Genomic DNA, 72,089 nt, shown 5'->3' with positions numbered 1-72,089 from the left:
TTCCTGACACAAAACCCCTTTTATCCATCAGTGCCACTGATGGATCTTAGGGCTGCCACTCCTAGGCTCAACTGCCCCTCAATGGGCACGGCACACAAGCATACCACTCAGACAAAAAGTAACTAACCGTCCATCGGAAACCCCAACAAATGCCAGAGGCATTACTCACCAACCCAAAACCGCACAGAACCACAGGACACCACGAATATGATCAGCCTTGACACGCCCACAATATTTTAATATAAAATGTGTGGCATGAACCACACCAATCGATAACCCAATGTGTTCCTGGGATAGCAGAAACCATACTACTGCCAGATCCTAGTTTGTTGGCCAGACAAACCAGACCCAAACAAGACCCAAATGACTTCCAAAGTACCATTAGCGGGAAAGTTAAGTGTTGGACACCAACAACCGAACACCTAGATGTTCTCAGAGAGCATCTTTCTTCTCAAGCTCTCTGCTCATTCATCTTCAACCCTCTAAGGGTCAGACGCTTCTCCAAGCAGAGAGTTGGGGGCAGATCTATCTCCTCTGCTGGGGCCTCCTGCTGGAACAGCCTCCCTGTCTCTCTCAAACTTGAGCAGAACCACCTCTGGTTCCGGAATCAACTCAAGACCTTCCTTTTTGCTTCCGCTTTCTTTCTTTTTCTCCCCTGCTGGTGCACCTGACTGCTCCACGCACTGGTCACCTGGACACCCTCTGAACTAGGGCCCTGGTTCCTGCATGTCCAGTTTCCTTTGCACTGCCTACAGGCTCCACAGCACTTAAGGGTCTGTATCTGCAACCCTAGAGTCCCTTCTCTCTGCACTTATGAGCCAACCATTGGCTGCACTTGTGAGTTAACCGCTCTTCCTCCTTCCCCTTCCCCTGGCAGTTCTCCCCTTCCCTCTTCCCCGCACTTGCCCGATCTAAATCACACAATGCCTAGTACCATTGTTATTTTCTCCTCCCTTTGTTTCCCCCTCTTTGTCGCTTCTAGAAACACTTGTGTACAGGCGCCTTATGAATGCCACATCATATCATAGCACCGTAGGTAGATTAAAGTACCAACCAGTGCTGCTGACAACAAAATTTAAGATGGAAAGGTTTGCCATTACATTGGCAACCAAGAAACCTATACAACTGGACAATTGGGCTACGACCCTCCAAGGTTAATCCATATGCATGGGTCTAACAACCGCCCAATAAATGAGCCCAACAAAGCCCCTACACCCCAGCAAGCAAACAACCCAATGTGCCTTTGCCACTGGAACAACTCAAGCCCAGAAAGCTGACAAGCCTTTTACCACTGGTACCAAAGAAACACACAGGTGCATGGATGAGAAAGGGGTCTCAACCACACCAGCCAAACCCACATGAAAACACAGTGTCACATCGTCTGACTCATGCGCTAACACGCAAGGCCTCAGCCCAAAACGTACTGCTCAGCACCAAATACACACCAAGCACTTGCCCACCGCAAGAGGTACATGTCAGCATCACATCAGCTGTCAATTAAACACTAGAGAAAATGTTAATTTAACAATTTCGCATAGTAGGTCTCACAGCACCTAAGTAATACTTGTTCACAAATCGTAACAGTCCATGTTACATATAAACAGGATGCAATCTGAAATTGTTAATTTCTAACAGGGTAAAAGATAAACATGAGCGCACATCACTCTAGCACACCACCAACAAACATCGAAGAAAAGTGAATTTCTTCGCTTTTAAAGCATCCAGAGTATTCAAGTCACGTAATAAGCTGAAAATACCTCAAACACGTTAAACGAATGTGACATAAGACTCGTCCACACAACAACACACCTAGTTAAAAGGGTTAATTTCTCTACAAGTCCCATCTCTATAAGTCCAGGCAGAATCAGTCAACCTGAAAATCCTCGAAACTGTTTAACTACTAAGCTAATAATTGCAGTGCAACTCTGACACTCAAATCAACACACACGTAAAACATTCACAAGCCACATGCTGGCAAAGCTCATTGCCATAATGTATTATCTAGGAGCCAGACCAACCACACAAAAGATGACCACCAACTCCATCCAAACAGGCTGCTATTTTTTCGAGCAAGTAATATGGCATTTCAAGCAGACAAAATACAATTGTCCATCAGAGTTGAAGTAGTATTGTCCAGTAAGCTACCTGCCACCTTGATTGATATTTTATTTCTATCGCTCGTACACAAGTGTTTCAGAGCGCGACAAGGCAAGGGAGGGGAACAGGGGAGAACAAAACAGCGATCTTACTAGGCCCAGTGATATTGAGAACGCGCAAGTGCATGGGAGAGGGGGGAAGGGGGGGAGGGGAAAAGTGCATGGAAGGGGGAGAGGTGGAAAGTGCGAAGCAGAGGAGAAACAGATAAATAACAATAAATAAATAATAAAGGCAACAAACAGTGGTAATGCAGCCAGCAATTTGCAAGTGCTAGGTTTAAGGCAGCAGACAGGGTAGGTCCGATAAGTGCAGGAAGAAAAAGGGGGGGCTGTATGGGTACAGATACAGACCCCAGTGCAAGGGGTGGCCCGGAGGCAGTGCGGGAGGGTGACAGGATGAGCAGGTACCTGGGCCCAAAAGACAGAGGGTGGCCAGGTGCACGGTGCCAAGAGAGAACAGATCAGCAGGGGAGAGGGGGAGTGAAGGCAGAAGAAAAGAGGAAGGTCTTGAGGTGCTTCCGGAACCAGAGATGGTTCTCCTCAAGTTTTAGAGTGGCAGGGAGGCTGTTCCAGAGGGAGGCCCCAGCTGAAGACAGAGATCTACCCCCAGCTCGTTTCTTAGAAAAACGACTGACCCTGAGTGAGTTGGACGTAGAGGAGCAAAGAGCTTGAGACGGGAGGTATTTGCGGAGGGATAGCTGAAGGTATTTTGGACCCAGGCCCCAGAAAGCCGTGTGGACAATGCAGAGGGTTTTGAATTTAATCCTTGCATCCACTGGGAGCAAGTGAAGAGATTTCAGAGCTGGAGAGATACGATCCCAGGCTTGAGGCCAAGGACAAGTCTTGCAGTCCTGTTCTGGATTAGTTGCAGAGAGCGCAGAGTAGAGGCAGGTAGATTTAGAAAGAGGCTGTTACAATAGTCCAAGCTAGAGAGAACCAGAGCTTGAGATACCATGAGCTTCTGGGTGAAGGAGAGGAAAGGCAGAGTACCTCTGAGGAGGTGCAGTCGGAAATTTGACTTTTTAGAGACCTCAGAGATGTGGGCAGAGAAGGAAAGAGTGGAGTCAAAGATGACCCCGAGGTTCTTAGCCTTGCAGGTGGGGGTAGGGGGAGGGCCAAGGGAGGTCGGCCAGAGAGTGAGGGGAAAGGATGGTGAAGGTGTGCCGATGAGGAGGATCTCCGTCTTGCTGGCATTCAGACAAAGATCATTGGCGGCACACCAATCTTGAATGGCAGTTAGGCAATCAGAGATGAGAGAGGGAGAGGAGGTGGCAGAGGGCAGCCTGAAAATGAGTTGAGTGTTGTCAGCGTAGCACTGGAAATGTGAGCAGAAAATGGCAATGCAGTGTGCGAGAGTTGCCAGGTATTGGTTGAAAAGCTAGGGTGAGAGGTTAGACCCCTGGGGAACACCACAGGTAGAGAGGAAGATAGATGAAAGGAAGGACCCAAGTTGCACCTGGGAGGGTCGATCTGAGAGGAAAGAGATCAGCCAGGCCAGAGCCTGATCAGTGATATCCAGGTTTTCACAGAGACGGATGAGCAGGATGGTATGGTTGACCGTGTCGAAGGCAGAAGAGAGATCGAGGAGGATGAGGACAGAGGGAATGTTAGAGTCAAGGTTGGTGAGCAGATCTTCACGGATGTTTAGGGGAGCAGTTTCCGTGCTCCTGGCAGCTCTGAAGCCAGACTGGTGGTCATGGAGACAGCCAACAGAATTGGAATGAAGGTTAAGCTGAGAGATGGCCAACTTTTCCAGGAGTTTGCCAAGAAAGGGAGTAATGGAAATTGGTGATAGTTAGCTGGACAAGAAGGATCAGCTGTGGGTTTCTTGAGAAGTGGATGCACAAAGGAGTGCTTCAGAGGGGAGGGGAAGGATCCAGAGGCAAAGGAGTGGTTGCAAAAATCAGCAAGGGCCGAAGCGAAGGTGTCAATGTGGTCCTTGATGGTTTTAGAGGAACAGGGATGAACCTGTTTTGAAGAGGCTTTTGTAGATCGGACTTGTCTAGCAACCTCGTCAGGGTTGAAAAGAGGAAAGGAAGAGAAGGATGGTGGGAGGGTGGCTAAAGGAGGGTCAGCAAGCACAGATGGAGAGGGAAGAGGAGGAGTGTGGGTGGAGAGGGTGGACAGGATGTCCTGGGTTTTTGAAATAAAGTGAGAGGCAAGGACATTGCAAAGAGCCTGGGAGACAACAGGAGGGGTAGAGACTGCAGCATGGTTGGCCAGCTCCTTGCAGATTTTAAAGAGTTTGGCCGAGTTGTTAGATGCCGCAGAGACACGAGCTTGAATGTGGACTCTCATCTTGGTGAGGACAGAGAGTCGGTATTGCCTTTGTAGCAGGCGACAGGCCAGTTTGTCTGAGGATGAACAGGAAGTCCTCCATTTCCTCTCAGCTGCCCTACACTTACGTTTAAGTGTAGCTAGGTCAGAGTCATACTAGGAATTGCACTTGGCTTTGGACTTCAAACGGATCCTCATGACGGGGGCAAGAACATCAAGCGTATCAGAAATTAAACAGTAGAGCAGAGACAGGGCTGTATCAGGATGAGAGACAGCCAGAGGTGGAGGGGGGGGGAGAAAGTGGCGGCAAAAGCCTCAACTGACACACGCTTCATGGGCCGGATGTCCGAGAAGGTAGGTGGCAGTGATGGGGTAGGCTTGGCTTGGGGGGAAGAGAGGGAGTGATGAGATGAGAGGAGGGAGTGATCGCTCCAGGAGATAGGAGTGGTCAGAGGGATGGAGAGGGGGAGGTCAGAGGAGATCAAGACATTGAGTGTGTGCCCTGCAGAGTGAGTCGGCCAGAGGGGAGGATGGACAGGGAGAGGGAGTTGCAGAGGTCACGGAAGAGTACAGAGGAGAGTCTTTGTGTACCTTTGATACCTTGTGTATCAACATAAAGGAATATTGCAAAACCTCCTGTGTCCCCCACTGTCAGCAAACCAGACTCCCGCCTGGCAGGACTCGCCAATACCCACAGATCCATTCCTTGTGGAACGCACGGACTCACATCACAAATCTCGATAAACAGTCTTCTTCGTAAATGCTAATAGTACCAGCACGTCTGCGAGCCAGATCTTCTGGCAGGATAGTCCAAAATGTCGATCAATGCACCATCTTGGAGTAACAGGTTGCACTTTCTACTTTACAGTCTTCCTATACACTGCACCAGAACTTTGAGACTCTGACTAGTGCCGACCCACGTGAGACCCACCGGCGTACGATGACCCAGGTGAGATTTGAGAACATTGCTACAGCTTTTCCTGTACTGACAAGCCTGCTCACTGACAGCCACTCGAATGTGAGGTCCATCGGAGTATAGAACTCCATCTTCACCAGCACTCACAGTGTGTTGGTGATGTCGCCACTTTGGCCACCGCCTGGGAAGGCTGCCGGGCCAACTGCTGCAACAGCTGAAGGTGCCACCAATCACCTGGCACCGTCGTACGTTGCCAGTCTCTGCATTAAATGGTCTCGTACTCCACAGAAAACGCACAAGGGATCACAGCATCATCTTGACATCACAGACTGGTGAGTGTGCAGACCACAAAAACTGGTCAGTGTGCAGACCACACAAACTGGTCAGTGTGCAGACACTCCATTCAAGAATAACATGAGAAAAATTGTCTCCTTGCCGCCAATCCCAAACTCCTGTGGGCACCAGGGACCCAGCGACCTCTCAATCTAAGGCAAGAGATCATCCCCCCATTTCCTCTTCACTCCAGGGGGAGGGAGATTCACTCCTTTTTTGCCCCAGGTGGCACCCTCTCCTGGAACAATGTAGACAGACACTCACTCACTACTTTCCCTGAGTGGTGGAATGGCTCAATGGGACAAAATGGGACCTCTCCTTCTTTCTCCATCATCATGCTCCCTCTAGCTGGACCCCCGCAGCAGCTAAAATGTCCTTTCTTGTCCTTCTTTACACCTGCAGATGCCTTTTTTGATCTTCTTCATCTTCTTACCCACCTCCTGCGCCCGGATCAAGGACCAGCTCGTCGCCAGTTGTTAGGTATGAAGGTTCTCAAGGCAGCAAGGTAAGACATAACATGTTCCTTTATTCATGTACTTCCTGTAACAGCTTCAGAGGTGAGGAACAAGGACAGGAGCAGGGAGAGAAGCCCACTGGCTTCCACAACCCAGGCTACATGGTTTCAACTGCCATGGGTGGAACACACATTCACAGACCAACATTCCAACTCTGACATAACATTACCATTTGTTTTCATTCAGTCTCTGACACCATTCAGTCCCTGCATAAACTCAAGACAGGACATAACAATAACCTTCTACTGAACCTTACGTTCTTGCCTCCCATAAGCCTTAGCAGGTTATGGCAAGGTCTGGGTTTCCACACTGCTCATCTCCTTCATCTGCTTACTCGCAAGATGCTTGTTTTGTTCCTTATAACGTACAATGTGTCTATTTCAGAGATGGGAGAGAGGCAGAGAGAGAGACAGAGAGAGACAGAGAGAGAGAGAGAGAGAGAGAGAGAAAGAGAAAGAGAAAGAGAAAGAGAAAGAGAAAGAGAAAGGGAAAGAGAAAGAGGAAGAGAAAGAGAAAGAAAGAGAAAGAGAAAGGTGACATCAGTGGTCGAAGTGTAAGAAAAGAAGTAGTGGAACTATGTTCCCTGCTGGCCTGCCCCGCTTCTCACAAACCCCATTGCCCTGCCCCCTCCCACACAAAATAAAAACCCCCAAACACATTTGCCTGCTGTTTAAGGGAATGTTCAGTGCAGTGCACTGAAAGTGCAAGTTTCCACTTCTTCCTACATTGTTATTTTAAAACGAAACCGTTCCGGCACATTTTCTTTTTAAAATAAAAGTATAGGAGCTGTAAAACTTAACTTAAAAAAGGTAGTAGCACCGCTCCCATCCGCTCCCACTCACTTCGACCACTGGGTGGCATTGGAAGCTAGAGAAATGGGACGTGTCTGCAAATGCCCTGGGGTAGGATCAGGGTTGCAGGTTGCCTTGACTTGTAAGGCCTACTCCGGCCTTCCCCCGACTATTGCACTCTACTCTAAAATCTCCTATCACCTTAGTCTACTGAAGGGTGGCCCTGGTGACCCCACTGGGTTTGCAGTTCAAAGGTAGAGAAACGAGACATGCAGGTCACTCCTGTGCCCTTCATCACCATCGTCGAGATATTGCTGATGTGAGAAGCATTACTCGCTCAGACAGCCATTCAAACCATACCCGATTGACAAAATGGTATAGAGTTGTCACGATCGAACAAGTCGACTGACTAGAACTTTGAAAGTTGATGTCATTACTATTGACATCAGAATGTAGATACACTTAGACATGAAGCATTTAGGCATCCATGCACAAAAATACACAAACACATTTAGTTTATTGCAGATAAACACAAAGCAAATGTGTGTGGTAGTTAGAGGACTGATACGTTTACACCAGTAAATGTTAAGCTACGCGGAAACAGCAAAACGCCAAGAATACGTGCAATCAGCTTGCACATTCTTAACTGCGACCAACATGGACGGCCATAAGAACAAAGATGGAACCCATAGGTGCACTGAAGTGAATGGGGAAGGCAAGACCGACTTTGAATACATGGGGCAGTTGACAGCTTGGTTCCGTAGAAGACAGAGAGACAGAGCTCCCAGCACAGACAAGGTACACATCCTAGCCAAGGACGAGCAGAGATGAAAGTTTCCAGTTTACCAAGGTGATAAGACACCTGCAAGGAGTACAGCTTAAAATCCTCATAATTACAAGCAGGAGAGCTCCATTTAGTGGTCTATACACATGTGACCTGGAAGACTAGGACAGTGGCTACACATTACAGGCAGATGTTGGAAAGCTGTTCTCATCGAACCCGAAGTGGAAAGATTCAGTTGCTACACAAGTTCAAAGCTGGATGTACGATCTAGGGGCTTAGGCGATCAAAGATGGCAACATGATGGGAACATATAGCACCTTTGTGATCGTTCCCATTACCCCAAGTGATTCCACTCAGCATGGTAGCTGTCCAAGTTCCTAAGGCTGGGAAGCCACGTTCTGTCCACATTAAGGCACTCTATGTCGCAGTGGCAAATAGTTTCGCTTTTAACCTGCAACTTTGTATTTTTTACAATTAGAGGTGGTGCAAGGAGGAGCTACCAGATAGGGTGATCCAACAACCAAACTAACTCCTATGTATTATATATGTAGTTTTTCTAAACTGACCAATCCCCATCCCTGATGGGTTTCCAAAGGTGTAACTTGCTTTTGTGATGTCATTTATGGTTAAAACTGTGCGACACACGTTGGGAGAACAACAACCTGTGCACTGATATGCTGCTCTGGTGTGATCCCTTTCACTTTGTTTGATAATAAAGACAGTCAACCTTGCCCTATGGTTGAGTCTTCCATTCTTGCTGCAAGGATTTTGTTGGGGTCCAAGTACCCTCTTGCTGGTAATTTGGGTAGCTGCTAAGAGTGCCCCTGCTGCTCCTTTATAAGTGGTAGCAGAGGAATGGTTGCTAAGACCTTTCGGCACTAAGCCTGCCTCGTCTGGCCGCATGCCTGAAGGGCTGTGCAGCGACCCGTGAGGATCGGACCACAATACCATGTGTGGGAATAATTGAAGAGGTCGTCAGGAGCCGCCTTCCAGGAATTCCTGCCCATTCCCCATGGGATACCAAGCAAACGAGATGACAGAGTGGCAGATTCTGGGAGAGTCGGTGTCCGAGGGGCTTAAGCAGATCACAGAGTTTAAGTATAGACTCAACTACAGGGAAAATACAGGGGCAGGGGTAGTTCCATTTAGTGTTGTGTTTCTGTGTTTTTGTGTTCTATGTGTTCTATGTAAAGGTTTCCCGCTCTTTAGGCGGTCAGTTTAGGCAGTCAGCTTAGACGGTCAGCTTGGTATACAGTTGAAAAATACAAAAAATAATATAAAAAGATTACCCGTATTAAAGGATACCCATGAGTTAGGCAGTTTAGCTTGTTGAATGGATGATCATGTATGGTTACCTTTGCATAGGTATTAGCAAAAGACGCTGGCTTATATCACGGAAGGTGGTTTCTTAACTTATCTCATTGAGATGTATTCCTATATGCGGCAGTATAGAAGAAGGACCACATCATTTTTTTGGACTACCCTGCGAGGCAGGAAGACAGCTGTCTGGTATGTTATGTTTGTTATCCTGTTTATGTTGTCAAAAGCGGCGACATATATCAAAGTATTAGAGGTTTTTCTCTGGAAAGTTTGTGACATCACAATACAAGGATGTGCTGCTGGTTAAATGTGAGGGTGTTGAATAGGACTTGACGTGCTTGGAAGGTGGTGGATTTAATTCTGATGAACTGTTGTTTAAATTGATGAAAAGTGTTGTGTCATTTGGGCTCAGTTCCAGGAGCACCTGGATGAAGTCACGGTTTGGGCCTTAAGAGTGGAAAGCGCAGTGTGGTGGTGCACAAAGCACACTCTTGTTGATGTTGGGGAGGGAGAGATGGTGTTGAAAAGGTTCTTTGGATTATTATGATTTTGAGAATGTGATGGAAAGTGATGTTAATTGTGAATTGGCAAAAGGTCAATTGAACGTGTCGAAATCCCGATTTGAGGTCAAGTAAGTATTGACAATCAAAAAGTAACGTATCAAAATGAGGGATACACCCCTTCAACATTTATGCAAGTCTCTCCTGTGATATCACGATAAAATACACAAGTATAGCGCTGAATGAACTCACGACACAGAGAGCTAATTGGAGAAGCCATGGCGCAAAGACGGAAGCTTTTCCAAATTTGTGCATCAACATATGACCACGTACTTACATGTGGCTTATAAGGGGAAGAAATTAAGTAACCAATTGGCTATATTAGAGCTATGGAAAATGTTTCAGGACGAAGAAGAGGACCCGACCCAGAAGCAATGGATGTTGAGTCAACGCGATGCGGGATGCAAATCACCTTCAGTCCCCCCTCCTCCTCCTCAAACTGCAGACATAGACCCAATTGCAGAAAGTAAGAGATTTTACCTCTTAAGGCAGTTGTTTTCAAACTTTTTTGGCCTGGCCCCCCCCTGAGCAAAGTTTGGGCAGGCCGCCCCCCCCCAAAAGTGCCAGATGGACAGTATGTAGAAATCGCTATGAACTTTTGTGTGCTGTCACTGCACCCTACTCCCAGTACAGACCCTGGGCTGTCCCCACCCTACTCCCACCACTATCCCAGTGCTGCCACCCATCTTGCTCCCACCACAGTCCCATAACACAAGCATACACACATCCATACACATTTAAATAAAAAATAAATTGCCATAAACATATCTTCTGCAGGGGCCTGCGCGTGGTTGCTAAAATGCCCCGTTCCAGGTTGCTCTGCCCGTATGTGCGAGGAAGGTTAAGGCGCTATATAAATAACACATCATTATCATCATTATCATCATTATCATGTGCGGCTGGGGAAATGAACTGTCAAAGGGAAACAGTGTTTCCCTTTGACAGTTCAGCCAGCCCAGGAGCACTCCCTCAGCTGGAAAAAGCAGCTGAGGGAGTGCTCAGAGATTCACTGGGCAGGCTCCTGGGCTGGCTCCTCGGCTCCTCCATGATGGGTGAGATGGCCAGTGGGTGGACTTCCCCTCACCCATTATGGATGACCCGGCAGGCTTGGACTAGCCTTTAGGGCAATAGGGCAATGACCGTACCAAAAATGCAAAATGCTAGTGTAGGCCAGTCAAAATGGGCCACATTTTTGGCCAATGCGGGCCAGTTTGATGAGTTACTTCACTATGCAGCTAGTAGTTTTGACCATTGTTGCTGAATAAATATTCTTTAAATATCACAATTTGTTTACTGACCATGTGAGCTGCCCCTTCCCATTTCCTCCAATCTTACATTTCATGCTGGGCTCTAGCGCCCCCCCAGGGTTGCGGCCGCGCACCCCTGGGGGGGCACGCCCCACAGTTTGAAGACCTCTGTCTTAAGGGAATTGAAAGCAGCGGCAAGAGACATCAATCCAATTTCTGCACCTCTTTCTGGACACACTTAGCAGCATGAAGCAGGTGAATAAAATGGCAGAAATTCAGTGGCGAGAATATGGAGCACAGCGAATCGCAAGCGAAATTGGGAAAGGACGATGACAGGATATAGTGGGGATATTGAGGCCTCAGTCCTGACAAATTAGTGGGTAGGCAGACATACATTGCTTAAATTGGATGGGAAGACCACAAGCGAGCTAGGACAAAGGTAAAGGAAGCACCACGGTGTAAGGATGCAGAGGATGAAGCTAAAGCATGTGCACAGATAATGGAGGAAGTACAGAGAAGAGAAAGAGAATAGAAGGAGGAATACGACAGGTTGAGAAGAGAACGAGAGCGAGCAGAAGAAAGGGAAAGAGGTGAGGAAGGACAAAGAGGAGAAGTTGCAGAGAAAGAACGGGAAGGTTGGAAGTTGAGCAACTCGTTAAGAGCACTGACACAGAGAGGAAGAGGATGATAGTAGACATGAGTGGGAAAGAGACAAAAGTAAAGAGAGACATTCTAAGAAAGCAGCAGACACCAAGACAGACTTGACATGTTTAAATGACGATGAGGGAGAGGGGATGAGAAGAAGAGCAGGGGAACTCCATAGGAGCAGAAGGGACAGTTTGGTTGTGCCAAATGCAAGTAAGGGTTCAACAGGGTCCTCATTGAGGGGGAAAGAGGTTCTTTAGATAAAATGGAGGGGAAACAATTGGAGAAACCGATGTTAAGGAGGCTCAGCTTTGAGGACGAAAGAGGAGGAGACAGTGATGATTGTATTGGGACCATGGAGTCAGATGAAGATCGACAAGAATGTGATGAGGATGAGAGGAGGGGCCTTGGCGCCGCTCCAGGGAAATATGCCCAGATAGAGACACATTATGGAGTCAGGGGGAAAACACATGAAGAGATGAGGGAGAACTCGAGGGACAACTAGAGCGTCCCAGGGCCAATTGATATGATATGATATGATAAGGCATTTGTAACGCGCCTATACACAAGTGTATTCACATAGTGCAGTCAAAATTACTCCATATGTGCAGAGGCTCAGAGCCCTGCCAGGATGGAAACAGGCAGAGATGACAAGGGCGTTCATAGCCACAAAACACATGGGGAGATGTGACAAGGGAATGAGGCTGACACATTTCCCATTATTAGAGAAGGTGTGTGGACGACCACAGTATATACCGTGGCAACAGATGGATAAGGACATTTTGAGGTGTAAGTTTGCCTTGTTGAGTGCAGAGGCTGGGAAATGGATTTAGGAGATAGAAAAACTGAAATCAGGAATGACATTGGCAGTGGGTGACATGAAAAGCCTACTCTCAGCCATGCTTGGGGAGGTAGCAGATGACGTTTGGAAAAGAGCAGGATACCCCGGAGTGACAGCACAGTGCATGATGGTGCACCATTCAATAATTTCAGAGACGACATATGGCAAGCTCTACGGGTACAGTACCTGGACACATCTGGCATAAGCGTGATTATGGCATGCAAAATGCATGAAGACGAAGATTCACTCCAATACACTCAGGACATTCAAGAGCATTGGTGTCTTGAGACGAGAGAACCGTGGGATAAAACAGTGGGGCTATTCTACCATATATTATATCAAAAGGTTGCCAGAACAGGTACCGAAACAACTGAAGATATTTGTGGGGATGGAGACTACACCAAAGATCCAACTAACTATAGTGCGCTATTGTTGGTTAATGCAGGAAAATGCGAGGAAGAAGCATGAGGAGAGAAAGCAGGAAGAAGCAAAGTTAGTGCAGAAAAAACTATTGAAGAACACAATGGAAGGAGCGATGTTGACGAGCAGGGAGGGAGTAGTTACCCAGAATATACAAGCTTGACCACAGACAGTAGGAGGAGGCTTCGTAGGCAGGGGCAACGCAAACCACTGGCGAAGGGGATGGGGAGGAGTGCCTCGGGGAATAGGGGTTGGATACCCGATGCAATAGGGTGGAGATGGATTTAATGTAGGATAGCTGAGACCATTGGGGGGTCCAATACAATGCTGGCTATGTGGAAGGATAGGTCACATATCTCGGATGTGCAGGGCAGGGGCGGAATGCAACTGAATGTGGGAATGCCACATCACCAAATATATCACACAGAACAAACTGACTATTATGCCCAAGATCACACAGACGCGCAGACTTACACGTCACAACCGGCGCAGACACAGAGCATGCTCATGCAACCATACCAACCTATGACACATGCACCACCAGCACAGGAACATACACATAGCAATGACACACAGACTCAACGGTTCAGACTCCCATATGAAAATTGAGAGAGGTGACTGTAGTGAGGGCAATACTTTTACCGGGACAGGAATGTAATTATATCTACAATAGAACAGCCCACAAACAAACCTGATGTGTTTGATCCTATCAATTACACCCAACCCAAATGAGGAACCACATATAGGGATGACAATAGGTGACAAGACTTTCTCTTTTCTCGTAGATGCGGGGACGGCTCGATCTTGTACTATGGTGGGGAGATAACCAAAATCAGGCATTGCCATGAATGTGCAGGGATTCTCTGGGGCTACAGATTTGGGTTCTTTCACTGACAAACTTCCAATTTCCGCAGGAGAACATAACCTGACTATGCCATTGTTATATTTCCGAGAGACACCAGTAGACATAATGGGTAGGGACATGATGAGCCAATTTAACATGATCATTTCATTCACTGACCAGGGGATAGTGTGCTTGACTCCAGGAATTAACTACATGAACCTGAGGGACGTCATTTGGGCATATTGTGGAAGACTGTACAGAGGGGGTGCCAGAGAACCTCAAGCTTTTCCAATATGGAGTGGAAGTGCTGATAAAATGGCTCCACGGATACAAGGCAAACTGCTACATATACCCAACAAGGTCTCGTTTAGACGGCAGGTTTCCCTAGATGAGAAGGAAGGACAGTTGATACCAATAGAACTGGAGGTGGTTATGGTAAAGGACAAGAGAATAGTATTGCATGGGACTGACGACACAGGACGAGCATGGAGGACAGTAATCTTGGTGGGAAATGGGCATAGACTGATTTGATAGATGCGGAACTGTTTTGAGACAATCGTTCAGATCACAAAACAGTGTTTTCCATTAGCATTACCCATTGGGTGAGGATACATTTCAGGGAAGTACCACAGAGAATGGTTTTGCTGAAAAAGGCGCCACCACAATTTCTCAAGAAAGACTTGGTGCGAGTACCCAGTGTTCTATGGACTAGCCATCCATATGAAGGTGGCCTTTTAGAAGGGATAGGAGCTGTTAAAAAAAGCTCAAGCCAGGGGCTATTTTACCAAGGGTAAAACAATATCCACTATCTATAGAGGCCGACGAAGCCATTTAGGAAACTATCCCTGCTTTAGTAAAGCAAGGCATTCTAGTCCCTTCGGAGTCACAGTGCAATACCGCTGTGTACCCGGTGAAGAAGGTGACGGGGCGAATGTGGGGTTTTATCCAAGATTTACGTCCTTTGAACCAAATTGCTGAGGTAAAATGTTCCCAATCCAGCAACAATTTTATGTCACGTTCCATCGGAAGCTACCCATTTCACTGTAATTTGAAGAACACCTTCTTTTCTATACCCCTCGACGAGGAGTCACAGGACTTGACTTATCTGCTGTATAGACACTGGAAGTGGAAGCACACGAGATTACCACAGGGATACTGTGAATCATCTTCTATCTTTAATAGGGCCCTACACATGGGCCTCGGAAACATACAGATGGAGAGTACAGTCATTCAATACTTAGACCATATAGCGATTTACAGCAGGTACGAAGAGCAGTGCTGAAACGACTCAGTGCAGTTATTGACAGTACTAGCAGATAAGTGTTACCAGTAGACAAGGCAAAACTACAATATTGCTAGAAGAAGGTGTTGACATTGGACAGTTGATATTGCATAAAGGCCGAAAGTTAACTCGAGAAAATGTGGATGTGATCTTCAGAACACTGCTGCCACAGACAGTGAGAGAAATACAAACATTTGTAGGCCTCTTTAATCATTGCAGAGCCTGGGTATTTGATTACAGCACATACACAAGACCTCTATTAAGCGGGCTCCATGAGGCACAGGGGGGGACAGTACCTTATCATGGACAGACGTAATGAGTGAAGCATTTGAGGTGCTGAAGAATTCAATATGCACAGCTCCAGTGTTAGGGATCCCCAATTACAATGACAAATTCTATTTATTCTCACACTCCAATGAAGTAGTGATGACTGCAGTGCTCACACAGAAGACAACTTTAGGACACAAAGGAATGGCCTAGTATACTAGATATTTAGACCCAGTGATGAGAGGACATTACCCTTGCAAACAAATGTTGGCTACTGCCACATCCGTAGTAGAAAAGTCAGCGAGTATCATGATGGGGTGCAGAAACACACTTTACACAGAGCATGGCTCTTTTTGCAATCCTCAAAAAGCCCAAAAGTACATTGACTACCCAGAGAGCATCTGAATACGAGATGATTATCTCAAAACCAGCGATAAAAATAGTGAGATGCAGATTTGTAAACCCAGTGACCTTTACAGCTGAACCAGGGTAAGTGGGAAACTATGGGCACGGCCGTACTATGTAAATGGAACAATATGATGACATTCCTAAAGTTGGGGAGAAGGCCCCTTAGGGGGGGGGGGGACTGTTTACTTATGGGTCATCAACAGACAACGGGAGAAAGAAATACAGGGACAACAGTGGTGAAAATGAAATCAGATGAGACACCCGAAATAGTAGCAAGCGCAAGATTGCCTTCACATTTTTCAGTGCAGGCAGCAGAATTTGTGGCTTTCATAATGGCATTTGAAGCACACCAAGACAAGGAGGTTAAGTGTATTCTGATTCGGCCTACGTGGCGTCTACAGTACACGCTGGACTGTCACAATGGTAAAGATGGGGCTTCCGATGTGCTGATGGCACACCGTGCAGCACGCGCCCCTATTGGGCAGACTCATAGGCGCGTTACAACTCCCATCAGCCATGGCGGTCATAAAATGTCAAGCACACATGAAGGGGGGGGCTTAGTCTCCTGTGGCAATGTTACATTATGGTGATAAGAGAGTGCTGGCAAGCTAGTGATTCCAGTAGCATTGTTGAAAATTGTTGAAAATTGCACTCATGCAGTTACATCACCCCACTCACTTACGTAGGGACGTACTTGCCACACACATTGGGGAAGAGTTGGTTTGCCCAAATATGGCAGAGCATATAGCCACATTCATGGAAAACTGTACTGACTGCAAAAATGATAACACCGGCCATACTTTGCACATAGGGCAAGGAGTAATACCCCACCCAATTTCCAACATCTCCACGTTGGTTATGCATTGATCTGGGATGACCTAAAGATCAATGCAGACTCCAACAAAAACTCTGCATTGATACTACTTGACCTCTCTGCAGCATTCGATACAGTCAACCAAAACATCCTAATCAGAAGACGGGAAGAAACAGGGATCACTGACGCAGCACTGACTTGGATTAAGTCATTTCTATCTGAAAGAACACAAACAGTTTGGATAAAACCATTCAAATCAGCGCCGTGAGACAGCACCTGTGGAGTACCGCAAGATCCTCCCTGTCTGTACTCCTCTTCAAGATCTACTTGACCTCACTAATCAACCTCATCAAAAGGCATAGCCTCACCTACAACAACTATGCAGATGACACCAAAATCATCTACAAAATCGAAGATGTACAAGAGGAGAACACCACACTAGTAGACTGTTTGAACACACTCTACAATTGGATGAACACAAACAGCCTCAAACTCAACCTAAGCAAGACAGAAATCATGATCATACCCAAAAACAAGGAAAGGAACCAATACATCCATTAGCCAGCAGGACTAGGAACAGCACCCACGCTATCAAAAATAGTCAAAAACCTTGGAATCCTAATGGACAACGAGCTAACACTTGATCCGCAAGTAAACGCAATAATCAAAAAATGCTTCTTTCATCTACACACCATCAAAAAGATCCTACCATTTCTCTCCTTTACACACAAAACACTAGCCATCATTCCCCTCATCATGTCCAGGATAGATTACGCAGACAGCGTATACCTCGGAATGCCAGACTATCTGCTGAAGAAACTGCAATGTATACAGAATGCAGCTGCCAGACTCCTCCTTAAAATATCACGAAGAGACCACATCACCCCCCGCTAAAGATGCTACACTGACTGCCAGTAAAAAAACGAATCACATTCAAAACAATGTACATAACCCACAGAGCAATCCATGGGCAAGGTGCAGAATTCCCACAAAACAAAATCACCATTTACCTGCCGGCCAGAAAACTCAGATCCAGCAACAACATCTGTCTGGAAACAAAACAGTATACAAGGAAAGAACGTGGTGGATCAGCCTTCTTTTACATAGTGGCAAAAACGTGGAACTCCCTCCCAAGAGAAATCTAAAATTTTGAAAATTCCTAAAGACCTGCCTGTTCAACTCAGAATCGTATGAAAACCAATGAACACACACCTCACAAGACGGAGGATTTAAGCATGTCACAACAAGTGCAAGGACCTGCAGAGACCTTCTGAGTGGGAGGGAGATCTTGGTCCCCATGGAGGGCCCAAACAGAGTATAAAGAGGGCGATTGGAGTGCCCAAGGTTGAACCACAGACAGGGGGGATAAGAGTCGAAGGAGAAAGAGTAGCAAGTAAACGAACACAAAAAAGCACAGGGACCAGGTAGATCGAGAGCACATTGAAAACGTCCCACCAGCGCCCTCAACCCGACGCATCCCCGAAAGGGCCGAGGAAAGATATGGCCGGTGCACACCAGCATAGGCCAAAGAGCAAAGCAGGTGATGAAATAAACCATGCAGGACATTGGGTGGAGGGAGGGCGCTGCCTCTAATTATCCATGCCGACAACCCTCAATGGTACACAGAATAAAGGAGGAGGACCCCGCCATTCCCCCTAGAACACCACAATACGTGACACTAGCAGGGAAGCGTAACACAGGCGGCCATAGCGTAGGAGGTTCAATGGAGGGCCACCACTAACCAAACCCCACTAACAATCTCATCCCTCTCCTCACACCTCTCAAATTCTTAAACATAACACAACCACACTTATACTGCACAACAAACTTCAGACACTTCACCCCACTGCCACAACGAAGGAAACCACACAGTCTCACATAACAGCACATGACAGCTACCAACTGAAAATATCACACCCACGCTCAGTGAATGCTGTAAACCAAACTGAAGCTGCCAACAGCATATCACCGCTCTCCTGAGCCTTTTCCAGCTAAGTCTTACTAACTTACTCTACCCTCTTGCTTTTCAGATGCACCAGAGCACCATGGGACCATTCCGGTGGTGATAGTGTGTGGTATAAAAATCCTTTAACCTAACATAACATTATGTAGACATGATCCAAGTCTGGCATGGCTATCGTTACATGATAGTAGTTGAATGCCCTTTTTACTGGTGGATCAAAGCTGGTCCCTGTTCACACCCTGATGCCCTCAGAGCCACAAAATTCCTCATTAGAGAGGTGTTCCCATGATGGGGGGTGTGCGAGGTCCTGCCGTCAAACAATGGACCTCATTTTGTAAATGAGACCTTTTAGCATGTAATAGCTCTATTGGGGATCAAGCACATGTTCTCCTGTGCATATCACTCACAAGCGAATGGAATATGCGAGCGCCTCAATGGCCTGTTCAAAGAGAAGATAGACAAAATGAAAGCCACACTGAAACAAGGATGGCTTCATTACCTTCCCTTAGCTTTGTTCACATTGAGCAATGAGCCTGGATCTGACCACCACTTAACCCCTCATGAGGTGGTGACAGGGTGACGCATGCGACTTCCACTTGCTCCTCCCACTAGAACACTGGCAGATGCCCACAGTTCTGCTGTTGTCTTAGGTGACCGAATGCATGATTGCATTGCTTCGATGATGGCTAGTGCTTATTTTGTCTATCAGCAGCTTCGATCCTGGCAGGAGAGGTCAAAGAAGATTGAGGAAGACAACACCCCAGCAACAAACGCCAAGCTGCTAAAGTAATCACTATGTTATCCAGGAGATTTTGTGTTTTTACGTACTTTTGTGAGACCTTGGTTCAAACCAAGGTTTGAGAGGCCCATTTTGTAGAGCAGGCCACTGACCGCGCTGTTAAGCTGAGTGGCAAAAAAGCCTGGAATTATATCGGAGAAGTCAAGCCCTGCTGATGTAAGACCTTCTCCCACCTGAACGAAAATGATTTGATGGAAGAAGAAGAACAAGACAAAGGAGAAGCACCACAAAAAAGATTGACTCGATTTATATTATTTAGGAAAGGACAAAACAAAGAACTAGTTTAGGCACAATATCTTTTCTCAATATCGTGAAAGTAAAAGGACTGCTTAAAATTCATGATTTTATATCTGCACACAACCTTTGAAGAGCACTTTATTAGATTCGTAATTGAAACCGAGACTGAATGGTTGATACCACGTAGATTGTTTTTCATGCTTTTCTGCTCTACGTGGCACAAACTCACCCATGTTTTGTCCACGAAGATCTGTCCGTTATCGCACTGTTGAGCAGTGCTAGGATTCGTATAGTGTGGGAACGATTGCTTTATGCAGCACTCACTCAATACTTTAGACAGAGAGCTTAACTAACACACTAAAACAATAATCACACATTTTTTAGGCTTTTCAGGTGATTCTTACAGACTTTCAGAACAACACAGAGGACATCCGGCACAACAAAAAATGGGAACTGTAATTGAACTGCTGTATTGATGTTTTGCACCTTCTGTTGTCTCTGCTTCTTTACCCTCTTTGCACTATGAAGTATTTTATTTTTGCATGCGTATGCTTTGACTCCTACTAACGCAACCTGCATCCATGCTTTTATGGAAGCCATTTCTGAGCAGATGACAAATGTAGCCAAAGAAGTAAAAAGACTTAAATGAAGTTCAGACATAGACTTTGACCAGGAAAATTCATATCTGACTGATTGGCCTATATATCCAACAACATGTGGTACGACCACAGGTCCAAGGTGGGTAAAGAAACTACGAACGAGAGCTGTTATGTATGCTCTCTCATCCCCTGTGCCATGAGTACATCCAGAACATTTGTAGCAACTGAAATTCCAGCCGCCAGAGCACAATGCCTCATGCACTTTTTGCTCTACACCATCAGCGGTCAATTTAAAGGAAGATGGGCTACACCAAGACTGATGTCGCAGAAGACATTGCCATATGAAGAAAGTTACATCAAGACTCAAGACATGATAAATGACTACTGGAGCACTGACAAGACAATAGAGTACATTCCTGATGGCCAACAAAAATGAGGAGCAATGGTATTAACACAAAAGGAATTACAGTGCCCCAAGACAGGTTAAAAGGAAATAGGAGGAATGCCAGGATGCTGGAAATGACCACAATTATTAGTATATGGACAAATCTACACATCTGAGGGGTGGAAAGAGAGAATGGTTGGGAGCAAAGCACATGCGCTCCTAACAGTTCTAGTCGAAGTGGTATAAAATGAAAACGACTACTGCCTCAAATAATGTGAAGCAACTGCAAAACTGATCACATGGGTAGAGAATGAAGCAAGTCCTATGCCAATTCTACCACTCAAGAGTGCTTCATTGTATTTCCAGAATGATGGTCCAGTAAAGGTTAGAGCGAATAAGGAATGCAAGCAGATATCAAATATACCTGGCATGAAGGTCATCACAGCAGTGCTAATGGACCACTACTGGGCCTGTGGATCAAAGGCATACATGAAGTTGCTGCCTAATTGGGGAGGAATATGCTCTCTAGTACAGTTAAACACACCAGCATTAGTAGTGCCCCGGAAAGACAAACAAGTAGATGGGTTCCCTAAGATGAACACTCATCAATGGTGTAAGAGATCTGTAGAGCTGACAAGAGTGAAGAGAGGGAACTATGTATCATCAAAAATGGCAGATGAACTTTATGCAATACCACCAGAACATGTGCTCTTCAGCAGGACCGAGATGTTCTTTGCATCCATCGTTCGAGCAGTTCAAGCTAATGTGAATTCAAAGTGGCTCCACCTTACACAATGGGAGCTGATGCAGACAATAAACTTTACCGTTAAGGGGTTCAACATCATCATAGAAGAATTGAGAGCTGTCAGATTAATGGCCCTGCAGAATCGATATGTTCTAGACCTTCTCACGGTGATGAAAGGAGGCGCTGCGCCAAGATCGGGCTTTCTTGCTGTGCTTTCAAACCGCCCACAGTGAATAGAATGGGGCCCTGACTGAGGCTATCACTCTACTATCAGACCTGTGTGCTAAAATGGAGGCATAAAAAAATGCTTTAGGAAAGGATGACAACTGGTTATCATATATCTTTTCCTGGATACCATCATGGATGGCCAACGCATTGAAAGCACTGATAGCAGCATTGATACTAGTGCTATTCGCTTTCTGTGTCATCAGGGTAGCAATATCACAATGCTGGATGACTACTGAAAAGATGGTAGGGATGAAAGTATTACTGGATGTAGAGTCAGAAGAGGACGAGGACAAAAAAATACGTAATGCACTGAAGGCACAACTGAAGCAGTGTCAACGGTTCCCGTAGGGCACAAAGTTTGCTTTTCCTGCCAACTCTTGTGACTATTGGGGAAAGTGGGTATGGTGCATTCCTGACGGTGATTGCAACTATATGAACTGGAGTTTGGATGACAATGCAACGTATCAAGGATATCTAGGAGGAGTAACAAAAGTTTGGGTCCTGGAAATATACGTGAATAGGGAGGGTCGTTTGGGGAGTCTGGGCGATGTATTGACCATGGGGGAGATTGAAGACAGAGGTCCAAGTGTGGCCCTCGTGATCCCCACTCAGCTTGCAGCCCAAATGCAGAGAAACAGGAGATGCACATCACTCCTGGGCCCTTCATCACCATCATCGATGTATCGCAAATGTGAGAAACGTTACTCACTCAGGCAGTCATTCAAAGCATACTCGACTGACAATATGGATAAGATAGAGTTGTCATTGATCAAACAAGTCAACTGACTAGAACTTTGAAAGCTGTTGACGTCACTATTGACATCATGACGTATATGCACTTAGACATGAAGCATATAGGCATTCATGAACAAAGCTATACAAACACTTTTTGTTTATTGCAGATAGACACGAAGCAAATGCTTGAGACTCATGGTAGTTAGAGGACTGATACAGGTGCACCAGTAACTGTTATGATACGCCAAAACAGAAAGACGCCAAGAATAAGTACAATCAGCCTGCACATGCATAACTGCGACTAACGTGGATGGCCATAAAAACAAAGATGGGAGGCATAGGTGCACTGAAGTGAATGGGGAAGGCAAGACGGACTTCGAATACATGGGGAAGCTGACAGATTGGTTCTGTAGAAGGCAGCTGACAGAGCTTCCAGCACATAGAGGGTGCACATCCTAGCCAAGGATGGGCATCGACGGAAAGTTTACAGTTTACCAAGGCGATAAGACACCTGCAAGGAGTACAGTTTTAAATCCTCATAATTACAAGCAGGAGATCTCCATTTCGTGGTCCACACACATGTGACCTGGATGACTAGAACAGTGCCTATTCATTTGAGGCAGGTAGAGGAAAGCTGTTCCCATCGAACCAGAGGTGGAAAGATACAACTGCCACACATGTTTAAATCAGGATAGACGCTCTCAGGGCTTAGACAATCGGAGATGGCAACATGATGGGAACATACAGCACCTTCGTGACCAGAGGCCTAGCTGTTATCACAGCATCACTAAACAAGCCATGACTAAGCTCTCCACTTTAGCCCTGTTCCACGCCCTCACATCAGCAGCCAACCAGAGAAAAAGTGCTGTAGTGTATCAGATATTTGGCTCTACCTTATGGGTAACTTATTCCCAAGTTTACTTAACCAAACTCATAGAAAGCAGATTGGCCCTTAGGAACCGGGCACTTCCGGCCTGCACCCATCAACGCCACCGGTTTTGCATCTGCCTTTTCCACTGTCTCACCTAAGAACCCCACACCCCTTTTCTCTCATAGAGTCAAGCATAGTGAGACCACATCAGTGGCAGACATGTGCTATACAAGACCACTTACATTATATTAGATTAAATATATGCCAGTATTGTCACTGAAAGAAAAACACTCAGATTGGCTGTGCACAAAAAAAGCCACATATGTCACTGTAAAAATACAATCACATTGTCTATGTCTAATAATGACAATATTGCCACTGTGAGAAGACATTCTCATGCTGACAGTTTCAATATATGCCAGTATGACCAAAGTAAGAACCAACACATATTGGCTGTGCCCAACAAAGCCAGTACTGCCACTGTAAGATCATAATAATGTTGGGGATGCCTAATAATGACAGCATTGCCAGTGAAGTAGACACTGTCATGCAGAGTGTGCCAATTTATGTCAGTGTTGCTACTCTACATCTGACCCGGGCTCCCTCTTCCTCTCGGAGTGGTCTGACCTCACCACTTCTCTTCTTGCCTCCACCTCCAAACTTCTCCTCCTCAGAGAATTCAATATCCCTCTTGACTCTCCTGATTTGGCCATTGGATTCTTCTGCAACCTCTGTGACTTTCTCTCCCTCGCTAGTCATCGCTCAGGTCCGAAGCACTCAGCCGACATACCTTGGATGCTCTTATCTCAGCAGACATGCCAATATCCAACTCTCTCACTACACCTCTCTCCTGGTCTGACCATGCTCTCCTGTCTTCTCACCTGGAACTCTTGGGTCCCCTGGCTAAGCCTCTGTCTTTATTGCCAGTCGCCTTCTCCATAATTCAACCGTTGAAGTGAGTGTCAGTTGCTGCTTTTGTCGCCACTTTCATCCTGCCATGGACTCCCACACTGACACGGCTCTTGCTAACCTTCACCTCTCTATCACCAACACCCTGGACATCCTTTCCCCTGTCATCCTTTCCCCTTGCCTGGCTCCAAGCCCAACATCTGGTATTACTGCGATCTAGCCTCTCTGAAATGCAAGTGCAGAGTTGCTAAGTGGAAGTGGCAGACATCGGGCACATCCTCTGACAGGCCGGCCTGCTGCCTGTTCCAAACATTCTCCATTCGCTCTAAGAAGAGGGCTCCTCTCATCTCCCCTCCCTCCTCCTTCCCCAGCTCTCAGGCCTCCCTCAGAACTCCCGCCTACTCTCCTCTTTCTCTCCCATACCACTGGATGAGGTTGCTAGACAAATACTCTCTATAAAAGTCTCCTCCAAACAGGTGCTCCCCTGCTCCTCCAAAACCACAAAGGACAACATTGCCTCCCTGACACCAGCCTTGGCAGGTTTCTGTAATCACTTCTTCTCCACTGGCTTCCCGCTACCCCTCAATCATCCCCTTGTGCATCCTCTCCTCAAAAAGCTCTTTGCCAACCCCTCCTGCCTGGCTAACTACAGGCCTATCTCCATTACCCCCTTTCTGGGCAAACTCAGGAGAAGCTGGTTATCTCCCAACTGATCTAACACACTGAATCTGTTACAACCACCACTCTGGCTTCAGAGTCGAGGCATGGAAACTGCTCTACTGAACACCTGTGAAGACTTGCTCTTAAATCTCAATTCCAACTCTTCATCCGTTCACATCCTTCTGGATCATTCCTCTGCCTTTGACACAGTCAATCATGCCACCCTGACAAATCGGCTTTGTGACACCCTTGGCATCACAGGCCACGCACTGGACTGGTTGACCTCATTCCTCTCTGACCGACCTTCTCATGTTCAACTAGGCCCTTTTATCTCCCCTATCACACTCTCAACCTGTGGCGTCCTCTCGCCGTGGCTCTTCAATATCTACCTTGCCCCTCTGGCCCACCTCATCTCCTCCTTCTCTCCTCACTTCCAGTGTTATGCAGATGAAACGCAGCTCTCCTTAAAGCTTCCTCCTCTCTCATTCCTGACTGTATGGCTGCTATTCAGGCATGGTGTGCTGCTAATGATCTCTGCCTTAATACCAATAAGACTGAGATCCTTCTCATTGGGACACCAGCTTCCTCCTTCCCTCCTACCCTCCTTCCGCCCTCTATCGGTCCCCTCCTTTTACCGTGTGAGGCAAAAAAACTTGGTGTCATCTTTGATTCATCTCTCTCCTTCCCTCCTCACCACGGGGGCATTGCAAAGAAGGCCCAATATCAGCTGCACCTCCTCGGAGGCATTCTCCCTTTCCTCACATTCCCCAGAAACTCAGTGTCTCCAGAGCTCTGGTCCTCTCTAGGCTGGAGTACTGAAACAGCCTCTTCCTCAATCTTCTGTTATCCTCCCATTGCCCCTTCAACTAATCCGGACTAGGACTGCAAGGCTTATCCTTGATTTATCATTGATCATATCTCTCCAGCCCTAAAACCTCTCCACTGGCTCCCGGTTGCTTCTAGGTTCAAGTTCAAGACCCTCTGCATCATTCACAAGGCTTTCTGGGACCTGGGACCCCGCTACATCCACCTCTCTCTTCCTAAATACCTCCCTGCTAGAGCCCTTCGGTCTTCTAACTCCAACTCTCTGCAGTTCAGCCGCATCTCTAAGCAGAGAGTGGGGGTAAATCTCCCTCCTCCGCAGGAGTCTCCCTCTGGAATGGTCTCCCTGTACCTCTCAGGCCGTAGCTCCTTAAGTTCCGAAAAGGAAAAGCTCCTGAAGACCGTCCTTTTCTCTTCTTCCTTCCCTCTCTCCCTCCCCTGCTATCACCCCCATCTGCCTCAGTGACTGGCTGCCTGGTTCCCTCTGAGTTCTGCAGGGTGCCAGGCCACCCCCACCCAGTCCACTCACCTCCTCTCACTTAGCATGTGGACCCTAACCCCATGCAATTCCTTGGCACTTTCCCCCCTGGCCTCCCCTTAGCACTCACCTAGCCCTTGTGGCCTTCTTCCCCCACCCTCCTCTACCCCCCATTAATCTTGTACTCTCTCCCCTTTACCCTGCACTTCCTTCCCACGTTAGTACTTCACTTTCATCCTACCGGAACTCCCCCGTCCCACTTCTTGTTACTGCACTTGCACGTTCTGAAAGTCACACAGCCTGGTAGGATCTCTTTTGTTATCTTTCTTTATTGTCTCCCCCCTACCCTTTGCGATGCCTTGAAAACCCATTTGTTGTATAGGTGCCTTACAGATATCCCATACATAAATGAATACAATAAATAACACACTCATTTTGACTGTGTCCAATAAAATTGGTATCGACACTGTAAGCATTTACTCATGCTGGTTATGCCTAATAATGGCAATATTGCCACTGTACAAATATATTGTCATGGTTCTGTACCATGTATTGCCTCTTTAATTACACACACACAAATATGGACTGTGCCTAATGATGCAAAATTGCCACTGTAAGAAAACATTGTCATGCTGGCTGTGCTAATGTATGCCAGTATTGTCACTTTAAGAACACGCTTGACTATGTCCAAAAATGCAATATTACTGTAAGAAAACATTGCCATGCTAACTGTGCCAAAATAAGCCTGTACTGCCACTTTAAGAAAACACTCCCGTTCGCTGTGCCTGATAATGCCATATTGTCACTCTATGAGGATATTGTCAATTGGTGTTGCATGCGCCCCTTCACCCCTCCATCACAAACACTGGTGCTGTTCCATTAGTACTCTCCCCGTTGCACCACAAACACAAGCATTGCTCCATTGGCCACCTTTTCCCTGGCCCACAGACACAGAACATTCATTCACAAGCATGAATGCAAGCAAACATACTACATACAGATAAGGGGGATAAAAAATTAGGGATATTATCCGCCATCCCCCTACAGGTGAGATACAGTTTAAAACCTAAAGGATAATGCTTTAGAATCCCATTAAATTGCACGCTGGACTTGTAGGATTCTATTCAGGGTTTTGAAAATGAAGATACAATCATACATGTTTTGCTCAGCATGTCACTACAACTTAAATATTTTCTGGTTGATTTACTATGTGATTTGTGCATGTTTGAATTCATCTATGTAAAAAGGAGCATTATTTAGCCATTCCTTTTTTACACTTTTTGCTAGCCTATCACTTGCTTGCCATGACTTCACCCCTAGCTAAGCCTCCATGACACTGGTCATTCCCCCTCTATCGGGTCCCTAAAGTTGGAAGGATCCTAGAGTAAATGTTTTCCATTTCCAGAACTGAAATAGGTAGCTTTACAATTAGGTCATACAGGGGACATTGACTATATTGAGATCACAGAAGAGGGCATAAATAGGATGACATCCAAACCGACCTCGAAATCGTCTGATAATTCTACAAAAATTCTGGGGTCACAGGGGAAGTTATTAGATCCCTCTATGGTGTGGTCGTGTCTAGTTGCTGATTTGAATCCATCTGCCATACCTAAGAGCCCTTTAAATGGTCCTTGACACAGATAAGTTAATGATTTTGTCCTGGAACACATGTGCTATAAATAACATCATAAAAGCCGCTAACCAACATTTCACTTTTATTGGTACGAATATTTTGATGCTCAATGAAACTAAGTCTTTCAGCCCATTGATTTTGGATGTTTTTTTGACATACCCAAAAAAAAGCTCAGTGGGGCCCATCGGCACGCCCGAAGGGGGGGGTTTAGCAGTGGCCATTGACTTGTCCCTAAACATGTTTTCTTTTGAGATTGAGACCAATAACGTGGGTCTCCAGGCGGTGGGCATTAAGTTGAAGGAATCTGAGCTTTATTGTATGATCATTAGTTTGTCCTATAATGCTGCATCCTAGTCATCGCTGGCCATTCAGTCAGCTTGATATGTTGTTGTTGCTGACTGGCTGGTTAAGGGTTATTCAAAAAACATTATTTTTGGAGGAGACTTCAAGCCGCTTGTTCTGCTCTTAGGATAAAAAATAAAACAATAACAAGGTGTCGCAGAATAAAACTGGAGATAGGGCCGAATAGTGGGAGTCCTATATGTGTTCATGGGATTTTAACTTTTTACTCCCAACACTCAAGGGCCCAAGTGAAGTAATTACAACATGGCAATGGGGATTATCGAGCTCTTGGATTCACCATTTCTTTGTATCAGCTCCTTTGCTGCCTCTTTGCTTTCTTGAATCTATACTCAAGCAAAAACCTAGTGACCATTCGCCGATTAATTTTGCTTTTAAAATGATGTCTAAGACACAAGAGTTGGGCCCCTTGTTAGCATTGCTTCGTAAAGCAAGGAGTCATTGGACTGTAAAGTGGAATACTGGTAGTATTCAAAGATTTAACTGGGAATTGGGATATTTGCAAGAATCTGTGTCTTCAGAAGAAGTGGAGGCTTTAGTCTCTATAAGGGCTTTTAATTAGGCAAACAGATCTTGCCTGGATGCTCTCATAGGCAAGGGTCGATTGGTTGCTCCCTTGAAACATGTGCACTGTGATAGTGATTGGGTGGCACAGGCTAAGAGGGATAAGCTGAAGGAACTGCGAGCTCTACCAATTAAGTTTAGTCAAGATGATTTGAAGTATTTTCAATTAAAAAGAAGAAGGATAGCTCAAAGATATAAGAATTATATCTTTTTAGATATCATTTGAATTTAAACAATAGTCAAAGAATATTGCAGACGATAAATGGTTCCAAGAGTAATACATTTTGGGAACTAATTAATAGGTCCCTACCACGAAATGATGACAGATGTATGCCATGTTACCCAATCCCCCTGGATAGACTTTTATGGGAAACTTTCTATGAAAAGAGATCACACTTGTATTATCACTTTCCCAGATGAAAGGTATTTGGAAATTCCAGATTTTGCTTGGTCCAAGGAGGATGTTATAGAAGCAATAAGAAGCTTAAACCCTTTAGGGCCGCAGACGCCGATGGTCTTGCACCTATAGTTTTAAAATTCATTCCAGATGTATGGGCTAATATCTTATTTCCTATGTTTCTGAATATTGTGGATACAAATAAGTTCCGCTCCTCATGGAAGATATCCAGTTTAATACCCATTTTTAAGAAAGGTGACTGGGCTTTTCCTTGTAATTACTGTCCCATGGCAATTCTAGTTGCTTCAAGGAAAGTCTTTCCATCTTTCGTCCTACGTGATTTAAACAAATCATCGGAGAAGCTTTCTCTTCTTTCTTGCTTCCAAATCAGCTTTCGGAAATCAATGGGAACTTCTCTGAATGGTCTAGTTATTACACATTTACTGGCTGAGGTTAAGACATGGAAAATTGGTACTGTCTATATCGCGTCACTAGACATGAGCAGCAATTTTGAAAGAGTTGGCCGCAAGCGCTTATGTCAAAAACTATTGAACTGGAATATTCCAGTCCCAATTGTGAAGATTTTGTCATGTCTACATCTATGTCATGATGCCTACCCCCGGGCATCAGGACCAAGCCCATCAGCTCCGGGAGCAGGCATCCAGGCATCCAGATATTTATTAAAACCCCAACAGCCCCGGCTGGGGGCTGTTTGGGTTCAGTCCTGGCACCTTAGGCGCCAGGCTCATCATGGAAATCAGTCCTGGCGCCATAGGCGCCAGGCTCACAGACTTTACTTACCTGATGCAGACCATGCTGCTAGTGAGTCCAAGCCAACGTGAGGCCTGGATGGGACTATTTTTCTACAGGGACTATTTTTTTACTCGGGCGTGGTTCTAGGGAACTTGTTACCTGGAACTACTTTGGAGGCTATTTAAACCACGCCCGAACAACAGCACACGCTTCGCGTTATTCTGCATCCAGCAGCGTAACGGTCACCGTGCCTGCAGTCTGCCTCCAGTCTTCTGCCACGCCCGCCTCGAATCTGGAGCTCCTAAAACCAAGAGGAAAGAAAAGGACAAGATTAGAAAACAAACTATTTCGAATTCCTCACCTGATTTCGGATCCATCTCGCCTCCGGACCTGGAAAGAACATCATTTCTGTACGCCTTGCATCTCCAGCTGCAGCGCTGCGCCATACTCACCAGTCCTCACAGCATCTTTCGATTCAGCGCTGCCTCCATCATTTCTTTGCCGAACTCCGGCACCTGAGGGACAAAAGAAAACAACAAGGTTAGCCGAGAAAACCAACAAATAAAACTCTTATCATCATAGACTTACCTGATTACCACCAGAGGCATTATTCTTTTATTTATTAATAATGTGTTACAGTTTATATTTAAACTTTACACATGATGATTAAATCATATAAAATCGTCCTATAGCTTATTGCATATTACATATTAGTTCTAATCGGCTAAAACAACTAAACAATTGTTACCATAAGACATAACATAATTTAAACTTATTACCTTTACAATTCTTCAAATCATTCAAGCTTAATACTGATTGCACACACTGAGAATACTAAAACACATGTGTCAGAGATCATGAACCACTACCATAGTCAATGTCCTGCTGTTTAAGTAATTCATAGTGAGATCTTCAACGTTCTTTCAATTACCAACCATATTCTGAAGGTGGCGATCTGCAGATGCATACTCTGGGTATTCATGAGACGTTGCCAGAAGGCAGATTCTCTAATGAACTCTATATCATGGACAAAGTTGCCAAAATTTACAGAATAAGTATCCGTCATATTTACACATCTGGATAAAACATGACAAGCTGTTTCTTTACAGCCTTTATTCTTACAGAGTCTACAAAATCTCTCTAAAGGGGTTAAACCATTATATTTGCTTTTGTTAGTCAGTAGCGGTAAATTATCGATCCTCAAAAGTAGTAGAAATCGTCTAAGTTTGCTAGAGGGGCTGAGGGACAGATATGGCTGCATTTGTTTGAATGTATAGAGCATGTAATGAATAAATTTATATTTTGAAAGCTTGTCGAGATGAGCATAATTTTCTAGCCAGTCCCATAGATCGATTTTTTTTGATAGTGCTTTTTTTTGAGGATCAGTAAGTTTCTCTTCACTCATGGTCCAACATATTGTCCTCAAGAGGGTTTCAATCTCCTTTTTCAGATGGCATCTAGTGGTTACCTTTGTGCTTTCCATGCTAAATTCTTTTAATAGCTGAGATTCTGGTTGATTAGACATCCTTAGGTACAGCTCAGCTCTCCTTTTTAGGACAATAGACCCCAGAGAGGAAACCCCAACTTCTAATCTTAACAATGCCACTGGGATACATTGTGGGAGACCTAGGATTTTTCTCCAGAATTTTCCCTCTATCACTTGCAGCCAACTTAAATTCATCTGTAGTAGCGCCTCTAGACCATAGACCACCATTGGGGTTAGTACCTGAGTGTAGATTTGACGAATTCCATATAGAGACATTCCACAGTTCTGCCTTGCGAATTGGCTGATCAACGATGTTACTTGTGCTGCCCGGTGTTTTCTTATTTGTATGCAGGTGTTGTAGCCCAGTTTGGCCTCTATTTCGACCCCTAGATATTTATATTGTTGGGTGTATTTAATTTCTATTCCATGCAGAATTAGTCTGGGTCGTGCTATTATTCTATAACTCTCCACATCTTCATGTGCCGCACCTGCAAAGGGAGAGAAAACAACACGTTAAACACCGGCAACATTTACCGGACGGCGTCAGGGTAATACAGACTCTTACCTGAGCGCCACCAACTGCCACGAGGGGTATCTTCTCACGATCTTAGTTGCAAGACAAGGAAGGAAGGGGGGAACAAGAGTGAATCATCGGACATATTGAACTCTATGAACTTGATACTTACCGAACCTTGCCAGGAACCTCAGAGTCAATACTCTCCGGAACTCTCCCACCCCTTCAAACCAGTGAAGTAACTGGCATCAACGCGCCCCTGCAATCCACGCAGGATGGAGAGCTCATCATTTAAAAACATAAGGTGAGGTTCCAAAAAGGGGATATCGGAGGAGGTGACAAGAAGAGAGAACGAGAACCGTGGGAGGGGGCTATCACTCATATCCACGCGTGGCTAAATCCCTTTCTCCACTTGCAGGAGAATACTTCTACGGATCAAGCAGACGAGATTAGGCGGGCCAGTCCAGACAGTCATCTCGGCACTACGCATCATGTTGGTGGAGACCGCAGCAGTCCGGGTTCGATCGACGCCCCTGTGGGAACCAGGTGAGCGTAACAATCTATATACAGCTGTACATATCCGGTTAAATCACCAAGGTGCCCTGTCTAAACCTATTAACACATCTGCTGGATTAAGACTAGTTGTGTGTGCCGGCACCATTGCTTATTCATTCGTATTTGGCCGATTTGTAAGCACTTTGGGATGCAAATGTCACCGTTCTGGTCAAATTGGTTGACATGCGAATCAATTGGTTGACATTTGCAGACAACCTTTTGTTCTTTGGTCCGACTCCATTAGGCTTGTAGAGGAAACTCCAGCTGTTCTCTGAATACGCCTTGTTGAATAACATAATTAGAATGGGTCCAAGCTGAAGGTCATTCTTTATACCAGAAAACGGGTACCAAATCTGTAATTTGGATGGGGGTGGGGGGTGTAAGGTGAAGTATGGTCCTTTCACTATGTTATCTTGGCTTTATTCTATCCAATGTCAATGCACAAAGAGGGCATAGAGAGGGACGTTCGCTTAAGCACAACCTCTACTTGCACAAATGAAAAGAGTGTATTGTAAACTTTGCAAATGTTCCTGTTTTCCTTGAAGTCGTTTTTTTGTCACAAAGGTTGAACCTTCTCTGATTTACAGTTTAGAGCTCTTAACTTTAGACTTGGGAGTGTATTATACATTTGTACAAGGCACGCTGTGGAAAAGGGCATTAGGTATGCCACCTGCAGTTCCCAATGCAATAATTAGACATGAGCGTGGCCTCATTTCATTTGAAACAAAACATATTTGGAAACAGTTGTTATTTGTATAGCGCTTATACACAAGTGTAGTGCTTCAAAGCGCTTCAAGGCATATCTACTAGTGAAGTGCTTGACAGGGGGTTAGGGGAAGAAGTAGAAAAAGGGGGGAGAGAGGGAGGGAACAAACAGAACATGAACAACAAGATTACATGAACTCCAGTGCTGGTCTGGCGAGCAATTCAGATTGCTTGGAGGTTGGTCATCCAGTGCACCAGGGAGACAAGAGGGAGCAATAGGACAGAGAGACTTGCTGGGCCAAGACCATTCAAGGTTGAGTAGTGCGCAGAAACAGGAGTGCGAGGGAGGGTAGGGGGTTTTGAGGTAGCCTAGGGATAAGTGCAGGGGACCAGAGACAAGCGCAGGACTGGTGGGGGAGACTTAGACTGAGACCCGTAGGGTTCTGGGGGTGCATCGGGCGACCAGTCAGCTAACTGTGCATGGGGGATGAGAAGGAGGGAGGGAAACAAGCAGAAAAATGGCAAGTTAGCAGGGGAGAGGGAGAGAGCAGAGGAAAGGCGTGAGGAGTTTCCGGAACTTGAGGAGGTCCGACTACAGACAAAGAGAAGTAGGGAGGCTGTTCCAGAGGAGGCACCTGCAAAGAATAGGGATCTACCCCCAAATCTCTGTTTGGTGAAGCGGCTCACCCAGAGAGCGTTGGAGAAGGCCGAGCAAATGGCTGTAGAAAAAGACTATTTGGGAAGAGACCATTGTAGATAGTAGGGGCCAATTCCCCTTAGAGCCTTGTGCACTATGAAGAGGGACGTTAACTTGATCCTTGCAGCCACGGGGAGCCAGTGGAGAGATTTCAGCGCTGGAGAGATGTGGTCCCTGGGCTTGAGGCCAAGTATACGTCTCGCGGTTCTGTTCTAGATAAGTTGAAGCTGTATAAGGGTAGTAGTAGGAAGAGTGAGAAAAAGACTGTTGCAGTAGTCAAGTCTGGAGAGAACCAGGGCTCTGGAGACAGTGAGCTTCTGGGGGAAGGTGAGAAAAGGCAGAATACATCTGAGGAGGTGCAGCTGGTAGTGGGACATTTTGGACATGTCCGAGATGTGAGAGCAGAAGGAGAGAGTAGAGTAAAAGATGACACCCAGGTGTTTTGCCTCACTGGTAGGTGGGTGCACAGGACAATGGGAGGCCGGCCAGAATGAGAGTGGGAAAGTGGGAGCAGGTATCCCAATGAAGACAATCTACTAAAGACAAAATCCGCCTCAAAACAGCCTCCCTCACACATAAACGCCTTAACCAGGCAGCCCCACAATACCTCACAGACAGATTCACCAGACAGACAGCCTCTCGCCCATTACGGAAAGCCAACTCCAACCTACTGCTAGTACCCATATTTAAACGTACCAAATCTGGTGGGAGCAGCTTCGCTGTCAAAGCGGCACAACTGTGGAACTCCCTCCCAACCGATCTAAGAGAAGACCTGCCTTACAAGCAATTCAGATCCAAACTTGTCCATTGGCTAAAAGACCACGATGTGTAACCCAAGCTCACGACATTTGGGATCTTATGTATATTTTGTATATTCGTTTGGTTCTATTTATCTGTCATTGCTGCATTTTTGTAAATTTACTGTACATACTTTCATGGTTCTTTGACACTGCATGTCTACAGCATTGTAACAATAAGCTGTATTCCATGATTATATGCACCATGTAACCCAAGTTGAACAACCCTCTTTCTGCCTTCACGCCCGTATACCCTTGGGTCTGGTTGCGCAATATAAATAAATAAACAAACAAACAAACAAACAATCTCTGTCTTGCTGGCATTAAGGCACAGGTTGTTAGCAGCACACCAGGACTGAATTGCGAACTAACAGTCAGGAATGAACAAGGTGGAGGAAGAGGCCGAGGGTATCCGGAAAGACAGCTGTGTGTCATCCACATAGCACTGAAAGTTGGAGGTGAAAGTATAGATTTTGTGGCCCAAGGGGGCCATGTAGACATTGAAAAAACAGGGGGATAGAATAGAACCCTGGGGGACACCACTACTGCCCGCCCTATAACTAGTTCTATGCTTACGATATGTACCTCCCACTGTTCTACACGGTCCTACTAAGATCAATCCTCTATATAATCACCTTACAAGATTACACTATGTCACTTCTCCCTAAGCAGGGTGACATGATCACCAGACCTTGTCCCTAGCACAGAGGAACTTCAAATTACGAGCAAGACTTTCAAGACTGTACGACCCCTTAACTAAAAAAATGTCAAGTATCGCTACCTCTGGTCCTTGCAAAACTAGCAATCATCAGCACCCCCTCCAACTGAATAGCAGACTCTTCCGAGAGCCTACCTCCACCTAGAAATGTAACGCTAAGGCAGAGCTATCACTGCCTCAACCAGCACAGTCTGGGATAAAGGGTGGCCTTATAAATGCCCGATCCATGGTTGCCCACGCAACAGATATTGCCGACCTTCTGAAAAACGAAAACTTAGATTTCTTAGCGATTACTGAATCCTGGCTCCACCCTGCAGCTGGACCAGCAATTATGCTAGCTATCCCAGATGATTACACCCCCCTAAGACTAGATCGTACCTCCTCTCGAGGCGGAGGTCTTGCCATAATTGCAAAAACCTACCTTACACTGAGACTCTCCTCACCTCATAACTCTAAGTCATGTGAATCTTTAACTGCCAAGTTAACCATATCTAACATGCAGTCTATATCTATCCACCTGATATACCGACCACCAGGCCCTCTAGGCTCCTTTGAAGAAGACTTAACAAACATTTTGTCCAACAACCTTAAAAAACTCCTCTCAGAGTATCATACTAGGAGACTTCAACCTTCTGTGACCCTCTATTCACCAACGCCACTCAAATCAACAGTTCCTTGGAGGAACTAGGCTTTACCCAAAAGATCTCAAGTCCTACCCATACTAAAGGTAGAACTCTCGACTGGATTGCTGAGCATAACTGCCCAATTACGGTCATGTCCATAATACCTCAGTCCTGGTCGGACCACCATCTGATTATGTTCCCATTGGAGGCCCCACCCCCTATGCATACCCAGCTGCCCCTACTAGGAACAAAAGAAACATTACTCCCGAAAACCTCATTCCCTTGATATTACCTACCCTTAACGCTATCCCAGCCCACACAGATGCCTTTAATATGGTAGAAACGTATAACAAAGTGATGCTTTCATCCCTTGACTTCTTGGTTCCATTGAAAATGCGAAAGAGCAAACCCCGCATGTGAATACTTGGTTCTCGCCTCACTTAAAAGCAATTAGACAAGAGAAACGCTGATATTAAAAAATAATGTGATAAGGCCCTTCAGAGATTAACAAGAGTAACCTGAATAAACAAGCAGCCCTCTACAAAAAAGAAATCATCCTTGCTAAACAAACCTCCTACAACCTCTGAATCTCCCAAGCTAAATCTAATACCAAAGAGCTCTTCGCTATACTAAAAGAGGTAGAATCCCCTATCCAAACTCCAGACGCCTGCCTCAAGGACAAAAACTGGTGCTCCGGCATACAAAATGCTCTGGCGAACAAAATCACAAACTTGCAAACTAAAATTAGTAACAAAAGAAATACTCTTCTTACCTCCTCTAAACCTAGCAATCCTAACGTGATAGCACCACGATCCAGCCCAACTCTACCTTATGCAGCCATTCCCCACTTTAACTTTCGCAAAGTATCCACTAAAGAGGTTGAAAAAGTCATCCTTACTCTCAAACCCTTGAATTGCCATGGTGATTTATGCCCGGCACAACTCATAAAAGATGCAACTCGTGAACTCTCCCCTTTTATCACTAAACTCATAAATGCATCCCTCACTTCTCGCACCATTCCCAATAACTTAAAACAATCTTGGGTCCTCCCTCTCCTGAAAAAAAAAAATTTAGACCCATCAATTCCCACTAATTACCACCCCATTACCACAGTCCCTTTCCTAATTAAAATCCTCGATAAAATAGCATACCTGCAAATCCAATCTCGAACACAACCACCTCTTAGGAGTCCGACAGTCAGGTTTCATACCCCAACATGGTACTGAGACTGCTCTTGTAGACCTTAAGGCTCAAATAGATGAGTTGAGAGATGAGGGTAAGACAGCATTACTGCTGCTCCTTGATCTTTCAGCTGCATTTGATTTGGTTGACCATGAGATCCTCTGCAATCACTTGAAATCGGCAGCACACTTCTATCAAAGAGGCTATCGACTGGATTCAGTCCTTTCTTAATAACAGAACAATGCAAGTCTTCTCCCCATTAGCAGCTGCTGACCCAATGCCTATTTCCTGTGGTGTGCCACAGGGCTCGTGTGTCTCTCCCACTCTGTACAACATATTCACAAAGCCCCTTTTCGATGATCTTGATGGTCTGGGTATCACCTACACGAATTATGCCGATGATACTCAGATCCTCAACCCGCTGATGGGAGATTATGACAGGGATTTGGTCTTTGTAAACAGAGTTTCCCTCATCATCCAGGCATGGATGGCCTCACATGGTCTATTCCTGAATGATGACAAAACGGAACTCCTGATCCTGGGCACTACAGCTAATCTCGACAAACATGGCCATAACTACTCTTCGTTTGAAATTGACAACAACATTATTGCTGTGGCCAAGGAGGTCAAAACCCTGGGTTATTATCTAGATTCCACACTAACTTTCAAAAAACAGGTAAATGCCATGGACTCCGCTACTTCCTATACCCGCAATCTCATCAGAGCAGCCAAACCCTTCCTTTCCTCTAACAACTGCATCTCCTTGGCAAGAGCCTTGATCTTGTCCAAATTGGACTATTGCAATGCTCTATACGTAGGTAGCAATAAATACATCACGGACAAGATTCAAATCTTGCAAAATAATGCATTAAGAGCAGCCTTAAGTCTCCCGAAGAAAGCCCATATTTCTGAGACTAGAAGATGCGTCAATTGGCTTTCTATGAAAGACAAGATCCTCCTCAAATCCGCCTCCCTGACCCACAAATGTCTCCACCATTCTGCCCCCAATAGCTCATTGCAAGAGTTACCAGACAAGTATCCTGCCGCCCCTCTAGAAAGGCGAATTTAACCTCCTACTGGTGCCTAAATTCAAACGCACTACCACTGGGGGAAGTAGCTTCTCTTTCAAAGCAGCACAACAGTAGAACTCTCTACCGCCATCTCTGATCTGCCTTACTTACAATTCAGATCGAATCTTATTCATTGGATTAAGGAACATGATATCTAATGTATTGGTACCCACTGACCTTTTTAGCTATACATTTGTAAATTATGTATATTATATTCCTCATGTAATTATGACCTATTGTACTTGTTCTCAATTCTGCTGCTGTGTTTAGCACTGTAACCATAGCTGGACTCCACGGTATCATATGTAACCTAAGCTATACAAACCTCTTGCTGCTCCTGCGCCCTGCTCCCTCCGGGTTAGGTGCACATTACAAATAATAAAACAACAAACAAACAACAAACAACGTAAAGAGGGTGACAGAGGAGAGAAAGGAAACAAATTCTACCTGGGAGGGACGGTTAGAGAGGAAAGACACACGATTGTTATATGTTAATCTAGCAGGAATGTATAAATCACATTCTGTTTTCTCTATTAATATTTTTTGGACAGGATAGAACATGTTTTATAGTCCATTGCATTTTCCCACGATGAGCCTAAGAGTGTTCCACTTTCAGGTTAAGAGGAAACTATATGAGATGGATTGGGCTGTTGGTATTAGCCATATGGGAACTTGTAGTATTTTTAGAGAATATGCTATTGTTCCCAGGAAAAGAAACCAACTATCTCCATATCTGTCCTTGTTCCCCGATGCCAAGGCTCGAATATTTTCTATGCATTTTAAATTTAACCAACTGCCTACTGTGAGGTAATTGGTCCGAGCCTGGGGATGTCTCTCAAGGATAGTATATGTCGATTATGTGGGAAGCCAGACACAATTGATTCTGTTACGCACATGACACTTTATTGTGAAAAAAACGTTTGATTTGCGTGTTTCGCATCTTAATGTTTTTATTAATTTAAATTTTGCTGATGTAGACTGTACTTTATGGTACCGGCTAATGGAGGGATATAGCACATCGCTGACACTAACTTTGTGCAGATGTTTAGAGAACTTATTGAACATTTTAGACTAATTGCATTAATATTGATTGTAATAATGTAATTGTTGATTTAATTGTTGATTGTTATGTTGTTTATAGTTTAATTAATTTGTGAAAGGTCTGAGTAATAAAGCATATCACAATTTAAATAAAATAAATAGGCAGGGAAGAGCTAATGACCCGAGTGAAGTGATAGAAGGGAAGTGGAGCTGGATATATAGGCAACAGAGATTCTGTTCAACAAGATGGCTGTATGCAAGGGATATTGGTGGGCCCCTTGGGCACATCAACATCACTGAAGAGTGGAATTGCAGGCCATGCCATGTACTGTCTTGGTCTGCATCCTCCATTATCTCCATCTCCCATAATGTGTGCACTATTTATCTCACCACTGAGATATATGTGCTGCCAGTTCAGACATTGCTCCCTGAAAGCAAGTGCTGTTCTGCACCCTGGACCTTCTGTAAAAGACTTCCTCCACTTCAGCTGAGTAATGAAATCCACAGATGGATTAAGGCCACTATTACCTTGATTCCTGGACAATTCCAGCTGCATGGAATCCAATATGAGGAACAGTGCTTTCTCACTGTACATCTGAAAGACGATGTCACAATCACAATGTTAAAACGAGCTCAAAGACCAGTAAAAAGACTCTGTTATGTCTCCTGTCCTCTTCAACCACTACATGGTATCTCTTCACATAATGACATTGAGATACACCAGCACACAGATAACATGCAGCTTTGCCTGAAGGTCATTTGCATCAGTGATATCCATTGACCTAAGCACTGTCCATCCCCCATACACGCCAGGATGTCACCATCTACCCGAACCTCAACCCAACATAGATCTAATGTATTCTCCTATGAAACCCAATCAAGAATGCGCATGACCAGAATTGGTAGACTAATATGAAGCTCTCATCCAGTGCAAAATCTCTCAATTTTACCAATGACTGTAATCTCTCATGTGCAAAATACATTGCTAAGAAGACCCAAGCAGCATGGTATCAGCTTGGCTCCTCCACAATGTATTGCCTTTCATCCCTGCCCAGAGTTTCAGAACAGTTGTCCAAGCCCTGGTCATCTCTGCAACTGGCCTGTGGCAACACACTACTTGCAGGCATCCAAGACACCACGTTGGCCACTCCAAAAACCATCCAGCATGATAACAGGACTAAGATATTTCAACCACATTACCCCATGCTTAAGGAGCTGCAGTGGCTACTCCTTCAGGCCCACATCATGATAAAGATCGCCTGCATCACTTACAAAGCAGTCACAACCAAAACACCCCTCTACCTCTCCAAAGAAATCCACCTCGTCGACCAACGCACCAGCCTAAACAGGAAACAGATCTTTTATGCAAAACACCCTGTCTCTGAAACAAGTTACCAACACAAAAAGACCACCCCCATCCATCTAACTCTTTAGGAAGGACCTGAAGACACTACACTTTAAATAATATCTCAACAATCACGGATTGCTCTACTCTACCCCACTTCTGTCAATCAATAGCACCCCATCCCTTGTTGCTCCTACTCATCCCATCACTGCTGCTAACTACCACTACACTCCATCTGTAACCCCCTGGGTGTATGTCCAACAGTGCTAAATTGTTTCCTAGCTAGGTTACCAATCCCATACAAAAATACATACAATGATGCCTTTACGGAGTGTGGGGGGGGAGCAGGGTAGGTATGATTATTGTTTGCTTTTCGCAGCTGTCCCACTTTGGGAGCAACAAGCTTACTTTCAAGGCCTGTAATTGACAACCATATTTGCATACAGCCAACATGCTGCATTTCATTTGGGAGATGGAAGGTAACTCAGTTTTTGCTTAAGCATTGTGAGACTGATAATTTTGTTTTGCCACGTTATACACACAGACAGAACATGAGTTAACCACTGAACTGTCCAATCAGCAGTAGAGATTGTGACCTACCTCCAGGTGACATAACAGTACAGTGCTCGCATGTTTCACATGTAATGCCACAGAAAGGTATCCAGCCCTGTTGTTAGTTTGAGTTATTTCGTAGCGTTTGTGCCACCTATAAGCCGAAAATATTGCATTAGATTATAGATAAGGAGAAATGGCACGTGAGGGGGGGTACAAAGCTTGTAGGTGCTATTTGGGTATTTGCCCACCCATTGACTGTACATGCCCATGCTAATCCCTATGGCCATTCCCACTCAGCTCCTGCCCCAGCACTCCAAAAACACCTCCTGATGGGAACTACTTTTATCCAGCCATACCATCAAAGTTTGCACTCAAATTGCATGTCTGAGTTTTTTCAAAGCAGTCTTCTTGGAGTTAATGACTTTATTGGTACCCAGTCCATTGTTCATCCATACCAATCCAGTCAGGCCTCAATGGGGGTCATTACGACCTGGGCGCAAAGGGATACCAGGCACCGGTAATGACATCGGTGCCGGTAATCCCTTTGCGCCCTATTCCGAGGTCCCTTTGCGGGTCCCTCCCTTAACGTCTGGTTTTACCAGGCGTTAAGGACAGAACCCGCAAAGGGATACCAGCTTCAATAACGGTGCCGCAATTTACGGTACCGTTATTGACGCCTTCCCCCTTCCCACTGAGCCCTATAGGGACTCAAATGGGAATGGGGAATGTCTTTTCAAATGGGGACATTCCAGTCCCGCCAAGGTCGGACTGGACTGGTAAATCCCCATAACACCAAGTCGGTGGCGGTACCATTATTGGTGCTAGTCATGGCGCTAATAGATTCCTTTGCTAATAGCGCCATGACTAGCACCAACTTCGGAATGAGGGCCCGTGTCTTTTTTTCCTCATCACATCCTTTTTTCGTTTCATCACAATGTTGCCTCTCTTGGTGGCCTTCATGTAGCTTCACTGCCCTCTGGTGGTCACTGGCTTCTACATGCAACAATATGTGAATATTAATCGATTTGATTACAACATGTGCTGAATAAAGCAAGATGTTTTAGGGCCACTTATCTTCACCAGGGCTGCTCTGCTGGGTGGCCTAGGGATTTCTTCACCAGAGCCACTCAACCGAGACACCAGGGGCTTATGCCACCTCCTCCTCTTCACCCGGGTTGGCCATCGAGGCCAAGCGGACTTCACTGTTCTCTCCTCACTTCACCTCCCAGGCTGCTTCTGGCATACGCAGCCTGGGAGGAAATCAATGGCGGACCCGCTTGCTGGCTACGAGCCAGGCCATTAGGGGCACGGCCAGGCAGCCTGGTCTGGACAACCCCCTACACACAGCCCAGGCTTGGCTGTTCTTTTTGCACCCAGGCAGCCCCTGACATGCTGCCTGGGATATGAATATCATTGGGCCCATCTGGTCTGGCACACGGGTGGGTCGATAGGTGCCACAGACCTGGGAGAGGCGAGATGTCCTTTGCATAACAGCTCGGACCCCCTAGAATAGTCTATGGGGGCTCCCCATGCACCACCTCGTGCCATTTGGTTGATTCAGGTCCTGGGGACCGCTCAAGGCAGCGATCCCCCAGAGTTAAGTCTTTTCCTCCATTCTTTCAAGGAACTTCATTTGGGGGTAACCAGCGGTCACAACTCCGACCACTATAACTCCCTTGCTACCCATGAAGGAAAAGAAAAAAAATATTTAAATGGAAGGTCCTGGCCAGCACCATGTGGCTCTTTGTTTCTGGGGTGGCTGACTTTCTTGTTCATGCCTCTTAAAGAAAACAGGGGGTTCCACAAGTGTAACACTTAGAGCAATGACCCTAAATAGCAAAACATGGGATTAACAAATAATTTCTCTTTCTGGAATTGTGCACAATAATTACTAGACTCATTAAAAGTTGATTTCAGGCTAACGTCAGGGGATGTGTCACTGATTCAGGCTGGTCTTAAACACCTCAAATTCACAATGCAGACAAAAACCTCCTAAAAGCATTTAGGGTAGAATAAGCATCCATTTCAGACTATGTACTTTGCTTTTCGCAAGTTGGAGTTATAGCATGTTTTTTTCTGCCGCTGTCTCTGTTAAGATCATCACAAGACATTCCACCTCAGTGTCCTCGGTCACTTGACAAATTCCATGTGCCTAATAGTTTGTGTACAGTCTAGAAATGTTTGAACACAACACCAAAAGTGGGACTTGATTTCATTGTGCCACAATTAAATGTTTGTTGTAATGTCCCTATCTTTCCTATCTCCATGTCGCGCTGTTCAGGATGTTTGTTTACATGTATGAGGTAACGAGTGCCAACAGTACAGGATGCTGTGTGAGTGCGCTGCTTTCTCTGTGCTACTCTAAATTCTTTAATACACAGTTATGAACCCTCTCAATGGTATGTTTCTTTTCAACCTCTGAAGCCTGAAAAGTAGATCCATGAAGGCTTGACACGTGGCTAACTTTGCACCAGACCTGCAGATGAACTGGCCTGCTATTATATCTTAGTTACCAGTTTAATGGTATCCACCACAGAGTGTAATTTGCTTTCTGGCTTTGAAAACATTCAGACATGTAATTGCTCATTTTACTATAGCCGGTAAGATAGTGGGATGAGCGCTTCATGCTGCGATGTGTGTGTGTTCTACAGTTTGCAGGTTCGAATCCTGGCAAGGCCACCGCAGCCTTTCATCCTTCTGAGGTCGATTAATGAGTACCAACACAGGTTCAGTGATATTGCATGTGTATTTCTTCTATATAAAGCGCTTAAGGGTAAGTGCTATATAATAACACATCATTATCTTTGGGCCTTGGACATCTGTTTGCATTCACAGTAATTTGGTAATATGGACCTATACACACTGATATTAATGATACATATAGTGATCCATTCTTGTATGAAATGTATATCACATTACAGCGATATCATAACCATATTTTTCATAGTGTACTGAGGAGCAATGCATTGTGATGCCACTTCCTGTTTTGTCAAGGGGTGAAAGGTCATGTTTCACTTCCTGTGATGTCACTGTGGTGTGGGGTCAAATGACATCACTTCCTGTGATGCCATCAGACGTCAACAGTCGTGTGATGTCACTTCCGCTACCCCTGGCATTTTGGTGAAATGATGTCCCTGATTCTTTCTCTCTCAATCCGAAACTGTTCCTTTCAACTGCTGTTTTCTTTTTTTAAATCCTCTTTGGATTCTTTTCTCTCCCCTGCCCATCCTATTCTTGGGCAGGGGAGTACTATTCCTTTGTTCCTTTTCTTTTTTAAACATTCCATCCAGCCCCCTTGTAAGCTGGATGATTAGGTCCAAAAAACGCACGCGTGTTTGCGCGTGCGTTAGCCCACACACACACACACACACACACACATATTAATAAAACACTCACTACCTTTTTAATAAAACCTGTATTACCCTGGTGTCTGTGTCCTATCTATACAATGTGTGAATAAGATAAACTATGATTTCTTTTTAATTTCTTCATTGTGTATGTTCACCTGCCAAAGAGTATGAACAGCAATTTACTGTCTAAAGGGTATGAACAGCAATTTACTGTCTATCCTTTCCTTTCACACTTGTTTACAAGACAAAGGGGTGGGCCACAACAGCAATTTTAAAATGTAAAGAGATACTACATTTTACTCTTCATGCAAGGCGTCCACACTGTGATGATGTTCATTAGACCCCACTTGGCAGAGTCTTAACTCCCTTCTTGAGGTGGTCAAGATGGGGCTGTGGCAGGTTTTGCGGCAGATAATAGTGCTGCACCAAGTGCTAGGCTCTGGAGAGCATTGGTTCACAGCATTAAGCACAAGAGAAACTTTTATGCCAGAACACCATAGGTTTATTATTGGACCACAATATTTTCACAGACCTATCTCCAGAACTCCCAGGATCCAATTCATATTACCCTGGTGTAAATCATTAACATTAGATGTCATCAATAACTTCTCTACACAGTATAATCAGTAAAACAGCAGGCATTTGCACTTGCAACATAGAGCATCATTATACTCTTAAGTAGAAACATAAAAAGAACTAACTGTACACAACATATATAAACTATATCTTGCTTTCTTTCTCTGTCTCGCCCTCGTTCTATCATATCTCTCACCCCTTCTATCTTGCTCTCTCTGCTTTCCTTCTAGCCAAATCTATCTCTCTCTTTCTCACTCTGTCTCTGTCTCTTTCTTTACCAGTGAGAGTTGCTTAGTCAGGTGAAAGTTTCCTATAGACACCCCAGCCATCACAGAAAGCTACAAGACCAGCGAAATAAACACATATCTTGGTGGAGTTGAGGGAGGGTACTGCTTTTTTAAAGGAATTAGTAATACATTAAATTATTTAACCTTTTAAGTGCCAAGGACGAGTATACTCGTCCTTTTTACATAGACTTCAATAATAGCCTGGCACTTATATTACTAACATTGTAAACAGGCTCTTTTTGAAATTGTACAATGTTTGTTTCTAATGATCACTGCTAGTATACATTGTAGCCATAATAGAAATAGCACACACGTCTTACTGAGCAAAGTACATCATCAAAACCTACAATTAATTGATATACATTATTTTCTGATAGAAGGTTATGAACAGTCTGGCACACTCCTATTTACTCATTCAAAATTACCCTTATCAGAGTTCCTGGATGCTTTGCATAAAATCAAAGAGCATTTTGGGAACATACGAACGTCTTCAAAGCTTTATATTTGACAAATGTCTGTGACAAAGGGATTGTTTGCTTTAATCACTAAGTACATAATGCACACTGTACTTGGTGCTCAGTTCATGTTTCACAACACTCACCGAAACCTTAAATCTTTTTAATATTGAAGCATGTATAATAATTTGGGTGGCCTGAGGATTCTGATGAGAGGATAAAATAGTTGTGACATCATTCACTCCATTGTTATCCAAGGGCCATGCAGAATTTTAGCCCTGTCTCAAGATAAGGGTGGCTGTGTGCGTGCGCTCAGTCCCAAATGCACAGACATCCCTAACATAATTTTAGCCCTGTCGCAAGTTAAGGATGGCTGTGTGCGTACGCTCAGTCCCAAATGCACAGACATCCCTAACATAATTTTAGCCCTGTCGCAAGTTAAGGATGGCTGTGTGCGTACGCTCAGTCCCAAATGCACAGACATCCCTAACATAATTTTAGCCCTGTCGCAAGTTAAGGATGGCTGTGTGCGTACGCTCAGTCCCAAATGCACAGACATCTCTAACATAATTTTAGCCCTGTCGCAAGTTAAGGATGGCTGTGTGCGTACGCTCAGTCCCAAATGCACAGACATCCCTAACATAATTTTAGCCCTGTCGCAAGTTAAGGATGGCTGTGTGCGTACGCTCAGTCCCAAATGCACAGACATCCCTAACAGAATTTTAGCCCTGTCGCAAGTTAAGGATGGCTGTGTGCGTACGCTCAGTCCCAAATGCACAGACATCCCTAACAGAATTTTAGCCCTGTCGCAAGTTAAGGATGGCTGTGTGCGTACGCTCAGTCCCAAATGCACAGACATCCCTAACAGAATTTTAGCCCTGTCGCAAGTTAAGGATGGCTGTGTGCGTACGCTCAGTCCCAAATGCACAGACATCCCTAACATAATTTTAGCCCTGTCGCAAGTTAAGGATGGCTGTGTGCGTACGCTCAGTCCCAAATGCACAGACATCCCTAACAGAATTTTAGCCCTGTCGCAAGTTGAGGATGGCTGTGTGCGTACGCTCAGTCCCAAATGCACAGACATCCCTAACATAATTTTAGCCCTGTCGCAAGTTAAGGATGGCTGTGTGCGTACGCTCAGTCCCAAATGCACAGACATCCCTAACAGAATTTTAGCCCTGTCGCAAGTTAAGGATGGCTGTGTGCGTACGCTCAGTCCCAAATGCACAGACATCCCTAACATAATTTTAGCCCTGTCGCAAGTTAAGGATGGCTGTGTGCGTACGCTCAGTCCCAAATGCACAGACATCCCTAACAGAATTTTAGCCCTGTCGCAAGTTAAGGATGGCTGTGTGCGTACGCTCAGTCCCAAATGCACAGACATCCCTAACATAATTTTAGCCCTGTCGCAAGTTAAGGATGGCTGTGTGCGTACGCTCAGTCCCAAATGCACAGACATCCCTAACATAATTTTAGCCCTGTCGCAAGTTAAGGATGGCTGTGTGCGTACGCTCAGTCCCAAATGCACAGACATCCCTAACAGAATTTTAGCCCTGTCGCAAGTTAAGGATGGCTGTGTGCGTACGCTCAGTCCCAAATGCACAGACATCCCTAACAGAATTTTAGCCCTGTCTCAAGTTAAGGATGGCTGTGTGCGTACGCTCAGTCCCAAATGCACAGACATCCCTAACATAAGCAATAATGTACTTGAATATTGTCCACGCATCCTACTCTTCTCTTATTCACTGCCAGGAATCTAAATCCTACAGCCAATCAACAATAACTATAGCCGCAAAAAGATGTCACAGAAAAACAAATATATATATACACATTAGTACTAGGGATTGGCAAGCCAGAAGCCAGGTGATGTTTTTCGCGGCCACTGTACATCTATTCAATTGAAAAGATAAAAAAAAGCCTTATCAAAGGTCCATAGCTTCTAAGGGCAATGAACTAAAAAGCACCTTGAGCCAGGTATAACAGATACAAGCACAACAGCATACTCGGAAAGGATTTCTCCTTCCCAACCAGCAATGCATATAAGGGCCCAGATATACGTGCTAGAAGTTCAAAGAGAAGCAGATGATTTGAAATCCCCTTTGCCTAGCCTTGAACAGAACAGTAACCTACCAAAAATACATCATGACGACACATAGTTTTTCAAGATCATGGTATTGAAATACAATGCAATCTTCAATAACATAGAAACAAGAATAAAATTAGAATTTGGAAAACATGGACAAATGTTAGGGTGCCGATGAACAATTATCTATCTGCAAAGCTTTGGGCGGGCCAGATCTGCTCTCTTGCCAGGAGTAGCTAATCCAGTCCAGCTCTGCTACCCCACATGGAATCTGCTAGCTTGGAGTTCAGGAAGCTCTGCATTTTCCTCACTGCTTTGAAGCTTACTCAGGCTTATCTTCACATCACATGTTTTTTATAAGCCAATCCTTGTCTTGTAGTGTCATTTGGTAATTTCGTTTCTTGTGTAACCAGCTGGTCTTGCTTATAATTTAGAATTGATTATTATATAAACAATGGAAGTGATTTACATTGTGATATCATAGCCTGTAATCTTGATCCCTTCCCATAACAAGCTGGTGTCACAGATGGCACAAAAACAATCAGAGTCTTGAGAAAAGTTCAAGGTTTTTTATTTTGTTTTTGGGAACCACAGGCCGCCCATCTCTCATCTGCCTTTCCTCTGCCAACGAACCTCCTCCTTAACAAAGACATTTGTAATCTCTGGTTAGTTCTACCAAATGGTAACCCCTACTGTCTACAATCTTCTCTTCTCCTATGTGTAGCATTCCTGCAAGCAGGCTGTGTAGACTCCCTTCAGGGATTGCTAACTGTACCTATTCTAGCAATATATTAGTGGTCTAATGAGAGTAAGGTCAGTGCCTTGCATTGTCTCTGGTATTCAGGATAGATTGGTCATACCCACTCAGTTCTTTTCCATTACTCTTTCTACCATTTTCTTCAACTTACTCATACCACCAAGTCTTCGTCCCTTTGGTGTTACAATCCTCCTTCTCCCCATCTCCACCTTTTCATGTAACCACTCCCCAGCTCCACTCCATACTATTTCCCTTCCTGTCCCACTTCTACACTCCTGCTCCCACTACTACACTCGTCATCCCTCTACTACACTACTCCTATTGCACCACTACTCAGTTACCTTCTGTACAAACGTCTCACATGCACTCACTCACCCTGCAGAACTACTATCACTCCTAAACCAATACCTCACCCTCATCAAAAATCTCCTCCACAATCCACTGATCCTCCCTTTCTCCTTCTGTCCACCTCCACTACTGACCTCACCCGACAAACACACACTTTCTCTGTTTTGTTCCAGTCTTATATTGCCCCACCTCTCTAGGGATTTGTCTCCTTTCCCTAGCCCATGGCCTACTATCTTCCCCCCAGGTTAGTGTATGTGTGAGGGAAAGGCATACAATTGGTTCAATTTCTTCTGCATCCTGCCACTGAGCATCCGTGGTGACCCTGGTGAGCAAGTGTCCCAGTTCATAAGTGGGTGCTGGTTTACCGTGCCCTTGAAGGTAAGTCTTAGGGCTGGGAGGGTCCCAGTTCCCTTGATGTGTCCCCTGGTGGTCTAGGAGAGCAAAGGAAATAATGCTGGCCCAGACACCTGCGTGCTGCGGAGAACCGCTATGTGTGCAGCAGCCATGTAAATCCTGCATCTTCACACTCTCTCTCTTGCCATGTCTCTGTATTGCCGGCACAGAACGTCAACTACAAGGTTCCTGGAGGGTTGCTGTTCTCGGGTGTCTTAGTCTCTGGTTCTTGCTCTGGGAAATTGTGGTGTCTTAGTTGGTCTCTCCCACTGGTCCCATCATCTTACTCTGATGTGCTAGAAAGAATGAAAAGACTGGTGAGCATCATGTAATAGAGGCATGGCTGGCGATAAGGGTAGGCATGCAAGTATTCTGGCGGGGAGCAGGTATTGGGGCCCTCTCTTGGGGACCACCCACCTCAAAGGTATGACTCGCTCTGGATTTACCGCCGACCACCAAGCAAGAGGACTTCTCCACCTCTACAGAAAACGTCAAAGTATTGGCCTTGTTACACCGGCTACTTAATGCATATACGTCATGTGGAGAATTATGTAAATAATTCAAGTGATTGGCATTGTGATGTCAAAGTCTATAATCTTAGTCCCCTCCCTTATCCATCCAGCTGCTTAATGCATATACTTGGCATGGGCAGTTATGTAAACAACTAAATGATTGGTCCATGTTAGCATTTTAATACTCTAATCGTTTGTCTATATGCAATTGACATTATAAAATGCCTAATAAAGCTAATTACATTTTAGATCTATTCCTGCTAATTAGGCAGGCAAAGGCATCATGTTTTCCCTTATTGAGGAAATGTTTTCTTGTGAAAAATATAAATTGATCTTAACTTTACTGACCAACTGGAAGGCCTTGGTTGCGGCTGGATTATTTTCTATTTAGTAATATATTTACATTGTGAAAACACCAGCAGGACTCACACCTGTATATGTATTTGTTCTCTAACACCGTGAAGCGTCTGTTTGTGCTCGATGGAATTACAATAATTATCTCAAACCAAATAATCGGACAAACTCAAAGAATATGGCAAAGTACTACTTTATTGTCAATTTAATAAAATGTGGAGATGTCACATATATCGGACTAATGCATGCACACTCGCCCAACAGCTTGAATACATAAAGGTCTTTTTTACCCCAATATGTGTCATCTATGATGTCATTCTACGTGGCAAAATACAAATCCTATCAAGGGAAGGGATTGGTTAAGGTAACATATGTACTTATAGAACATATAAGGATTACCCCTTATCTGTAGGGCACGCCTTAAACTTTCTCTAACTATGTATAGTGCTGATTATAGCAGACAAAACAACAGTGGATTAGTCTATGCAACATTGTATGTTAGGTTATCCCCCAGCCCCACTGATTGGTTGGCATACTATCCCAACCTAGGACTTTTGGCTCTTTAGCAGCATGTACATGAAACTAATCTTAGGTGTTTGAATCCCATCAGACTACTCCCCATGTTCCCAATTAGTCCATCATCTCTCCTCGGCAGACCATAAGCCAAAGTTTTCCATTTGTAGTTGACCTGGGTTCCTGTTCACTGTCGTGGAAGATTCAAGGGAGTATGAGCACACCACTATATTAGCTCAAGGCTCTAATGAATAGTCTTTCTTTTCGATTTCTGAGTCACGTGTGAAGAGAACATGAATTTGTCAAGTTCACCCTTCTATTTACTGCTATTTGATTAAATTATGCATGGTGCTGTTGCTCCTCTTGGCCTCCAGAGTCTTGCGCCATCTATCTCACATGAACTTTTCACACTTTTAATTGACAAGCAGTTTGGGTATCACAGAGGTTTCCTTCTTCTTTCATCTATGAAGAATGTCCCAAATTCAGAGCACATCCACATAGTCCCTTTTTGCTCTGTACTTATCCTTTACAAATAGCATCCTTATCTCTGCGCCAACCTTGACTCATCGTCGGCTCTCCACACAGAGCTGTTTTTCTCGGTTTCCTGATTCTACAGCCTCAGTCTATCTCTGAAGTAGCTTGGTTAAGTTCAACGTGAGCCAGTATCCAGCTTCCTACTATGGCCGTCCTTGCCACGTTATATATTCTCTATACCAAACTTATATGTTGTCTTTCTACCTTGCATTACTGAATATTTACAGTTATTGGTGAATAAGTTGCTTCATTTTCTTTCGATCCATAATTACTTTAGCTTTCAGTAAATGTTACTCTTAGTGCTTCAGTTACATCATTACTAATAAGTATCTTCATGTTGTTTCAGTATAAGTTCTTATATCTTCTTTATGTCATCACTTTGTTCTTGTAAGATTTCACTTTAATGTCCATTCATAATATTCATTGATGCATTCTGACATCTTTGCAGGTGATATCCTTCATGTAGCATTCTTCCATATGACATACATCCACACTTTCAGTGTGAGGGTACATTCTGTATGGCTGACTGAGTGCATACCATGTCTCATACACTCGGTGTGGTATGGCAACAATACAGGTGGTCTCATTTATTGCTCTTTTCTAACTGTTTCAGTAATGCTGCGGTGTGTGAGGGGGAGGGAACTGGCAAGATAGCATCTACCTGCTCCTCTACATTCCCCGCTGTGGTAGAATCTTTTGACCAAATTCTCGTCTTGCATGGTCTTTATCTCCTGTTCATCATTTGTCAGCATCTTCTCTTCATTCTGCTTCTTCTTTGGGATTCAAATGTTTGTGTCCCCCCCCTCAGGTGACCTGCATTTTCTTTGTGTTCATCCACACTCCAGGTCATGCGGCAGCACTCTCCAGATGGTGAACAGAATATCCAACATCCTACATATCTTTTCCGATCCTTGGGGTAAAGTAACCTGGTTCCTGGAAGTGCAAGGGTACTTTTCTTTATATTCTCATGGGTACAGATTTCATTTTGCATCTGCTCGCCCGTCCCAGAATCGATGTCAATCATTATCTTCATCCTAATAGCTTTTTTGGCTGTCTTCTGGTACTGTCCTAAGATGATCCTTATAAGACAGAATCCTAGTAATAGCAACATGAGTATTCCTCTGATGATTTTGAAAGCATTGGCCAGCCAGGTTGGAATCCCTGACAATAGGAATGAGAGCCAGACATCTTTTGCTGTCTCATCAGCTTCATCTTCCATCTTTGTATGCAGAATCATAAGCATAGTTATTGCTTCTGTCAGGGTTCCATTCTCTTCTTCTTGGGTTGGTAAAGAAAAAGTACAGCAAGAAGGCCCGATCTTGGCACACACACCTCCTTCTATTGCTTTAATTAAGTCCAGGACAAACCTGTTCTGGAGGGTCATCAGCCTGATGGCTCTAAATTCTTCTCTGATTGCACTAAATCCTTTTATTGTTGCATTAATCATCTGTAACAGCTCCCATCTGCTGATCTACAGCCATTTGGAGTTTACTGCAGTGTGGTGTCCTATGTGGAATATAGATGCCATTATCATTGCCATCTTACTGAACAATGTATGCTCATCTGGAATATTGTCATAGGCCTCTATTAACTTTGCTGGAAAATAATTACTTCTCTTCTGGCAATGGAGGTTGAGCGACGTCTTCTTCCTCATGTGCTCATCCATTTTTGGATATTCATCGATATTGAGATCACTTTGAGGAAGCACTAATGCTGGAACATGTACCGTTACAATAGAGCATATTCCTCCCCATTTCATAGGCAATTGGATGTAAGCTCTGGATCCACAGGCCCTTTATCGGTCTATCAGTACGGCAGTTCCTCCATTCATTCCTGGGACCTCAAGTGTCTGTCCACATCCATTATCCATTATCCATAACCAGAACCAAGCCTCCATTCTTGAAGCATGGTGTTGCATTCCTCAATGGCATTATGGATACTGGCCCTGCTTCGTTATTGACCCATGTTAATTATTTAGAATACTTGTCCCACGATTCTAGGCATCTGTCATTCACTATTTGCACTATAGCTATTGGTTCCTTCTTCAATAAGCATCCACAGCAAGATAATAGTCCTTCATCCCATCTGGTCCTGGTGGCAACACGGCCATATAACAATAGCCGAGGTCCCTCCCAGCATCCTGGCTCTTCTGATCTCTCAGTCATGTCAAAGCATTCTATCCTCTTAATCTCAACAATTTTTATTCGTTCTCAATTTAGCCTAACACATATTTTTTTGCTTGTCCACCCCATCCCACTTTCCATCCTTTTTGTCTTTACATATTTATCTTGGTACAAAAATGTTCCTCTTGATCGTCATCGTAGAGTTGCCCATTTTCCTTTGAATTACCCTGTGATTGTACACGCTGCTAGATGACTGAGACATATTGCATCATGTATCATGTGCAGACATCTCTTTGGCAATAAATATCCTGGCTGCATTCGTTGCATATGGTATTAAGGAACAGACAATGCAACGTTCTCTCTCCTACTTCCTTCATGTGCTGATACCGTAGGTATTTTTTTAAATTAGCCGAATTATCAAACTATGTACTTATATCTTCATGGTCCTCCTCAACATCCCTTTTAAATCAAAACATACTCTTGGTTATATTGTAAAACAGGCTATCTATACTTTTAGCAGGGACACTAATAGATGTTTCATTAATACCCTGCATATCTGTACCACCTCTTGCTACATTTCTAAATTGCAATAATAATAAGGAGAAAAACATAAATCATGATACCAACTGACATCATCAATATTCCATGAAAACCTATCGACTTTCCAGATGGCAATGAAACTCTGAAATGTTGAAGCCTCTACATTTTATATTTACTTTCATATACACATTTGTTATCTCCTTTTAATCACTTTCATATCAGAAACTGCAATATAATTGTGATTATCACTCTCCAAACAATACAGTTATTCTTGAGGTCTTCCAGAAATGTGATAATGTGTATTCCCCTTCATATTAGGGCTGGATAAGTCTACAATATGTAGGAAATAATAACAGACAAGAGGGTGTACACTTTTGTAATAATAGGTATTATAAACGATAGTCGACACTCTTCTTTATACTTCAAATACTGGACTCTTATCACATTGTTCCTTCAAACCTGGCTAAAAAGAGTTCCAAGGTAGCTGCAAGTCTATCTTTTTCTTGTCAAATTTGAAGAAACACTGTTTTTTAGTGGATTTTTGAGAAACGCTGGACCCTAATCTATGGTGCTTGTGTGCACTTAATTTTCCTTATTCTCGTTTCTAGCCATCAGGCGAGTCTGCCTGCGTGGAACCTCTTCTCTTGCTTCACTTGGATGGTTCTGCAGATGTGGAACTACTTTTCTTGCTTCACTGTGGGTATCTTTGGGGGGGTCGATGTTTCACATGTATAGGGTCTGATGTCATGTAGATGATGCCACGCAAATCGCCCCTTCAGTTTGACAGCAGTGGGGCCAGCTTCTTCTACCTCATGTGGCCCATCAAAACGGGGCATACTCCAGATGTGTATACATTTGCGCACTAGCACCTGGTTGCCTGGATACAATTTTGGAGGTTTTAGAAAATCTTCTGTTTCATGAGATTGATTGTCTTTGTTGCTTCTTTTTGACCCCTCCCTTCTGTTCTTGATCTGATGAGACATGAAAGAAACACTTTCAATCATTGTTGTTATGTAACTGTGCATCATATCACCTAATGCCTTTGCTACACTGTGGGCATCAGTTCTTACCCTAGTTAGAGGAGTTACTGGGGTTCTCATACAGCGTCCAGTCACCAACTCATGAGGAGTTTGATGGTGATCTGAAGCTGGCTGATTTCTCAGTACATACAAGGCAAGGGGCAGACAATGCAGCCATCCCTTTTTCAGAGGAATTTTCATCTTGGTTATACGCTCCTTTAACAATCTGATTAATCTCTCGGAGACACCAGTTGCCTATGGTTGATATGCAGGGAACACTTGGTTTTATACCCATTAGGAGAAATATCTGATCAAATAATGTATTTACAAAGTGTGGTCCATTGTCAGCCCACAAAACCTCGCACAGCCCCCACCTGGGGAACACCTTGTGCACAAGTAATTTGGCAGTGCACAGGGAATCAGATTGTGTGCATGGACCAGCCTCTGTCCATCTAGAAAAGGGAAATACTATGACCAGCATATATCCGTGGCCATTGCATATCTGTAGCATATCTACATAATCTAAATGTAGATGCTGAAATGGGCCATTGGGTCTAGGGATTGCTCCTCTCACGATTCACAAAGTGTGACCGGCAGTACATTTCTGGCACACTATGCAATTCACAATGAACTGTGCCACATGTTTATTTATTTATTTGTTGGGCATTTGTTAGGCACATATACAACAAATACATTGTGTTTCAAAGCGCCCACAGGAAAACAGGGAGGGAACATGGGATAGAAAACAATTATACATTGTAAGATATAGACAAACCTACAAGGCCTTGTGAGCATTCAGAGCGTGCCTGTGCAGAGAGACAATGGGGAGACGAGAGGGGGGTAAGTGCTGGGAAGCCCATGCTCATGAGTGAGCAGCAGGTGTAAGTGCCCAGTGTAGGAAGTGCTAGGTAGTTATCATCTGTAAAAATAAAAATAAATGGGTAAGTCTAGGCCTACAGTGGCAAAGGCCCCAAAGGACACATAAGGGCCCTGGCCACCAATCGCAGTGACCGTGAGATCAGAAGAGAAGGGTTGAAGGGGAGGAGGGGGTAAAAAGGAAAGTCTTGAGGAGCTTCTGGAATTTAAGTGGTTCCTGCTCAAGACAAAGAGGAATGGGGAGTCTTTTCCATAAGAGGGAGCCAGCTCAGGACAGAGATTGGCCTGCTGGCCGCTCTTTATCAAAACGCTTGACACACAGAGAGTTGGTACCAGCGGAACTTAGAGGTCTAGAGGAAGAGTATTTAGCAAGTTGCAGATAGCATGGTCCCTGGCCCTAGACATCCTTATCGATGATACAGAGGGATTTAAACTTGATCCTTGCAGCAACCGGGAGCCAGTGGACAGATTTTAGGGCAGGAAAGATGCAGTCCCTGGAATGAGGCCAAGGATAAGTCTTGCTGCCCTATTCTGAATTAGCTAGAGGGGTCGTAGAGAGGATGAAGGTAGATTCAAGAGGAGGCTATTGCAGTAGTCTCACCTAGAGAGAACCAGAGCTCTGGCAACATTAATCTTTTGGGGGAGAGTGAAAAAGGGGAGAATTTCTTTGAGAAGGAAGAGTTGAAAGTTGGACTTCTTGTCATGACCACTGTTAGGGGGCACAAGTTGTGCCACAAGACGGCTCCCACAAGAACCCTGAGGGCCTTAAAACCACTGCAAAAGGGCTCCTGGAGCCAGCCCTGGCGCCTTTGGCACCAGGCTCATATGTAGGAAGGAAGGGTTGTTCAAACTAGGTCCCATTTATGTACATGGGCCTTTAAATCCAACATGGAAGCACCCACAAAGTCTAGTTCTAAGAACCAGGCCATGCGGTATAGTGTTTTGGGTGTGGCAGGCCTGGAACTACTTTCCCTGGTACTACTTTACTTGGGCTATATAAACCACACCCTGACTGCAGAACACGCTTCGTGTTATTCTGCAACCAGCAGGGTGACTCTCACCGTGTCCAGCTCCTGGTCTTCAGCATCTTCCTGTAATCCTGCACGAATAAGAACACATATTGTACTACTTTACTTGAGAAAACACCACCCAGCACTAAGCATCTCAACTGGGCTGCAATCTGTGGAAACTGAGAGAAGAAGAAACATCACTCACCTGTGAGTACTAGCTGAAGGACTTCCGGCGAACCGCTACCACAGCTGCTGTTCAAACATTGCGACCTGCAATAACGAGAAAGGGAAAACAATATTTGAACGCGCACTTCCAAAACATCGAATTCCAATAGTCTTACCTGAATTCCATCGCGCTACGCCACGCTTCCATCCAGAGCACCACAGCAACATCTGCAAAGGAAAAGAGACATATTCAGGTTCGCATTCAATATTAAACAACCGTACAGCTCTGTACTTACCTTAATGGATTCCGGGAGCCTGTTTTTCATCGCGCACTCACCCACTTGCAGCACCAGAGCAGCCTGTGAGGAGAAGAAGAAGAAAACACAGGTTAGCTTTAAAAGACCATAAAGGTTCTGTGCTTCGCGCTTTCTCTTACCTAGAAACGTGTCTCTCCATCCGGCATGCCAGCATCAAGACCTTCGCACCTGAAAAGAAGGAGATAAAGACATTAAAGAATTCCCACCATAAACAGAACAAAGACTTACAATTAACATACCAACCTGCCTACCAGTAGATTCGGGGTCACAGCAGGCCTGGGCCCAAGGAAGGCGTACTGCACCAGTGAAGCAACTCGAGCAGCTCACCAACAAACGTCAAGCGCCCCTGCACAAGTAACGCAGGACGGATAGCTCACCCTACAAATAACTAAGATTCAATGTTCAGCACTGGTCAACTACGCATCCATGGTTCCAGATCTCAGAGCCTTCCAGATGCCCCCGGGAATATCAGGTGAGCATAACAGAACACAAAGCCTTTAAACCTTATCCACCTGGGCGTCATGGAAACATCAGAAACTGTTCAGTTAGCCCAGCTTTTGGGACAATTACGCACCGAGGTGCACGCAGCCCGGCAGGAAATCAATGACTTAAGACGAGAGTTAATAGTCACAAAAGACAGTTCTGATGAACTAAGCAAACAGCTACTACAAACATAGGCGAAGCAGGCTCCATTGCCTGGATTCGCCCCATCCGTTCCTACACCATCATCAGTCAATCCAGTACAGATAACGTTGCCGGGAGAAGTACCCCTGGCACCACCAGAACGGTTTAATGGAGACCCCAGAAGGTATGCAACATTCATGAACCAGTGCCGCCTCCATTTTCTCTGTAGGCCTGGGGCAGTATCTATTAGGTGCCAGACATACCATCACAGTAATCAAAGATCACCGAAACCTTCAATACCTAAAGTCAGCAAAAGCCCAATCTTCACGACAGTTGCGGTGAGCTCTATTCTTTACAGAATACGATTACGTAATAACATCCTGACTTGGAGTTCGGAATGGGAAGGCCAATGCCTTGTCTCGTATGGGTGTTGAAGACAAAATGAACAGTACCCTGGACCCTGTTGCCATCATCCCAAGCGATAAACTACTAGCACTCACCACCACATTGACTCTGAGTGAACTTCAAGATAAGATTCGAACCTTAATGAACCCCGAGATCTTGCAGAAATGGAATTCCCAAAATGAACATCACACGGTTCTGGATGGATTACCCTACTTCAGGGAACGACTATACCTACCAAGTAAAGATCTGCAAGAATTGGTCATGTCTGGTTATCACGATTCCCTGATCGAAGGCCATCCCGGAATTGTGAGACTCTAGCCAAGGTTAAACGGAATTATTGGTGGCAAACCTGGCATAAGGATATAGCTCAATTTGTTCTATCCTGTGGGATATGTGCACAGAATAAATCACAAAAACAGAAACCAGCTGGCCTCCTACAACCACTGGATATTCCACCGGCTCCCTGGCATACTCTTTCTCTTGATTTTATTACGGATTTACCTCCCTGTCAAGGTTTTAATACCATTCTGGTGGTTGTAGACCTGTTCTCTGAAATGGCACATTTCATTCCATTCAAAGGACTTCCTAACGCTACCGGTCTGGCAAAAGCATTTCTTGAACAGATTATAAAACTCCATGGTTTCCCCTCAGTCCTAATTTCAGATTGCGGAAGCCAATTTGTATCCAACTTCTGGAGAAAATGTTGTACCATGGCACAAATCGATGTTCGATTATCCACTAATGGATGGACAAACAGAAAGAACAAACCAGACCTTAGAACAGTATCTACGTTGCATGCTGCGTCAAGTGGAAGAGGATTGGAAAGACTTGTTATGGATAGCGGAATACACATACAATAACTCCATACACACCAGCATGGGACAAAGCCCGTTCTACACAGTATGTGGAACACATCCACGTACCACTGAACTAGACACATACACAAAACCTTGGAAATACCAGCGGTAAAGACTCTACACACAAGCATAACCGAAGCCATCAAAAGGGCAAATGAACATTTACTGCATGCCTCGGACCGGCATCGAAAAAAAGCTCCCGATTACCAAGTTGGAGATGAAGTCTGGTTGGCATCAAAACATGTGCCCATAAAAGATACCCGGACCTTTCGTCCAAGATATCTAGGACCCTACACCATCGAATCAGTGATAAATCCGGTGTCCGTCAAGTTAGCCTTACCGCCAAGCATGCAAATTCATCCGGTGTTCCATGTGTCACTTGTAAAACCTGTGCAACCAGGAACCCAAGCCTTAATACCACCAAAACCTGTGCTAGTTGATGGAGAGCCTGAATTTGAAGTTAAAAACATCCTGGATTCGAAATGTACCAGATCTAAGCTATACTATTGTAATGCTCACCTGGTATCCACGGGGACGTCACTCAGCCTGTTCTGACCTCTTACGACCTTGAACCCTTCCCTTGAGTCTACTTGACTGGAGACTTGGCCTGAAACACAGGATTGGTAGAGTTTAACTCCATATTGTCTCTGTGTGCTTGAACCCCTTCTTCCCCAGGGTCCAACCCTTCCCTTTGATCCACAGCTCACCTTGTCTTCTTGGAAAGTGAGCTCTCTGTCCTGCTTTCAGCGCAGGGGCGTGTTGATTGATGGGGGCTTGTTGCTGGCTAGTTACTTCACTGGCAAGAGTCCGACAGGTAAGTATGAGTCTTTTGAACAGTTCTCTAACTTCGTTCCTTTCCTTCCTTAGATGATGGCCGGCGTCCGGGGATGGTGACGTGCTGCTGAGATGAGTAGAGCTGAAGGTGAGTGAGAGCGCGATGCGCGATGCAACCCTTTCGTATTTGTATTGAACTGAGTTATTTTTCTGTGTCTTTTAGGTGCCGCAACATTTTCAGCGTGAATGCCGGTTTTTGAAGAAGAAATGCAGTGAGTAAGTGCGGTATGCGGCGCCTCTAGATGTTTCCACGCTAACCTGGAGTGTCTTTTCCCTCTTGCAGATGGATGAGAAGTTCCAGAGACAAAGTTTCCCCAGAGCGGCTGGGATTCAGATAAGCGTTTGAAGCTTGTACAGTCTTTAAAAATAAGCAAAGATTTGCTGAATGCTTACTAATGCCTTTTTTCTTTTCTTTCCCCTTTTCCTTAGGAAGCGGCGTACCGGGATGGGAATGACACCGCCGAAGATGCCCGCAGAACAGAAGAAGCGATGAATGATGGGCTGAAGTGCCGCAAGGTAAGGCTGTTCCTAACAGTGTTCTTGTTCTTGCAGGAGCTAGGCGCAGAAGAAAGATGCTGGCCTCCTGGAGACCGATCCGAACATGGTGAGTGTCACGCTACAGATGCAGAAAACACAAAGCATGTTTCTCAGCCTGGGCGTGGCTTAAATAGTCTCTGGGTATCCCAGGTGTCTCTGGGCTGAACCACACCCAAAAGACTACACTGCACATGCAGTTCTGGGAACTGAAATATGTGGGGGCATCCATCTTGTCCCCATCAATGCACTACAAGTCCAATCCCCAATGTTATCCTATGGGAGTGAGTGAGTCTGGTGCCACAAGCGCCAAGTCTGACTCCAAGTGGGTCTTTGGAGGGATGGAGAGGCCCTTGAGGGCCATGTAGGTGATCGTGGCCTGGCTCGAGCCTGACATCTTGGAGGGCTGGGGACATGAGGGGCAGCAATCATGACAAGTATTTAGTGGACTGGAAAGGGTACGGGCCTCAAGACAGAACTTGGGAACCAAGTGAACATATCCACGCACCACGTCTGATTAAGAGGTTTCACTGGGATAATCCCACCAAACCCGGACCAGACAGGAAGGATACCATGAGAGGAGCCTTGGGGGGGATTGCTGTCATGACCACTGTGAGGGGGCACACGTTGTGCCACAAGAAGTCTCCCACCAGAACCCTGAGGGCCTTAAAACCACTGCAAAAGGGCTCCTGGAGCCAGTCCTGGCGCCTTTGGCACCAGGCTCATATGTAGGAAGGAAGGGTTGTTCAAACTAGGTCCCATTTATGTACATGGGGCTTTAAATCCAACATGGAAGCACCCACACAGTCTAGTTCTAAGAACCAAGCCATACGGTCTACTGTTTTAGGTGTGGCAGGCCTGGAACTACTTTCCCTGGTACTACTTTACCTGGGCTATATAATCCACACCCTGACTGCAGAACACGCTTCATGTTATTCTGCAACCAGCAGCGTGACGCTCACCATGTCCAGCTCCTGGTCTTCAGCATCTTCCTGTAATCCTGCAAGAACAAGATTATTCTGTGTTACCTGAGAAAACACCATCCAGCACTCAGCATCTCAACTGGCCTGCAATCTGTGGAAACCGAGAGAAGAAGAAACATCACTCACTTGTGAGTACTAGCTTAAGGACTTCCGGCAAACCGCTACCACAGTTGCTGTTCAAACATTGCGACCTGCAATAACGAGAAAGGGAAAAACAATATTAGAATGCACGCTTCCAAAACATCGAATTCCATCGCGCTATGCCACGCTTCCACCCGGGGCACCACAGCAACATCTGCAAAGGAAAAGCAATATATTCAGGTTTTCATTCAATATTAAACAACCACACAGCGCTGTACTTGCCTGAACGGATTCCGGGGGCCTGTTTTTCATCACGCTCTCACCCACTCGCAGCACCACAGCGGCCTGTGAGGAGAAGAAGAAGAAAACACAGGTTAGCTTTAAAAGACAGAAAAGGCACTGTGCTTCGTGCTTTCTCTTACCCAGAACCGTGCCTCTCCATCCAGCACGCCAGCATCAAGACCTTCGCACCTGAAAAGAAGTAGATAAAGACTTAAACAAATTCCCACCATAAACAGAACAAAGACTTACAATTAACAAACCTATCTGCCTACCAGCAAATTCGGGGTCACATCAGGCCTGGGCCCAAGGAAGGCATACTGCACCAGTGAAGTAACTCGGGCAGCTTGCCAACAAACGTCAAGTGCCCCTGCATAAGAAACGCAGGACGGATAGCTCACCCTACAAATAACTAAAATTCATTATTCAGTACTGGGCAACTATGCATCCAGGGTTCCAGATCTCAGAGCCTTCCAGACACCCCGGGGATATCAGTTGAGCGTAACATTTCTTGGGAATGTCCTGAATATGAGGGAGGAAGGAAAGAGAGGAGTCAAATATGACTCCAAGGATTCTGGCTTCAGATGAGGGAGAATGTAGAGAGCTCATAGAGGATGGCCAGAGTGAGGGGAAGAAAGAGCAAGCAGGGGACCCAATTATACTAATCTCAGTCCTGCTGGCATTGAGGCAGAGATTGTTGGAAGTACCCTAGGACTGCAGGGCAGATAGGCAGTCGGGGATGATAGAAGATGCAAGAAGGTCTGCAGGAAGTTTGAAGAAGTTTGAATAAGAGTTGTGTGTCATCTGCATAACACTGGAAGTTGGGGGAGAAGGAGGAAATGAGGAGTACCAGCTGCGCAAGGTAAGTGTTCAAGAGCCAGGAGTAGAGGATGGAGTTCTGGGGGGACCCCACAGGTGGAGAAACAGGTAGGTGAGGAGAAGGTGCCCAGAATAACCTAGGACGAGCAGTCAGTAAGGAAGGAGGTCAGCTAATCCAGTCTCCGCTCTGAGATGTCCATTGCATCTTGAAGCCGTTTTATGAGGATAGAGTGGTTGACTGTGTCACGGGCAGAGGAATGATTGAGTACAATGAGGACACCTGGAGAGTTAGAGTTAAGAGATGTGAGCATTTCTTTGCGGATGTTTAGAAGGGCAGTTTCTATTCCTCTGGATGCTCGGAATCCAGATTGATGGTCTTGGAGACTGCCAACCAGTTCAGTGTGTGAAGTAAGTTGGAGGATGGCCAACTCCTCCAGGGGTGCACAAGGGAGTGCTTGAGGGAGGAGGGGAAAGAAGCAGTAGCAAAAGAGTGTTTGCAGAAATCAGCGAGTGCAGGGGCAAGAGAGCAAATGTTGTCCTTAATGGTTCTGAAAGAGCAAGAAAAACCTGTTTGGATGAGCCCTTCATAGAATGGACAACTCTGGTGACCTCATCCGGTGTGACTGGGGAGAAGGAGGAGAGAGAGAGGCAGAAGGAGGCTGGGAGGCCATAGGAGGCAAGGGAGTGTGGGGGGCGTTGGGGGAGAGGGAAACAAGGGTGCTCAGGATGTCAAGCATTTTTGTGGTGAAGTGTGTGACCAATGCATTGCAAGGAGCCTGGGATGGAAGAGGGGAGGAGGAGACTGCAGATTGGTTGGCTAGTTCCCTTCAGTGCTTAAAGAGTTCAGCCATGTTGCTGGATGTTCTAACAGATTGGGCAAACTGTTGCAGCTAGACTCTCTCGAGTCATGTGTGCTGGGTAGTGTAGCTGTTGCAGCGCTACTCTCAATAATAACTGGCTTTCCAGTGCTATCCTGTCTCCATAGTGCCTCAGTGGGGGATAAAGAACACCCCTGTTTTCTCCATAAATCCTGTTCTTCTTGTAGAGCTCGACCTTGTATTTCAATTAACTGGAAGGGCAGACAGATCATTTTGTGCCTCCATAGATGAGAAGATGGGATTGTCGGAAGCGACCACTGCTTGAACAGAGAAACAGTACTGCTGAGCGTGGTGCGGCTTGACGATCATGTCTGTAGGTACTTTCCTCTAGTGGTGCTGGTGGCGGAATGGGAGCGCTGCAAGCAGACTCTGAGGAGATGAGGAGAAGAGTGGCATTTGCTCAGCTGAGCTACGGTGAGGAAGCGAAGAGCAGCGTTTTCTCCGCTGGGCTGATGGTGAGGAGTTGAGGAGCGGTGGTCGCTCGGTGGAGCTGGGCGGTGCTGAACTGCACCTTCGGTGCCTTAGGATTCTTCCTCCTTTGGGTATTTGGTGTTATCAGATCTCACTGGACTCTCTTGTAGATTGTGAGGTAGCACTTTGAAAGTGACTGAACCATATGTGGAAGGGCTGAAAATTAGCATCTATTACAGCTAGTGACAGTCCAAATTGGAGTCCTATGGTGCTCTGCCTGTTGGTTTGCCAATTTGCTGATCTGCCCTGAATTTACAGGCATGTTTGGACAATTTGGTGAGTGCATATGGTTCCCTTGTTTGTCTGATAGCTGTTACCTGTGGATGTCTGGTGACTGTGGATCTGTGATCTTTGAGCCAGTGCTCCCACTAGGGTCTGCTTATTATGACATAGCACTATTGGCAGACTGATAGCTGTGGATGTCTGGCGACTGTGGTCTGTGAGCCAATCGCTCCCATTGGGGTCTGCTAATTGAGCTATAGTGGCAAGCTTGATATTAGTAGGAATTGCTGGTTCCCCCCCACTGGTGACTGCGGATATTCCATCTTTGAGCCTGTGAGGGAACGGGGGATATATCAACATTATATTATTCATGCTGAGCTTTTGGTTTATATCATTCTATTGATATTATCTCAAAGGGGCTCTAAATATTTTACTATTTTGAAATTCAGAAGCAAACTTAAAAATAGCAAAAAAATAAGAACGAAATGAAAGATGTGGACACAGAGGAAATTAGCACTCAGACTGTGGCGCCATAGATAAGAAGATCACTGATTTCTTTGGGGAGCAAGTGGTTGTTGCTCAGTTACACATGGCGCCGCTGGATGCTGACACTCCGTCCAGTGAGGAGGCCTGCACCTCACTGGAATTTGATAATAACAATTCACTTCTTAAACTGTGCTATAGCCTGGAAGGATAAATAGCCAATCTCCAGCGGTTGAAGGATCCTAGACCTGAACTAGAGACTTTGGAGAGTGCCAATCAAGATTTAGCAGGATCAATATCTAGTATGCCTCCCATTGTAATTATGGACAGACTCTCATGTTCCCCTCGACTTACCGGACTGGCAGCTAGTGTGGGTGAATGTGAAATACAAGAAAATGCATTATTGACTTCTTATCATGGATGTTCTAAATGTAATATAGAATCTAAATTGAAAGATTTGGATACTCATAATACTGCAACTAGTTTTGCATTGAAAATCCTATTAAGGCTATGTTACACCATTGTCTCCCAAGTGAGATATAATGCAGATGAACTTAAGGAAATGTCTAAAGCACATGCTGTCACTGACATGGTGGGGAATAACACACTAGGTGTTAGTGTGCCTGCTAAAGTAGTCATTGCTGATGGAGAAAAAGAGAACCTGGAATCAACATTGGTCGAAGATATGGCTGGCAGTGATAGTGGGAGTGCAGATGATTGTCATCTATCAAAACGAGAGAGAAGAAGGAGACAAAACCTTATAAAGAAATCTGAACAGGACAGGGAGGTGGAAGTGGTGGAAACTGCTGATAAGGTGACTGCAGAAGGGCCTAAATCCACTTCCAAAAGAGGCAGGAAGAGAGCAGCAAGGAAGCCAAAAAACGGTGCCCAAAAAAGGGGTGATCTAACTACCTGGTTAATTGGATCAGAGAAGCCAGAAAGTAAGACTACTGTTCCGCAGAGTATTCCTGTGATGGAGGGGACAGCTGATGCTGATGCACCTGGTGATAGTACCCTATACACAAATGATACTTCTATTGATAGCAGTGATGATAGTGATGCATAATCTGTTGAATCTGTTGAAATCCAAGGGCCGATTAAGAAATCTAAGGTTACGTTTTCTAAAATGGCCAAGGAACTACCTGTAAAATTATCTATGAATATCAAGGGATCCTCAGGTGGTACAGCCCTTGACGGCCCTATTAACGTGCGCCTGCCTAGAAAACAGTTTACCATATCTGGCAGTACTAAGAATACCAGAAAGCTCATAAATCAAGGCAAATTACTTGAAATTCTAAATGCCCAACTCCCTTTGAGAATACTAAAAAGTGGGGATTTTAAGTTTGTAGAACCCCGGCAGAATCTGTTCAGCTGAGTACATTGCTACTCTGAAGCTGTGGTCTGCCTTGTGAGAGAACATAAGGAGGAGCTAAAAAGGGGTGGCTATCTGCTTGATGTCTATGAGGAGGTTCATCACTGGTATGGAAATAAGGTTAATCCTGACAATGCTAGAAATTGTGCCCAGATAAAAGGCCCTATAATGGGTAATTATGTAATAAAATCTCATTGGGAATGACTTTGCTCCTTTTTTGCTACCTGTCCATAATAATCATTGAGGTGGCACTACTATTATATCCTGGAATACTGGAGGCCATTGTCATCTTCTTGTGGAATCAGGTTCCTATGATCTTCTCTGTAATGCACAAATTGTTCTATTACAGGAAACCTGGCTGATGCAAAGGGTGATCTTTGATGGATATACAGCCTTTCATAATCTGGCAAGAAAAGGAGATAAGGGCAGGCCGTATGGTGGCCTGACGATTCTGGTATCTAATGTCATCAATGCCTATGAATGTGTATTGCTCTCCCCTAATCCCAATGTAATGATGGTAGAGGTGCAGTTGGATAATGGTAGTTGTATTATATTGATCAATATATATGACCCCCCAGGTATTGATCATACTGCTGATATACAACAAACCATTTACGAGTGTGTATCTGATAAATTAATCTCTGAGGGGATGAAGGACATTATATTGGGAGGTGATTTAAACTCTAATATTCTGATCTCCAATATAGGGGAAATGACAAAGGCAGAGAGGTGGAATACCTTTATCAAGGATATGGAAATAACTGTGGTGAATGGGTGCAAACATGATAAGTCCTCTACTTGTAGCACATGGACAAATGGTCTGTATGCATCTACATTAGACTACATCTGTATGAGTGACAAGATGTTTGATAGCCTCACTAGCTTTGAGCTATTGGAAAATTAATTTAGTGACCACGCTCGGCTACAATGGGTGGCGGCCTGGGTGTCAGACCGACTGATATGGATGCCACAGGAGGGATCATTATATCTAGCCGTGGCGGCAGGATCGGTTGGTCTGATACCAATCTTGCTAAGGCTAAAAAGTGGTGTGGTGATATTTCAATAGAACATCCGACCACTCACTCTGCTGATAATATAGTGAGTTGGCTGTCTAAACTTAGATATAGTCTTATGCCTATTAGAGCGAAACTGAGACCCCATAGGAATTACCTTAGTAAATCAAGAGCCTATGATAGGGTTATTAGGGATATGAAAGAGCAATGCGCAGGAAATTGCGGATATGTGATTCCAAATTCCAGAATCCTGAGTTGCTACATAGGAATAGGAGAAGGATTATGAATACCTATCGTAATGAGATCAGACGGTATTTGTTCTCTGAAAACAATATAAATGGGCAACATATGGTCCGACTTCTTATAGATGGGAGTACCAGGAAATTTTGGGCCAGTTTTAGATCTCTTGGCAATATAGGCAATTCAGAACTATCCATTCCTATTAATAGTCATACTTTGATGAGGTTTATTGCTACCAAATCTGAGGGTGATACTTCTAAACTTGAAAAGAGACTGATACTCAACTTAATTATTCTGTGGGAGGATTTTATAAGGGCAATTAAGAATTTAAAATCTTCCAGAGCACCTGGCCCTGATGGGGTTTGTAATATCATAATAAAAGAAAACCCTGAAGTATGGCCTGATATTTTGCGGACTCTTTTAAAAAAAATTATTGATACAGGTATGATGCCCCATTCCTGGATGACGTCTAACATCATTCCGGTCTTTAAAAGTGGACCACGTAATCTACCTGAAAGCTATAGGCTCTTGGCACTCATGGATGTGTCTAGTAAAATCTTTTGTTCTTTAATTCTTCAGGATATAACTAAATGGATAGACTGTTATAAAATCTTGGATAAAGCCCAAACTGGCTTCCATAAAGGGTGCTTGACAAAAGATAATATCTTTATAGTAAATACCTTAATTGAGCAGGCCAATAGTAAGGACAGGCTTCCATTGTATATGCTATTTGTTGATTTCTCCTCCGCCTTTCATTCGGTGGAGCTTAATAGGCTGTGGCATAAACTTGAGTCCCTATGCATGCCCCCTCATCTCTTGTATGCATGTCTGATGATATACGATGAAAGTAACTCCAGGATCCGTCTGGATAATATGGGTACCCTGTCTGAACCTGTTTCTATAGCAAAAGGTGTAAGACAGGGTTGTGCCCTGGCACCTACTTTATACAATCTGTTTATGGCTGATTTTGGTGGTATTTTTAAAGATAAAAAGCATGCCTTCTCCAGAATAGGCTCTCACAAAATTGGATGGATCTGCTATGCAGATGATATTATTTTTGATAATACCTATAGTGGTATCTGTTATAGCGCTATTGCCATTTGTGATTATGCTAAGAATAATGGCCTAGCAATCAATCTTAATAAAACTCAATTTATGGCGATGAGCTGAAATTGTTGTAAAAAGTTAAATATCCTCTGCCCATTAGGCTTCATTAAAAAAAGTAAACTGTTATAAGTATTTGGGCCATGAGGTCTATGGTGAGAGAAGGAAAACAAATCCAGTGGTGCAACTGAGTAAAAGATCTAAAGTTATGGCAACTCTGACAGCTGTCATGTCCTTCTCCAAAAAGACAGCAGGCTTCAGCATGTTGGGAATAACTAATATATATAAGCAGAATCTGGTGTCTATGTTCCTATATGCTTTGGAGACTTCGTTTTCTCACTGGTCTGACTGGGCGGATGTGACAGAAGGTATAATATGACATACATTGCTTGGCCTTACTAATTACACTATAGTCCATGCGATACGTCTTGAAATGGGGCTTATCTTTTTGTCAACCCAAATTGATCATAACAGAGCTAAGTTATATGTGAAAATCAAATTTGCCCACCCAAGTACTCTGTTGTACATCCTTCAGGAAGGTCTGGAATGAGGTAAAACGGATGCCCTGAATAAATTTAAGGAGAAAAATGACCGTCTTTTTGATAAAATTGGTTGGTCACCTAAATGGGATCATGGTGAAGGGGCAGTATTAAAATCGTTGAAGGATATCATAGAGAAGTGGGATTGGACTAACAGCCATTATAAGATCTCTAATATGAGCTCTCTAAGCACATTTGCTAAGATGCCTTTCATATTCAAAGAGCCCCAAAGCTATCTGAAACGTATGCCCTCCCAGGCCAATCGTAGAATATTCTTAGATATTCGACTCAATCGACTTAATGCATTGGGGGTTTGTGGAGCCTGGACTAATGTACCTGCTGAGAGCAGGATCTGCAGAATATGTGCTGATGATTCTAGAGTGTAAACAGTCAGACATGTTCTCACCTGCTGTCAGGGGATGAGATAGATCTATGATAAGTACTTTGCCAGATTTGATTATGATCAGATGTATATTGAAAGTGACATTTTCTGGCTGAGGTGCTTATCAAGGAGGAGTAATAGGTTGGTTATTGCTATTAACCACATTTGTAAGGTGGCAAATGAACACCTACGAAAATTTGAAGAGGATGTTAAAATGATGTTGGACCTGGAGAGTGGACCTGAATTGGCTTCTGATACATATGACCATTGAATAAGTTTGTGATGTAATTAGTTTTGTGTACTTATGTGGCATAATTTTTTTGGGATATATTTTCTATTGTGTGTTTTTTAATTTTGATAATGATCTTTTTATATGTTGTTGTTCTACTTAAGTTTGTATTCTCGTATTCTTCCTTGCTCCTTTTTTATTTGAATCTGATGTAATTTTGAGGTAATGTGGTTATATAATTTTGTATGATATGTCTCTTTTGTATTTCAATTTGTGAAAAGTTCAAAGAACTGTAACACAATAAAAAAAAAATAACTGGACAATAGGCAGCATGTTAAAGCCCACCTTTTCTAAAATGCATCGTCCTGTTGTTTAACATCTTCTCTTTCCAAACTAGATGTGGGTGGATAATAGGCTGCTTTTTTGGCCTCTACATCTACAGCATTGTTTCCGCTGGAAATTAAGTCTGTTTGTCTAGAATGCACTGAGCATTTTATGACTGCTAGGGTCAAGGGAGACTCAATGCTTCTATAAGCCTATCCAATAGGTCTTTGTGGTGCACTGTAGTGCCGTCTGTGTGGAGGAAGCCCCTCCTTTTTGAGCATGACATAACCTGCATTTTGTGGGAGGGGGCTGTGTCAGAAGCGGCCGTATTATGCAGTGCAGCTTCACATGGCATTCCCTGTTAGGGTCCTTTCCTCTAATTCCACATTAGGGCAGAGCTTGGTAGCAAGGGAGCGAGGACTGCAGTCATTCTACCAGCGTTATTCGCAGCTCCAACCTTTTCCTTGCCTCATACAGAGGGCAACTTCAATTTTAACCCTCCTGTATATCAGTCGCACCGTCATCCTTTCGCCACCCTGCCACGTGCATCTGCTGAAGGTAACAGATGAATTAGGATGAATTAGGATTAGAACGGGCCAGTTTTTTATGCAGCAGCTATACTCCCGGTGCTTGAAGTGACCTGGTGTGGTGTAGTTAGTTATACACTCCCTATTCCGCTGGTTTATCATCTCCGGTACTGCTCCTTTACATTAGCTGGTTTTCACTTCCGGTGCTGTTTTATTGCATTTGCCTCATATACAGAGGTATAGATAATTTTCCATTGGAAGTTTATGGATTGTGAAACTGCTTCAATGCCCGGGCTGGGCTTGTTTAGCCCTCTCCCCGACACGGTAAGGAGGGATAAGTCCTTGTGGAGCCTATCATCCTTTACCCCCCGCAGGAGAGATAATGTGCTACCAGATGTTCTGGCACAAAGCGCAAAAAAGGATGCAGAAACTCCAATTACAGCAACGCTCCTTTTCTGAAATGTTGCACATTAACAAAGACCTTATGAGCGACTTTAAAATTGATGAGAAAGGTGTGTGCTCCTCTTAACGCATGCCTATGCCTCCACTGATTAAAGTAGCTAATCCTATTGAGTTAGGAGTTACTAATGGGATTACTCCTATGAACAAGGAATCCAACAGCGCTGTAGGTAATACCCCGGCGGAGGCACATTCGGAGGTACTCCAATATTCTCAAAATGAAGTTCAGACAGGGGGTGTTTCAGCCTCAAGTATGTATATGGGGGTGGCTGACTCTAGGTTTTCATCATTCTGGTGTCTGTTTAAGAAACAGTTACTGTTGGATATTGCTGCTTGCACCAACATGGAAGACTTCCAGAGGCTGATGTGGTCCACTGGTTCTAACAAATGCACTCCATTATTGTACCACCATCAGAAGCCTACCCAAGTAGCACCTGATGGACCGGAAAGATCAACTCAAACCTCCCCTTACCTAATGAGGTCCACCAAGGCTGCCAAACAGACTGTGTAAGGTCTTCCACATCATGTTCGCCACAGCAGGTGGAGTCTGTTTTACACGGCTCCTCCTTGATGGGCAAAACTCTACGGGATGCTCATGAACTACTTACTTCTATTCCTGAGCATATCCCCGTTAATCAATCAGTAGCATCAACTGCTAAACAGGTGACTTGTCAAAGTGTGCACTCAAAGAAGCAACTCATGCCCAACATTGAGAACAAAGGTCTTAAATCCTTTGTCCCGGATCAAAGGAACTTGGTAATAACTAATGTTGAGAAAGTGGAGGGGAAAGAATCCAGAGACTCATTGCATAATAAGGTTCTAGCCTGGCTACGCCAAAGAACTTGGCCCAAAGTGGTCAGATACTGGACCTGATTTTGTACAAAGGATCGATCTGAGCAATTGGTGCTCTTTGCAATCTAGTGACTGTGTATTAGTGGGTTGCGGGCTTAGTAACCTTCCCTCCTATCTTAGACTATGCAAATAGATACCTATGGGTTGTTCGAACTGCACACTGATACTTTAGGCTTCCCATCCAGTGGGTACTCCATGTTCTTACAAGCTATTGGCTGCAGTTCTATCAACTTATTCAGCACATTTCTAGCTTCCCTGGTTCTCACTACAGCATTTGTGCACCTGCCATTTGAGTCTCCTCTCTCATCCCCTCGTTATTTTTTTCATGTTTTACGTTGTTAAGTTTTTAGGTTGGTCTGTCTGTATGCGCCATGATGCCTACGGGTCCATTGTGTGCATTATAAATAAATAAATGTAAATGTAAATGTATGGTTAATGTCACATAGGCAGAGTCAGAGAATATTGTCACTTCCTCCACAGCGCTTCGATGAGTGACACTAATTCTGCAGGCTGTGCT

Source organism: Ambystoma mexicanum, chromosome 11 (assembly GCF_040938575.1).
Source record: "Ambystoma mexicanum isolate Mex_15411 chromosome 11, UKY_AmexF1_1, whole genome shotgun sequence".
NCBI classification, from domain to species: Eukaryota; Metazoa; Chordata; class Amphibia; order Caudata; family Ambystomatidae; genus Ambystoma; species Ambystoma mexicanum.
Note: the sequence above shows the minus strand (reverse complement) of the source record.